This window comes from Notolepis coatsorum (genome assembly GCF_963971535.1).
Source record: "Notolepis coatsorum genome assembly, chromosome: 2".
Taxonomy (NCBI): Eukaryota; Metazoa; Chordata; class Actinopteri; order Aulopiformes; family Paralepididae; genus Notolepis; species Notolepis coatsorum.
This window is the reverse complement of record NC_140166.1, coordinates 202,985,833-203,057,921: the sequence shown is the minus strand read 5'-3', so window position 1 is coordinate 203,057,921 and position 72,089 is coordinate 202,985,833.

Here is a 72,089-nt window from a genome sequence, read left to right as displayed (position 1 = left end):
ATACATGGCAAATAAAATCTCTGACTGACTGACTGACTCTCTGACTGATATATGCGGTAAATGGAATATAAATGTAAATATGCTGTATACAGCACTGTCGTACATGCTATCATACCGAGTATATGGTTACTGGTTAGAGTGACTATAGTATGAGGTGGGTAGTTAAGATTATTATGATTACAGTGTAGGGCAGTAGGTAGGTATATATTGAGTATACATTTTCTTTACCATAAAGCGCCCCAACTGAAGTCGTATTGACTTTGTTGGGTACATATTCTCAAAAAGATAATAAAATTATCCAATCACACCCCATCTCTCTCTCTCTCTCTCTCTCTCTCTCTCTCTCTCTCTCTCTCTCTCTCTCTCTCTCTCTCTCAGTATTTTGACGGCAGTAGAGAATAGATTTAATTTCTCCAGTATTGATTTTTGAACAACAGTGTGGGTAAACTAATCAGGAGAGGCTGCTGTTCCGACATGATCGCTGCTGCTGAATCCTCTCGTTAAGGATGATCATAATGAGCTCGAACGGAACAGCCCATTATGCACCTGCGAGGCGGGGGTTATAATCTGATGTACTCACGGAAAATAATTTGTGAAATGACAAAGATAATTGTTTTGACTCATTAAAAATAAAAAACATTGCCTGGAATCATTGAAAGTGATTGTTTTTAGCCAGCATTTACGGGTAAAATTCCATGAAGATGAACTGAATGTGCTGTATAATTTCAGTGCATACTGTCGAAGATTATGTATATTTTACTGCAGGGGTGTGCACAGATAATTTGGGGGGCAGGGACTCAAGCTACAAAAAGGGCACTTAAAGGAACACGCCAACATTTTGGGAAATTAGCTTATCGTCTCCAGAGAGAGACAAAAAGATAGATACCCGTTTCCTCTGCATTCAGTAGAAAGCTATCTGGCTGCACGTTAGCCTAGCTTAGCACAATGAATGGAAGTGGACATGGCCGCTTAGCCTAGGCATTGTCTAACTAACACTTCTCCCGAAGGCTAACCGGCCATGTCCGCTTCCATTCATTGTAGCTTTGGCTACAAACACTATATGATACAGGCGTTATCTATGTATTTGTATCTGTCCCTTTCAAATAAATCAAATCAATCAATCAATCAATTCATTTTATCCCCCGCGCTCTCACAAGCTCCATGTAACGCAGAAGTGCAGTGGTCTACATCTATCACTACGCTTTGCTTGCTTCATATCACAGAGCTGGGCAAATTAACAATATACTGAAATTAACTTTAGATCGCCCCGGGCGACGGTACGTCATGTAGTTTAATTTTCCTCACTCGGAAGCATTTTATGTTACCTAAACATAAAATCCGGGGCGATTTATTTGTCAAACACGTACCCCGAAGGTGTTGAAATGTTCCAACTTCTCGAAATTTCAGTGGGGAGTCTGTCTGTTTTACTGGGGACTGACATCTTGATTTCATGTTTAGGTCATATAAAACACTTCTGAGTAAGTAAAATAAAATTACATGACATACCGTCGCCCGGGAGATCATAAAGTTCATTAAAACGGGTTTAACTTAATGACGCAAGTTAATGACACGAGTGACATGGCGTGCAAATCACACTTTAAAAATGGAAGTCTCTCTGGAAGCAGCTGCTGCTTCTCATTATCATAGGACGAGGTGTGTAATTGAATACTCCTACAGAGGAGTCACTTCCCGACAAGCACGTCTTATAAAGAGTAGCAGCTCATACACGTCACAGCTGCTCTTTGAGTGCAGTAGCCTCTGCATCAGTCATCAAGGACTGGTCATAGGAATTTTTATTTCAGCTAGAAATCTCTTTTTAGTGACATAGGGCACAGACCCAACTATCTGTCTATATTGGGTCTGTGCAATGTCACTACAAATAGATTTCTAGCTGATGAGAGATCTGTTTGTTTGTGTGTGTGTGTGCGTGTGAAATAAAGAAATGAAGAAATACGTGGGTTAGAGCTTGTGTGTGTGTTTGCATGGGGACACCATTTTGTATGTATTGTCCTTGAGCATACAGATATGCATTCTGTTCCTTGGGCTAGCATGTGTGACATGACATGCTATCATCATCTGAATGGGCTTAAAGGCCTGGGAATAAACCAAGCAGAAACTGGCCTGTTGTTCCTCATTATTCCACTCCCATATGCTGTTATTTGGCACAGAAGTTGTATCTAATGAATTTGCTTGGATAATACTAATCAATATCCATATTTTATTTTGTGCTACTAACTCAGAGAGACCATGATTAATTACAAGATGTAGTTTTTAACTGTTGCAATGGCTATTAAAATCCCCACATCGAAGTTTCAGGTTCTGCGTGGCTTGTTATTTATTCCCATGTATTAATTCCCAGACTGTTTCAGAGTTTCCTTCCACCCAATTCTTGTCTCCTTTCTGCTCTCCACGTGTTGCTGTTTTCAAACCCCCTCTGTGCAACAATGACAAGCGCTCCAGCTAGCTATAGCTACATGCTCATGATGCTAGCTATAGCTACATGCTCATGATGCTAGCTTGCTAGGCTATATATATATATATTTTTTTTTTTTTATCCACTTTTTCTCCCCATTTTCAATTTTTCTCCCATCCCAATTTCGTATTTCCAATTCTTCCCTCCCCTGTCTTGAACGTTGCTAGACTATGCCTCCCACTGGTCGGCTGTAGTGAGGATAGAAGCCTTGCATCACGTGTCCCCTCCGGTACACGAGGAGGCAGCCTGTTGCATCTTTTCACCGCAGCAGCTCGAACTCTCAGTGGCGAGGAGTAACGCTGCCCCCGATACTTCCTGTTTCCGCCGCACCGGCGTCACCCAACCGACCTGTAGGAGTCGCTGTCCACAACGTCCAATCCCCACCCACCGGCTTTCCCACCCTCTAACACTGCCAATTGTGTTAGTATGACGACCGGCCAAGCCGGGAGCAACGCAGAGAGCTGGGCTCGATACCAGCATCTCCTGCGTTAGTGGCGAGCGCCTTGCCCACTGCGCCACTCAGTCTCCCTGCTAGGCTATATGTTAATGGTGAACGCTTTGACAAAGATTTGGATTGTGCACCAAGACAAGCCTTCTTGGTTCATTCTGTGGATTCATAGAGTATGTTTAGAAAATGTGCCGACTGGTTCCCCCACACACTACATGCACTGCATCATGCTCTGGATGAATTGAAAATGGAGGACCCTTATGTAAACAAGATGAAAGTCTTTTTCTGGTCTTCATCCTCTTAGCAGTTGTTTGTATTGAGCTGTACTGTACCCATTTTGCAATCTGTTAATAAAGTTTTCAATCAATCAATCAATCAATCAATCAATCAATCACTGATGAGCTTGGCCAGATACATTTCAAAAGGAGACTAACCAGGTCCTTTTCACATCCTGTAATTTTCACGCGAGCTAGGCATTGGCCGGCTTACTTTCAACATCAGTGGGCAGTGTGAATGAAGATCAGCTGAAACCGTAGACACCTACAATAGGCCGTATGGTGAAGGCTGAGAAGTGGCTAGAAAAAACGATTCTCGTTACCACCTCTGCGAATTACACAATTTTCACTCTGGGTGAAAGTTCGATTGGTGTAGATTTAGGAACAAAAAGTTCTCCATTGACAAAATAGCCCATTTTGCGCAATCATTTGAGTAAAGTCGGTACTAGATCTTTCCTCGCGAACGGATATTTGGTCACCACAGAGTTTTATCTGACGCAATTGGTTCGAGTTCGGTCACGTATCTTGCGCTCGACCAATAGCAGCTCTCCTTGTTGCCAAGTTACAGACAACAAGAGATTTGTGTAAACCGTAGTAATGGAAGCAACTGAAAGGCAGTACTAATCGACGAGTACAGAAGACGACGAAAATGGAGAAAAAACACCTTCTAAAGTTTGCAAAAAGGTTTAGAAACAATGTTATATGCATCTCACGTCCGTTCAGAAAGAAAGTGTACAAGATTTTACACAGACACGGTGGGATAGATATAGAAACTCTGTCGAGCGGTGGCTTAAATTGCCAGGAGAGAATCGTATCATTGCAGATGCATACAAACATTGTTTAGAGATTGAGTTTGCCAATGTTCCCGGGGATGCTGGTTTTCACGCTACTTGCTATAGGCGTTTTATCGACAAAATTGGATACAGCTGCGAAACGGGCTATGTGTTCTGCAGCTCAAGATGTGGAAGCAGGAGAGCCAGAACTTACAGCACATGGCTCTACAAGTAAACGTCCTCTGAAGAAACTTCGATCCAGGACAGGCTTACCAGCTTTTGTCGGACCTGTACTTCCAGTCTTGTGCATCATTTGCAAGAAAAGGGACAAATATGTGACTGTGAAGGGCAAACGCAAGAGGGACCATCTATCTATGGCTGAAACATTGTCTGCAGGTATGGAAAAAAAAGCCTAGCTACACTAATGTGAAAAATAAACTATTTGATGCTGTTGTGAGATACAGTTTAGCTGTGTTTTTATAGTTGACATAACTAGCATTCTAGTTTTCTTCAGATACTGTATGTAGCTTTACTACTAGTTATCTCATAGTGATGTTTAAAGTATGTTAGCTTCTGTTAACCACCTCTCCCCCCCCCCCCACACACACACATATAATATATTATATATACAGTATATATATATAATATATACTGGGCATAGGAGGCACGTGAACCGGACATTAGGGTATGCTATATAGCGCGGTGCAAAATTTGTCCTTTTTTGTCAATAAGTTAAGTGTTCAAATGAAGGCATCCAATAATAGATGAACCATTGTCTTACCTTAATGCAGCAAAATGCGACGTTTCGTCTTTCTTGCCATCAATGATCTTTTCTGCTTTAACTTTGTCTGTGAGATCACTTTCAATGTGAAGCAGACTGGCGCATTGTTCTTTTGGATGTGATGTGCCTCATTGCTGAGAAAGACCGTTCACGACTTGAATCACAAGTTGCAGTGCTGACAGCAATGAAGGGAACGTCTTTTGTAATTTAGATCTCATCATGCTTTGAAAACAATGTACATACAGTAGCTCTACATACATACAGTATACATATGTATATACATACATGTATACATATGTATACATACATACATACATACAGTAACTGTCTGAAAGTGCGCACCTCAGCCTACAACGCTGGGCTTGTGACAGGCAACATGAATGACCACAAGGTGGCGAGATACAACGTCAGGAGAGCAGTAATAGAGGCAAAATGGCGTTATAGGAATAAAGTTGAACTTCAGTTTGAACAGGCTGACTCTAGAGGTATGTGGCAGGGCCTCAGAACGATGACAGATTACAAAGGCACCTCCCTCAAACTGAACAGTGACATCTCCTTAGCAAATTATCTCAATACCTTCTATGCGAGGTTTGAGGTTGTGAATAACAACACCAGCCTACAAACCACTGCAATGGAGGGGGGGGGGGGGGGGGGGGGGGCGCTGCTGATGGAGATTCAGTGTTCAGGATAACAGAACATGAGGTGAGGAGGACCTTTAAGAAAGTGAATATCAGGAAGGCGGCAGGACCGGACAGCATCCCCGGCCGCGTCCTAAAAGTCTGTGCCGACCAACTGGCCCCGGTATTCACTGACATATTTAACCTGTCCTTAGAACAGGCTGTCATCCCCACCTGTCTGAAGAAGTCCACCATTATCCCTGTACCCAAAAAATCTACGCCCGCTTGCCTCAATGACTACCGCCCTGTAGCTTTCACCTCCATATCCATGAAGTGCTTTGAGAAGCTAGTGAAGGGCTACATCTGTTCCTCCCTCCCCATCAACCTGGACCCCCTGCAATTTGCATATCGCCCCAACAGGTCCACGGAGGATGCCATAGCCCATGTGCTGCACACAGCAGCATCACACCTGGACAAGAGGCAAGGGAACTATGTGAGAATGCTGTTCATCGACTACAGCTCAGCATTCAATACCATAGTCCCCTCCAAACTCATAGCCAAGCTCAGGGACCTGGGCTTGAACTATGACCTCTGCCAGTGGGTCTTGGACTTCCTGACGGGTAGACCCCAGGTGGTAAGAGCAGGCAACTGCACCTCCTCATCCATCACACTCAACATAGGGGCCCCCCAGGGCTGTGTTCTGAGTCCCCTCCTCTACTCCCTGTACACACATGACTGTGGCACAGCGGAACAACAACACAATCATCAAATTTGCTGATGACACAGTAGTGGTGGGCCTGATCTCTGCCAACGACGAGAGGGCCTACCTGGAAGAGGTAGAGAATCTGTCGCAGTGGTGTCAGGAGAACTGCCTCTCCCTGAACGTCAGCAAAACAAAAGAGATGATTGTGGACTTCAGGAGGTCGGGGGTCAGGGACTACAGCCCCCTCAGCATCGACGGGGCACCGGTTGAGAGAGTGAACAGTTTCAAGTACCTCAGAGTCCACATATCCGAGGACTTGACATGGACCACACACATTGACAGTGTTGTGAAGAAGGCACGGCAACGCCTCTACTTCCTCAGGCGCCTAAGGAAGTTCCAAGTCAGTCAGAAGATCCTTAAGAACTTCTACTCATGCACAATAGAGAGAATCCTGACTGGCTATATCACCTCCTGGTTTGGGAATAGCACCGCACAAGACCGTAGCAGACTACAGAGAGTGGCCCGTTCAGCCGAACGCACAATTGGAGGGGGGCTTCCCACTCTCCAGAACATTTACAACAAGCGGTGCATGGGTAAGGCTAAGAGAATTATCAAAGAATCCAGCCACCCAAACAACTGCCTCTTTGAACTGCTGCGGTCAGGCAAGCGATACCGGAGTCTCATGGCAAGCACAGAAAGACTCAGAAGAAGCTTCTATCCCCAGGCCATCATGATGCTCAACGAACAATAACACTATGTAACAACCATCAAATGCACTCACAGCACACACATCCACACGCACACACTCACTTTAAACAAACAACTCACTACTGGCTTCATAAGAGGCCGCCTGATCACTGATAACATAAGACGAATACTGCACGTACTAGATGCCGACAAGGATGACACCATACCTAAGGCGATGCTGTCCCTGGATGCTATGAAAGCCTTTGACAGGCTGGAATGGTCGTATCTATGGGCAGTATTAGAAAGGATGGGGTTAGGAAAAGGATTCATTGATATGATTAAAGTATTATACAAAGACCCATCGGCCATGATTACAACAGGTACAATCATCTCCAAAATCTTTCCGGTATCACGCTCAGCCAGACAGGGTTGCCCTCTTAGTCCCGGACTATTCAATCTATCATTAGAGCCTTTAGCACAATATATAAGACAATCCCAATCCATAGAACCAATCGTAATCAAGGGCACACAACATAAAATTAGTTTATATGCGGACGACGTAATATTGTTCATGCAAAACCCCAACACCACATTGCCTCATCTGCTCAAGTTGATTGAGAACTTTGGTGATTTATCGGGATTTAAGATAAATTGGCCGAAGTCGGCTTTCCTTCCACTTAACACCCCTGCAAAAAAAGATATAACCCTCCCAGGAGAGATACCTATGGTAAAACATTTTAGATGCTTGGGAGTGGAAATATTCCCCACCATAAGACAAACGGTGAAGCACAATTACACAAAAATCCAAAACAAAATCAAAGACGACCTTGATAGGTGGGCAAAACTTAAAAACACAGTACAAGCACGGATATCAATAGTTAAGATGGATGTACTCAAGTTCAAGTTCAAGTTCTTTAATAGTTGTCATACAGAAGTACAGAATACTTTCATACAAAATGCTTCTTACTGTTTGTTACGCTCCAGAGACTGTGCTAGACAAGATAGTATCAAATAACATAATAACATAATATAGCATGAATTTAGAAGAAGAAAATGAGGTCACAGTGTTCGGTATAGACATATGTACAATGTTCTGAGTTACCATATAATATACAATACACAATACTATGCAGTGTACTAATGTACAGTACTATCTAGTGCAAAGCAGAAATGGGATGAGGTACAATTTTAGGTACAATTTACAGTAAGGTGTACGAGTTGTAGTGCAATCCTTCATCCATAAATATAAAGTGTGGGGAGTGGGTGCTACAGTGTGTTTGTTTAAAGTGGGTGTGTGCTATAAGTGTGTGGAGTGGGTGCTACAGTGTGTTTGTTTAAAGTGAGTGTGTGCGTGTGGATGTGTGTGCTATGTGCGTTTGGTGGTTGTTGTTGTGTAGTGTTCATTCATTGTTCGTTTAGCAGCCTGATGGCCTGGGGATAGAAGCTTCTTCTGAGTCTTTCTGTGCTCGCCTTGAGACTCCTGTATCGCTTGCCTGACCGCAGCAGTTCAAAGAGGCAGTTGTTCGGGTGACTGGAGTCTTTAATGATTATCTTAGCCTTGCCCTTGCAACGCTTGTAGTAAATGTTCTGGAGGGTGGGGAGCCCCCCTCCAATTGTGCGTTCGGCTGAACGTGTCACTCTTTGTAGTCTGCTTTGGTCTTGTGCAGTGCTATTCCCAAACCAGGAGGTGATGTTGCCGGTCAAGATGCTCTCTATTGTACATGAGTAGAAGTTCTTAAGGATCTTCTGGCTGACTTGGAACTTCCTTAGGCGCCTGAGGAAGTAGAGGCGTTGTCGTGCCTTCTTCACAACACTGTTAATGTGTGTGGTCCATGTCAAGTCCTCGGATATGTAGGCTCCGAGGTACTTAAAGCTGTTGACTCTCTCAACCGGTGCCCCGTCGATGCTGAGGGGGCTGTAGTCCTTGACCCCCGACCTCCTGAAGTCCACAATCATCTCCTTTGTTTTGCTGACGTTCAGGGAGAGGCTGTTTTCCTGGCACCATCCCGCCAGGACCTTGACCTCTTCCAGGTAGGCCCTCTCGTCGTTGGCAGAGATCAGGCCCACCACCACTGTGTCGTCAGCAAATTTGACGACACACTACCTAGAATCAACTTCTTCAGTTCAATGCTACCGTTACCCCCTCCAGAGGGTTACTGGAAAAGATTACACTCCTCCACATACAAATTTATTTGGAATAACAAACCACCACGTATAAAAAGATCCACCGCTCAGAGAAATAAAGCAGATGGTGGCATGGCATTTCCAGATTTTTTCCAATATTTTAAGGCGTACACATTAAGACCATTGACAACATGGTTTGACCCCCAAGCATTAGTATCCTGGAGAAAATTAGAAGAAAACATAGTAGCCCCACATAGACTGAAGGACATAGCATACACTAAACTACCAATCAAGCACTGTGAATGGAAATTTGGCCCCATAATTACTCATGCGATCCGGATATGGCGTGAAACACAAAAAAAAAATCCTAACCCACATAAATGGCACAATTTACTGCCATGTAGATTGTATTTCTTTCACAGGAGTTGGCAACAGAACAAGGATCATTGACATAGCTAAGGTGTCATCAGCCCTTGGCACCAATGTGTGTTCAGCACTTATTGGGATCCATACCTCTCAGGTTGTGACTCTATAGTGCCTTTCATGGCAAGGGCAAGAGGAAAACATTTACTGTTGCCTGTGAAAAAAAGGACTACATGACTGCATTTACAGAACTGGGTAGCAGTTTTACCCTAGACCAGTCTACCTTTGATGGTCTTAGCAAATATGTGTGCCACCTGTATGGCCAGCCATCAGCTAAGAATGTGAATGATGCAAGATATAAAGCATTCTGCATGGCATCATCGGCTTTGCCAGAACTCTATGCCCCCGACAAGTGACGCATTGTACCAACACTGCAAAAGGGCAAATTACCAAGCAGCTATAATGAAACATTCTTCAAAAGTTGTAATGTGTGCCCCTTCACCCGTTGGCAATGGGTGGCACGTCGAGGATGGGGAGTTAACAGTGACATGGATGACTACAAATCCGGTCCCTGATAGTGTGTTGCAGGTAGTCCATTGCGGTTGCAAACAAGGAAAATGTGAGACAGGAAGATGTTCATGTGTGTCTGCAAAACTGCCATGTACAGATCTTTGTCAATGCCAAAACTGTGCAAATGTTTCTAAGGAAACGGAGAATAGGGCTACATTAGAGGATGACTCAGATGATAGTGGTGAGGATGTATAGGGTGAGGGGATTAGGGTTATACAGTAGTAGTGTGATTTGTTTATTTGTTGAGATCAGTTTGACACTGATCTCTCCACACACCTCACTCTTTACTCATTTTACTCTGTAGTGTATATTGTATATATGTATATTGAATATTCCTCTTTACTTTACTTTTTACTTACTTACGTTTTATACTGTATGAAGCACACTCCCAGGGGCTCATATAGAACCAAGCATTTCATCCTAAACTACCTATTTTACTATTTACTATATTTTATTGTGATAAATAATAAACTGTCAATGGACCCGTCTCAAACCCCACCCCTCTTTTCTTGAGCCCACGAATAAATTTTTGTACCTGCATTCTATTTTGTCTTTAAATGGAAAATAAAAAGGTTAATGAGTAACTTATTGATTTGTAAATTGTTTGACATTATTCCATTATTCCAAATTAATTATTAATACATTTTTGTCATTATACTATCCACTGAACTGTCAATCTTTAGAAAATTGTACCAGCATCTTTAATATTGCAGGTTGGGAATCACAAAGTAAAGTGTTTTTGATACAAATGTGCTGCATGCATCACGGATTGTGTGATTATGGAGGTTTATTGAATAATTGCCCCGACAGGACGTCATGCATCGGTGTGAAATGCTGTGTTGTTGGTGTAGATAGAAGGCGATATGATTTAAATGTACAGTATGGTTAATAACACGAACGTTATCGCCCGTTTCACAGCTGTATTCAATCGATTGCCTATATCAAGTAGCGTATATGCATATAACATTGTTTTGAAACCTATTTTGCGAGCGTTAGAATGTGTTTGTTGTCCATTTGTGTCGAGATGTACTCCGTGAATGACACGATAACATCACGCAGCTGTTTACACAATCTCTTGTTGTCTGTAACTTGGCAACAAGGAGAGCTGCTATTGGTCAAGCGCAAGATACGTCAGATAAAACTCTGTGGTGACCAAATATCCGTTCGCGAGGAAAGATCTAGTCCCGACTTTACTAAAATGATTGCGCAAAATGGGCTATTTTGTGAATGGAGAACTTTTTGTTCCTAAATCTACACCAATCGAACTTTCACCCAGAGTGAAAATTGTGTAATTCGCCGAGGTGGGAACGGGATGAAACGATACAGCCTTCACCATACGGCCTACAAACACAGCTTTTGTTAAAGACGGGCAATCTCCGGTAGTGGTGAGAAGAAGTCAACATTTTACTGGTATGGTCCTTTAAAAAGTATCTCCCTTCAACTTTATTGTCTCAGAATTGGATATTACTTTTGGAATCACTGTTCACCATGAAGGCATGTGATTAAGAACCTTTTTTGTGAGGAATTCCAGGCAATATGGGGTGAGTAATTTCTACAAAAATGATCAGCAGATTGAGTTTGAGAGACCTTTTTCTTTCTACCTGAACCTGTCGAGATGATTTGACAAATCATTATTCACACACCAACGGGTGTTGTGTTTTGCTCTTGTTGGAACATGCAGAGCAAGCTCTCCGACTCCCCTCCTAGATCCAGATCAATCGGGCATTCATTTCTGCCCTCCAAAGCACTTGTCCTTACAATTCAGAATCCATTAACCCCCCCCACCCTCCTCACTGCTGAATCTGACCTCAGTCACTCTCAAGATTAATCTATCTATTCAAATCTATTCATTTTACTGGGTGAAGGTCCTGTACCTGGGGCATTCTACAGAAGCGGTGGACTCTGGGTGGTACATATCTGCCGAATTGTCTTCCTGTCATATCTACAATTTCTTTAATAGCAATAACTTCTAAACTTGATGCATCCTCAACAAGTAGAGCTTAATGCGCTTAATTTATACAGGAACACCAGTAACTATTTGGAGATACATATATTTTTATTTTTTTACAATTACATGTTTCAGTCATATCAAAATCATTTAACTATTCAATGTAATAATTTTTTATGTTCATATTTTCACCCCGTGGCTGGGATGGACTTAAAAGCTTTGCATACAATTCTAAAATAAATCATAACATTTTAAACAAATTAAGTAAGACATCTGATTTACCATTTGGCTTTGTCCATTGCACTTCCTCCAATGACCTCTTGATCCAGGAAGAACTTCAAAGAGTCAGTTCATTATTTCAAAATAAAATAGTTTTGCATAGCATTAACACCAATGATGTAATTTTGGGTGATTGTATTTATTTTATATTATCAATAATAATTAGCTATGTTTTACCATTTCAGTGTCCTATTTAATGTATAATGTAAATGTGAGATTTAATTCATGAAAATAATATTGATAAATTAAAAGTATAGGCTCCACTTCCATGATGAAAGTGACAAAGCAATTAATTTAACTTGGCATTTGAAATAAATAGCAAAAAAATTAAGTGTTGTTATTAATATAATTTTTTTAATCAATGCAAGGTCAGTCTTTATTATTATAATTTGTATCCACTTTTTCTCCTTATTTTTTCTATTTTTCTCCCATCCCAATTTCGTATTGCCAATTCTCCCCTTCAATTCTCCCCTCCCCTGTCTTGAACGTTGCTAGACTATGCCTCCCACTGGTCGGCTGTAGTGAGGATAGAAGCCTTCACGTGTCCCCTCCGGTACACGAGGAGGCAGCCTGTCGCATCTTTTCACCAGACAGTGCGGACTCTCAGTGGCGAGGAGTAACGCGTGGGAGGCTCACGCTGCCCCTGATACTTCCTGTCTCTGCTGTAGAGGCGTCACCCAACCGACCTGTAGGAGTCGCTGTCCACAACATCCAATCCCCACCCATCGACTTTCCACCCGCAATTGAGATAGTATGACGACTGGCCCAAGCCGCAGGCAACGCTGACTCGGGGAGTCGAGACCGGAGTCTCTTGCATTGGTGACGAGCGCAATCTCCGCTACGCCACCCAGCCGCCCTCAGTCTTTATTTATTGAACATAATAACACATTTCGATTATTAGGCCAACTTAACCTCTTAACACAGTCTGGGCCAAAAACGGCTTTTTACGCTGACCGTTGAGTGCCATAAACGTAAAAAGTCGTTTTTGGATTGTTTGATCTTTTTACTTTGATCCCTGCTCTACACAGTTTAGGCACGTCCCGACACATTGGAACTGCATTCTGATCGACTATCACCAGGTGGCAGTATCGTCCCGTGTCTGAACTGCATGGGGCTCTGGGCTGATAGTCAGCTTCACTTTCAGTTTCTCCTCGCGAGTGGCCCCTCCTCCTTCCTCCATCGAAACGTGTATAGACATATACACTGGTAATCGCGATGGCGATGCGATCACTTGGAATTATTCTTTTGGAATACCTTCTGGCTAAGGTAAGGTACATTCTATGTCTATTTGACCAAATCTGAAACGTGTTTTTCTAACGATCACAGTTATGTGTTTCACCAGACGAAAAACATGCTTGGCAAACGCGGTCATAGTTTTGAGTTAAAACGTATGTGCCTAAAAGTACATACCCAAGTAAATGGAAGATTGCTCCACTTCTACAAGGTCCATTTGCATGTTATTGGTATCTAGGGACATTTATGGACCTCAGGGAATGTATTCCCATGTGTCAGAAATATTGTGTCTGTTACTATGCTTGAGTATAAATTGTAATGAACCAAAGGAGAATATATATATTTTATATATTTTTTTCCATCTTTGATGGTGAATAACACCATGCTAACGTGAACAATTGCCACTGAGCTCATTCAGCACCTTCCTGAGATCAAGTGTACTAAAATTCTAAATAAATGAACAAAGGGCAGATGATTTACAGGGTTTTTTGTAGATACAGTACTGAATTTTGCCATCCGGACACATGCAATTTGAAATATGAATATAGAATAGAATATCAGACCTATAAATTACCTTATTATGGCCAAGTCATACATCTATGGATCATTACACCTTAGGCTTAGAGTCATTCTACAGAAATGCACACTTTTGGAATAGCAACATGTCTTAAAATGTAGTTAATTTTCCTACATTTAAACTTAAGTTACATTATTGGTTAACCCTTTAACTTTATGAATCCACATAAATGAGAGCTTAATGATTAAAAAAAAATGTTACTTTGACTTAAAGAATGCTTGTGCCATCTTTTTGTCACTGGTGTTACCTCATACCTTTAACAATATTAAAGTCTTTTTAGAAATGTTTTTTTCACAATATATTCTGCACATATAGTCAGAGGCACAGTAGGATAATGATAATGCAAAACATTTGGAGATTATGTATTTATTCATTTTAATCAGGTTTGTGAAAAGTGTGATTGTGTGACGTTTGCTTATTAACACCATCATATCTTTGCTATAATAATAACAATATTTGAAGGACAGTCATACACATTTAATGATAGTATCCTTAACATCCTAACTCTTGAATGAAGCAAAGGTGTGAGGTTTTGTCCGCTGCTCACCAACTTTCTCTGTCTTCTTTAAGCCTACTGTTAGGAATTCCCTACTCACTCTCTCTAGCCCCCACCCTCTCGTTCTTTACTCTCGTTTACTCTCAGTGGCCACACCTGGACTATTATCAATTACCTCTCGCACCTGTGGTGGCAGGCTAATTAGTTCCCCTGTGGGCTTTAAATACCAGGGCTCTTCCCCTCGTTTCGGCGTGGGGTCGTGTTGTATACTTGCCGAGTCATATTCTCTAAACATCTAGACTCTTTCGGGAGATCCTCTGTCTGCCTATGCTGTTTTATCTCCGGCGTGAGACGAGGTGCAAGCTTTGGCCACCTGTCGCCGTTTGCCTGGAGGGAGACATTGTACTGCGCTCTCTAATCCTCTACGGGAGGTATTCCAGTGTTCCACTCCAGACCAGCGCGCCAGATGCGCTCAAGCCTTCGCCACCTGTCGCCGTTTGCCTGGAGGGAGACACTGTACTGCGCTCTCTAATCCTCTACGGGAGGTATTCCAGTGTTCCACTTCAGACCTCAGCGCGCAGACGCGCATCTCCTAGACCTTCGGGCTTGGCACGCTCTCCAGTCACCAGCGCGCAACGCGCATCTGCAAGGGCTTGGCACGCTCTCCAGTCACCAGCGCGCAACGCGCATCTGCAAGGGCTTGGCACGCTCTCCAGTCACCAGCGCGCAACGCGCATCTTCAAGGGCTTGGCACGCTCTCCAGTCACCAGCGCGCAACGCGCATCTGCAAGGGCTTGGCACGCTCTCCAGTCACCAGCGCGCAACGCGCATCTTCAAGGGCTTGGCACGCTCTCCAGTCTCCAACGCGCATTTTCCAAAGATCCTCGTGCTTGGCACACTCCTCCTCGCAGACGCACCCCGATGCGTCTCTCGGTTCCGACGCGCACACCAAGGTGTGGCGCGCCACTCTGTTCCTCGGCTCCGACAGCGGCTACCCGGTGGACGACACCCTCGCCACCGCCGCTGTTCCAGCACCCTGTTCCTCGGCTCCGACAGCGGCTACCCGGTGGACGACACCCTCGCCACCGCCGCTGTTCCAGCACCCTGTTCCTCGGCTCCGACAGCGGCTACCCGGTGGACGACACCCTCGCCACCGCCACTGTTCCAGCACTCTGTTCCTCGGCTCCGACAGCGGCTACCCGGTGGACGACACCCTCGCCACCGCCGCTGTTCCAGCACTCTATTCCTCGGCTCCGACAGCGGCTACCCGGTGGACGACACCCTCGCCACCGCCACTGTTCCAGCACTCTGTTCCTCGGCTCCGACAGCGGCTACCCGGTGGACGACACCCTCGCCACCGCCACTGTTCCAGCACTCTGTTCCTCGGCTCCGACAGTCGGCTACCCGGTGGACGACACCCTCGCCACCGCCACTGTTCCAGCACTCTGTTCCTCGGCTCGGACAGCCAGCCACCCGGTGGCGATGCCCTCGCCCCGCTGCTGTCCCTGTACCATTACGCATACGCCTGGGTGAGTTTTGATTGTGATGTCACTCATCCAGCGTAATGCCTCTTGCCCCCGTCCCGCTGCTGTCCCTGTACCATTACGCATACGCCTGGGTGAGTTTTGATTGTGATGTCACTCATCCAGCGTAATGCCTCTTGCCCCCGTCCCGCTGCTGTCCCTGTACCATTACGCATACGCCTGGGTGAGTTTTGATTGTGATGTCACTCATCCAGCGTAATGCCTCTTGCCCCCGTCCCGCTGCTGTCCCTGTACCATTACGCATACGCCTGGGTGAGTTTTGATTGTGATGTCACTCATCCAGCGTAATGCCTCTTGCCCCCGTTCCCGCTGCTGTTCCTGTACCATTACGCATACGCCTGGGTGAGTTTTGATTGTGATGTCACTCACCCAGCGTATTGCCTCCGTTAGTTCTCACTTAGATAGTATTTTTGGACATTACATCTCCCCCTGTGTGTTTGTCACACGAAGATATTATTACTTTGTTTACTTTGTTTATTTGGACTGTTCTGCATCTGCTCTGTTTGTTCCCTTTTGAATATTAACCCTCTCCTCTGTTCTGCAGAGCGGCCCAGATGTTTTCCCACCAGTTTCCCAGTTCCTCCCTGTTCCCCAGCCCGCCTCCGCGGGCCTCAGTCCCCTCTGTCCCTAGTTCTCCCCTTTCTAGTTCCACCTAGTTCCTGGTCCCAAGTTCTCCCCTTCTAGTTCCACCTAGTTCCTTGTCCCTAGTTCTCCTAGTCCCCAGTTCTCCTGTTCCCTAGCTCTCCTTGTCCCGACTTCTCCTAGTCTCTAGTTCCTCTGTTCCTTTAACCTTCCCCTAGTGTTCCTTTAACCTTCCCCTAGCGTTCCTTTAATGTTTCCCCTAGCGTTCATTAACCTTCCCTTAGTGTTCCCTTTTCCTGCCCGCCTCTTAAAGGCACCTAGTTTTTCCCCTCTTGTTATATTCCTGTATTTGTGTTCTCCCTTAAAGGGACAGTGCCCTTTTTCCCTGTCTCTCAATAAATATCTGTTTCTTGGCAAACCATCATACCTGTCTTGTGTTGTGCGATTGGGGTCGGTTACAAACCATAACAGTACGACCCCACCAAATCGACGACCCCAGCCAGCACAGACGGTGTATGTTGAGTTTGCCTTTTTTTTCTTGTTCCCTCTAGTTCCCCTCTAGCTCCCCTGTTAGCTTCCCTGTTAGCCCAGTTTAGCTCCCCTGTTAGCCTGTTAGCTCCCCTGTTAGCCCTGTTGGCTTCCCTGTTAGCCCTGTTTTACCCCCCTGCAGCTTGTTAGGCCTCTACTACCAGCATGGCCCCTGTCTGCTAGCCTTGCCCCGGCTGCTAGCACAGCCTCTATGTTTATGCAGCCCTTGCTGCTGGCATAGGCCCTGTAGCTAGCCTTGCCCTGGCAGCTAACCCAGTCCCTCAGCAGAGCCCCAGTCTGCTAGCTTAGCCCCGGCTGCTAGCACAGCCTCTATGTTTTATGCAGCCCTTGCTGCTGGCATGGGCCCTGTAGCTAGCCATGCCAGGCAGCTAACCCAATTCCCTCTGCATGGCCTCCACTTTTTTGTGTAGCATCTCACACTGCTAGGACTGCCCCTTCAGCTAGCAGGGTCAGTGTTCTCCCACTGCTAGGACTGCCCTTTCAGCTAGCAAGGTCAGTATTCCCACTGCTAGGACTGCCCTTTCAGCTAGCAAGGTCAGTTTATCTCCCACTGCTAGGACTGCCCTTTTCAGCTAGCAAGGTCAGTTTATCCCACTGCTAGGACTGCCCTTTCAGCTGGCAAGGTCAGTATTCCCACTGCTAGGACTGCCCTTTCAGCTAGCAAGGTCAGTTTATCTCACACAGCTAGGACTGTCCTTCCAGCTAGCTTGTTCTCTCATGCTGGTCCAGCCCTGTCTGCCAGCCTAGCTCCGGCAGCTAGCGCAGCCTCTATGTTTATGTAGCAGTACAGCTGGCATAGGCCCTGTAGCTATCAGTGCCTTGGCAGCTACCCTTTCCCCCTGCTAGCCTAGCTCGGCAGCTAGCGCAGCCTCTATGTTGATGTAGCAGTACAGCTAGCATAGGCCCTGTAGCTATCAGTGCCTTGGCAGCTACCCTTTCCCTCTGCTAGCCTAGCTCGGCAGCTAGCGCAGCCTCTATGTTAATGTAGCAGTACAGCTAGCATAGGCCCTGTAGCTATCAGTGCCCTGGCAGCTACCCTTTCCCTCTGCTAGCCTAGCTCGGCAGCTTGCGCAGCCTCTATGTTGATGTAGCAGTACAGCTAGCATAGGCCCTGTAGCTATCAGTGCCCTGGCAGCTAACTTTCCCTCTGCTAGCCCTTTCCCGGTGCTACCATGGTTACCCCTTAGCTACCCTGCTTGCCCCTCAGTTTCTCTAGACCAGTTCTCTAGACCAGTTCTCTTGGCCAGTTCTCTAGGCCAGTTCTCTAGACCAGTTCCTCTAGACTAGTTCTCTGGACCCAGTTCCTCCTGACCCGGTTCCTCTAGGCCCGGTTTCCTCTAGGCCAGTTCCTCCTGTTGCCCCTCTGCTACCCTAGTTACCCCTCGGCGACCCTGTTTCTTTTGCTAGCCCCACTCTTGTGGTGGCTTCCCCTGCTGGCTTGGCCAGTACCTTTTTGTTTTTGTCTTGTTTTGCCCCCTGCCACTCTGTCTGTATTTGTTTTGGGTCGCCGGGTGGCTCCCGTTGGAGGGGGGGATACTGTGAGGTTTTGTCCGCTGCTCACCAACTTTCTCTGTCTTCTTTAAGCCTACTGTTAGGAATTCCCTACTCACTCTCTCTAGCCCCCACCCTCTCGTTCTTTACTCTCGTTTACTCTCAGTGGCCACACCTGGACTATTATCAATTACCTCTCGCACCTGTGGTGGCAGGCTAATTAGTTCCCCTGTGGGCTTTAAATACCAGGGCTCTTCCCCTCGTTTCGGCGTGGGGTCGTGTTGTATACTTGCCGAGTCATATTCTCTAAACATCTAGACTCTTTCGGGAGATCCTCTGTCTGCCTATGCTGTTTTATCTCCGGCGTGAGACGAGGTGCAAGCTTTGGCCACCTGTCGCCGTTTGCCTGGAGGGAGACATTGTACTGCGCTCTCTAATCCTCTACGGGAGGTATTCCAGTGTTCCACTCCAGACCAGCGCGCCAGATGCGCTCAAGCCTTCGCCACCTGTCGCCGTTTGCCTGGAGGGAGACACTGTACTGCGCTCTCTAATCCTCTACGGGAGGTATTCCAGTGTTCCACTTCAGACCTCAGCGCGCAGACGCGCATCTCCTAGACCTTCGGGCTTGGCACGCTCTCCAGTCACCAGCGCGCAACGCGCATCTGCAAGGGCTTGGCACGCTCTCCAGTCACCAGCGCGCAACGCGCATCTGCAAGGGCTTGGCACGCTCTCCAGTCACCAGCGCGCAACGCGCATCTTCAAGGGCTTGGCACGCTCTCCAGTCACCAGCGCGCAACGCGCATCTGCAAGGGCTTGGCACGCTCTCCAGTCACCAGCGCGCAACGCGCATCTTCAAGGGCTTGGCACGCTCTCCAGTCTCCAACGCGCATTTTCCAAAGATCCTCGTGCTTGGCACACTCCTCCTCGCAGACGCACCCCGATGCGTCTCTCGGTTCCGACGCGCACACCAAGGTGTGGCGCGCCACTCTGTTCCTCGGCTCCGACAGCGGCTACCCGGTGGACGACACCCTCGCCACCGCCGCTGTTCCAGCACCCTGTTCCTCGGCTCCGACAGCGGCTACCCGGTGGACGACACCCTCGCCACCGCCGCTGTTCCAGCACCCTGTTCCTCGGCTCCGACAGCGGCTACCCGGTGGACGACACCCTCGCCACCGCCACTGTTCCAGCACTCTGTTCCTCGGCTCCGACAGCGGCTACCCGGTGGACGACACCCTCGCCACCGCCGCTGTTCCAGCACTCTATTCCTCGGCTCCGACAGCGGCTACCCGGTGGACGACACCCTCGCCACCGCCACTGTTCCAGCACTCTGTTCCTCGGCTCCGACAGCGGCTACCCGGTGGACGACACCCTCGCCACCGCCACTGTTCCAGCACTCTGTTCCTCGGCTCCGACAGTCGGCTACCCGGTGGACGACACCCTCGCCACCGCCACTGTTCCAGCACTCTGTTCCTCGGCTCGGACAGCCAGCCACCCGGTGGCGATGCCCTCGCCCCGCTGCTGTCCCTGTACCATTACGCATACGCCTGGGTGAGTTTTGATTGTGATGTCACTCATCCAGCGTAATGCCTCTTGCCCCCGTCCCGCTGCTGTCCCTGTACCATTACGCATACGCCTGGGTGAGTTTTGATTGTGATGTCACTCATCCAGCGTAATGCCTCTTGCCCCCGTCCCGCTGCTGTCCCTGTACCATTACGCATACGCCTGGGTGAGTTTTGATTGTGATGTCACTCATCCAGCGTAATGCCTCTTGCCCCCGTCCCGCTGCTGTCCCTGTACCATTACGCATACGCCTGGGTGAGTTTTGATTGTGATGTCACTCATCCAGCGTAATGCCTCTTGCCCCCGTTCCCGCTGCTGTTCCTGTACCATTACGCATACGCCTGGGTGAGTTTTGATTGTGATGTCACTCACCCAGCGTATTGCCTCCGTTAGTTCTCACTTAGATAGTATTTTTGGACATTACATCTCCCCCTGTGTGTTTGTCACACGAAGATATTATTACTTTGTTTACTTTGTTTATTTGGACTGTTCTGCATCTGCTCTGTTTGTTCCCTTTTGAATATTAACCCTCTCCTCTGTTCTGCAGAGCGGCCCAGATGTTTTCCCACCAGTTTCCCAGTTCCTCCCTGTTCCCCAGCCCGCCTCCGCGGGCCTCAGTCCCCTCTGTCCCTAGTTCTCCCCTTTCTAGTTCCACCTAGTTCCTGGTCCCAAGTTCTCCCCTTCTAGTTCCACCTAGTTCCTTGTCCCTAGTTCTCCTAGTCCCCAGTTCTCCTGTTCCCTAGCTCTCCTTGTCCCGACTTCTCCTAGTCTCTAGTTCCTCTGTTCCTTTAACCTTCCCCTAGTGTTCCTTTAACCTTCCCCTAGCGTTCCTTTAATGTTTCCCCTAGCGTTCATTAACCTTCCCTTAGTGTTCCCTTTTCCTGCCCGCCTCTTAAAGGCACCTAGTTTTTCCCCTCTTGTTATATTCCTGTATTTGTGTTCTCCCTTAAAGGGACAGTGCCCTTTTTCCCTGTCTCTCAATAAATATCTGTTTCTTGGCAAACCATCATACCTGTCTTGTGTTGTGCGATTGGGGTCGGTTACAAACCATAACAAAAGGTCAATTGATATAAAATCATTTACAAGTCAAATGTGACACTTTTGATTTCATATGACCCAAAAAAACACATTAACACCAGTGACACAATAAAACACCAGTGACACAAAGAACACTAAAGATTGTTTTATTCAATATCAATTACTTATTTGAGATAGAAAATGGTGTATTTAGTACAAAATCAAAGATTATCACTGACATTAAGTCGAATAACTTTAGTTATTTATATATTTATATATTTATTTTATATATATTTATTTATATAATTTATATTTATATTTAGTTGTGATCATGAAATGGGTACTAATGAGTTATATTGTATGCATAACAACTTCTTTAAAAGCTTTGACTAAAGCTTATTTACACAAGATAGTCACTGGTGTTACTGGCCGTCACTGGTGTTACCATGAAGAGCAGTAACACCAGTGACGGTAACACCAGTGACCATTTTCATGAAATCTGTATTTTACAAAATGGCAGCTACAGTACCTCAAACCACATGTTGCTAATCATGCTAAACTCACTAAAATATGTAATTTAATCCATTTGTATTGATTATTGAGTATTGATATCTTCTTAAAAAATAGGCCATACCAGTGACTCTAGCTAAATAAATGAGAACATTTCCAACATTTGAAAAAAGACAGCAGACTGACAATGTACCTTTCTTCACAGTTCTTCAGGAAGTAGGACGTAGGAAGTAGGAAGTGATGTCACAAGTCTTTGGATTTTTTCAGAATAGGGATTTTTGTTAAGCGGTAACACCAGTGACATGACACCAGGGGACAGCTATTTCCATTATATTATTTATAATATTTAGTTGGTATTTAATTTTTTTATGTTAGCCACTTCATACATGTGATAGTGGTGTATACATTCTTGCATTTAAAATGGGAGAGAAATATATTTGTTAACTCTAAATATGCCCCTAAACCCCAATACATGACATTGGGGACAAGCACTTTTCTTGTACTTGGAATTTCATATAATTGATTAAAAACAAATATTGCCCAATTCTTACCTCAAATAGGTATAATTGTTCAAAGAACATTTTACATTATTCAAATATATAAATTAAATGTGACTACAAAGTCTGTTTAAAGTGTATGCTTTCTGTAAAGGCTGGGGACAGAAAAGTGTGTGTTTCTGTAGAATGACTCCTTACTGTTAATTGTACCTAAATTGTACCTCATCCCACTTCTGCTTTGCACTGTATAGTATATTGTATGGTAACTCAGCTACTTCTACTCTACATTGAGCATTGTATATATGTATATACTGAACATTTTTGTCTACGTACTTGACTTCTATTTTATACTTGCAATACTTATTTTATACTTATCTATTTTTGCCTAGCACAGTCTCTGGAGCGAAACAGAAAGAAGCATTTTGTATAAAAGTATTCTGTACTTCTGTATGACAACTAATAAAGAAACTTGAAACTTGAACTTGAAATGTTCTTGAGGTGAAAAAAGGCTGATGACACCTAGGTTGCGGACTTCTGTGGAGACGAGAATAGCAGTTCAGTTTGATTTGACATCCCCGTAATGTAATAACGTTGTGAAAACAGTCATTGGTGTCCAGTACAGAAGTGTAGATCATGGTGTAACATCTGGATGCTGAGGCCAGTAATTTGATGGAAATCACAGAGATCCTTTATTTATCCAGTGTAAATGGTCCGCTGGAATGACACATATAGTAGCGCATAAAGAAAATCACATAATAGGACCTCTCTCAATAAAAAATCAATCCATTTGGAGCAGGGCTTTGTACCAACATGGTTTTACACTGGTAGGGCTCAGAGTCTGGAGAACAACAGAGCAGCAGAGATACGGAGACTAATGCTGTGATGAATAAGACGACATCCCTGGGCGTCTGAGCGTGGGATGTTCACCGACGGAGCTGTTTGTCTCCGAAATAAATTTCTATTACAAGAACAGTGTTGTCCCAGAGAGCAAAGCCTCCTTCCTCCGGAAATAAATAAATAAGAATACGGTATACATGCAGTCCTGTATTGCCTGGTATTGCATCAATCCAGTGGCTTTGCGTTTTTTGGTACAAAGTATCTGATGCATTGTAACAATAGACTGAACAAAATCCATACAGCTTTTTCTGTGTGTGATTCATCCTAGTCTCCGTGGCAGTGTATTTGTATTCTGTACATATTACACTTGCAGAGCTTGTAGGTACACAGACAAACCAAAAGTCTTCTCTGCTTACTTGACAGGAATAACCAACCAGAGAACAAAGTAGGGATGCACTGCGCTACCCAGCCGCCCCCGTAACTAGGCCTACAGTTACTTTTGTATAATTTCCATAGCTCCGCCATTTTTTACCGGATTGCGACATGGTTTTTTCCTAGACGTTTACAGAAAGGTAAAGAAACAATATACGTTGTATTTTATGGCAATAACATTGAGGTTTGTTCGACCTGTGAGATATAATCATTGTTTTCACGTCAATATTTGTAAGAGAAAAATGGTTGGCATACATTTGTATGCAGCTGGTAGTGTAGTTTTATCAAATTTAGATGTACATGGAAAGCCCTGGGTCTCCTCTATCTTAGGAATACTACGATTTCATGACGGCTTTCCTGTCCTTGCGTCCTGTCCGATCGGGCTTAAGAGGTTAAAGGATTTTGGTGTCTGCAAACGTAGGTACCAAAAGCAGGTTTTTGTATTCTGTACGTATTACACTCGCAGAACTGCTCACTTGACAGGAATAACCAACCAGAGAACAAAGTAGGGACGCACTGATACCACCTTTTCACTGCCGATACTGATTCAGAGTGCCTACTAACCTCTCAGTATCGATACCAAGTACCAATCTGATCCGTCGCTTTTACCGAACAGTGTAGACGTAGACCATCAATGTGGGGTCATTGGACAAAAACTCTGGAGACGTATAATAAATGCTTCTCCATTAGAGATCTAATATGCCTCTGTGTGTCATTCAAGTAATTTAGCTTGAATTTCTAGCATGTTACACATTTCTTGGTATCTGATTTTAGTATTGGGGAAAATGTCAGATACTGACTGCCTTATTTTAGCCTGGTAAAGGACCGATACTCATAACTACCTTCATTACATCACTATATTCAATCTATAGTCTATCCATATGTATGATAGCAATGTACAATAACACTGTACATTTATCTATATATGTTACATATCCAAAGTATACACTGTACACATTGTATAATATACAGTGTGTACAGTGTATACTTTGGATATAATATAGTATATATATAGTATAGTATATATATATAATATGTTTTTTGTACTATATATATATAATATAGTATATAATATTAGTATATTGGATTGGATTAAATGTATTGTCGTTTGTACAGTACAAGTACATAGTTGGCATCCAACCAAAGTGGCAGACTTATTTTATATAGCGCCTTAAAGTATCTCAAAGCGCTTTACATACATTACATTATGGTATATGGACAGACACAGTACATGGACTTTCACAATGACAACATGGTGGGGATACTACAGAGAAAGGGAGACAGCGTAGAGACAAAACAGAGAGAAAATTCAAATAAATAATAATACTAAAATATAAGTGTGAAAATGTAAGTGATGCAGGGGTTGGAGGGTCAGGAGTGAGGGTATGCAAGGTTGAACAGGTGGGTTTTGAGGTGGGACTTAAATGTTTCTACTGATGGGGCTTCTTTGATGTGTAATGGGAGTTGATTTCAGAGTCGGGGAGCAGCGGAGGAGAATGATTTGTTTTCTGTGGACTTAAGGCGGTAGTGTGGTGTGCTCAGAAGGTCTAAGTTGGATGATCGGAGTGAGCGGGAGTGAGTGTAGTGGTGAAGGAGGTTGTAGATGTAGGCAGGTGCTAGGGAGTGGAGGGCTTTGTAAGTGAGGAGACAGATCTTAAAGTCAAGCCTATACTTAACAGGGAGCCAGTGAAGTGAGGAGAGGACAGGTGTGATGTGGGAGAATTTGGGGCAGCGGGTGATGATGCAGGCTGAGGTGTTCTGGACTAGTTGAAGTTTATGGAGGGATTTAGATGTTGAGTTTGATTGATTGATTGAAAACTTTATTAACAGATTGCAGAATGGGTACAATACAGTAAGTACAGCTCAATACACACAATTGATGCAGACCAGAGAAAGACTTTCGTCTTGTTTACATCAGGGTCCCCCATTTTCAATTCATCAGGACATATATGACATACATGACCTACAGATATACAGTACTGCTACATCTATACATTTATGACAACAACATTGTGATACAAAAAGAGTCCAGAAAAGAGTATATACATTTGACGTAAAAACTGTACATTGGGGGAGGTTGGGTAGGTGGGGTGGGTGGGGGGGGGCTGTACATTGGAGGTGGTTCGGTGGGTGGGGTGGGGGTGGGGGGGGGGGGGGGGGGGGGGGGTTGGGCAGGAGGGGTGGGGGGGGGAACACTGTACAACTGTACAAGCAAAACTGTACATTGGAATATTGACAACCATACTTGGTCATTTACTGTACATTGGAGGGGGTTGGGTTTTGAATTGCAGTCTCCCATAGGTGTTCTTTGAGAGTGTTTTTGAAAGTGGGTAGTGATTCACATTCCTTTACAGCTTTGGGTAGGGCGTTCCACATTGATGTGGCATAATTGCGAAACGTGTTTAGTCCCTTGTTTGAGCCGAATCTGGGTTTAACATGATTTGTGGAGCTCCCTCTGGTGTTGTGATCGTGGTATTCACTGACCTTTGGGAAGTATTTTGACATGTACATGGGTACCTTGGTCATGTAGTGTATCTTGTAGACCAGGCCCATTGCAAGTTGCTGTACTCTGTCGTCTACTCTAAGCCATCCTAGGTTGTCAAAGTGGACAGGGGTGAGGTGGGTTCTAGGAGTAAGGTCAAGCAGTAGTCTGACCAGTTTGTTTTGAGATGTTTGTAATTTTGTTTTTAGAGCCTTTGAGCTGCTTTGGTACCATGAGGTGCAAGCATAGTCGTAGTACCCTTGTATGAGTGCTCCTGCCAGAGTCCTCAGGGTGTTCTTGTTTACCAGAGAGGAGATCCGGTACAAGAATCGAGTTCGTTGGTTGACTTTTTTTTATTACATTGGATGCCATTTTGTCACAGGAAAGATTAGCCTCTAGGATGGAGCCCAGGTAGGTAATTTCATCTTTCCTTGTGACAATATTGTCACCCACTGTAACTGAGAAGCCGTCGGTCTTGCTGAGTTTGTTATTTGAACCGAAGAGAATGGACTCTGTTTTGCTCATGTGTAATGATAGTTTGTTATCAGCGAGCCATATGCAGATTTTGCCTAGTTCCGCGCTGAGGTTTTTTTCAACCTGTAACTTGTTCTTGTCAGAGACCTGCAGGGCTGAGTCGTCTGCGAACAAGAACAAGTTGCAGTCACAAGCTGACGACATGTCATTTGCATAAATTAGGAACAGTAGCGGTCCTAGTATGCTTCCTTGTGGAACACCACAGCTCACTGTGAGGGGGGGGGGATAGGGTACCGTTTACCTCCACCATCTGTTCTCTCCCCTCTAGGTAGGATTGCATCCATCTCACTGATAGACTATCAAAACCCATTGCTTTTAGCTTGTCAATCAGAATGGAGCCAATGAGTAATGCATTACAGTAGTCTAGACGGGAGAAGATGCGGGCATGAACCAGCTTTTCAGTGTCAGAGGGGGACAGTAGTGGTCTAATGCGGGAAATGTTCCTGAGGTGAAAGTAGCATGTCTTGGTGTGATGTTATTGATGTGTGGTTCAAATGTTAGTTTGGGGTCAAAAAGAACACCCAAGTTTTTCACTGTGGGGGAGGGGAGGATAGAGTGGTTGTTGATGGATATGGAGCAGTCAGGTTTTTTTTGGAGATGGTGAGGTGTGCCCATTACAAGGATTTCAGTTAATTTTCAGTTTCATAAATGTATGTACATAGTGTACAGTATAATATATTTACACATGTATTATATATATATCATGGATTATATATATCCATACCTACTCTTCTTTGTTAAACCGCTGGCTAGACTGGTTTACTATCATAGTGTATTCATACTTGTACCACTGTACATGTATATAATAATACTGTACATACATAGCTTAGCATATTTACTCCGTAGCTTCATCATACTGTATATACTCTACATATTCACATGTTATACTGTATGCTGCAATGCACTTTGCACTCTGGCTAGAGGCCAACTTAATTTCATTGGACTCTGTACTTGTACTTGTGTATCTAATCTAATCTAGTCTAATATCTGATACCAGTAACAGTGCATCCCTAGAATCATCATCATCATCATCTTCGTTTTACGTCCCTATTTTCCCACTACAGTGAGGTTGGACGGGGCGATGACTCCACGCTACTGGGCACGGTTTTGTGCCATGTCTTCATGTATCTCCAGATGCCTCATATCATTTTCCACACATCCCCTCCACGTCAGTGTTTCGGTCTCCCTCTCGGCCTCCGCCCATCCACAATCATCTTCTCCACCCCTCTCAACATCCCCCCTCCTCCGATCGTCTCACATGTCCAGACCACCTGAGACGTCCATATCTCACCTTGAAATCACTTTCCCTGACCCCACAGATCTCATCTGCAGTGTTTTTTTTTACAGACTCACATTAAACACGAGGGAGTCTACGTAAACCTGCTCCAGAACATCACGTTCTAGTTCCTACCTGGGAATGAAAAAGACTTTGCTCCGTTTCAAACGCACAGATACTCGCCAAGGTCTCAACCCCACAGATAACAATCTATTATTCACTCCTGGGTTATGATATTATGCCAGAGGGAAGGTACGCAACAAAGTTTAAAGGTGCACTATGTAGTTTTCTGAGAGTCCAATCTGAGAGATGTCAATAATTTCTAAGGTATATTTTCAAAACTGAATAAAGAAACTTTCCTCAGTGGAACATTGGATTCCTGGAACACTGTTTGAGGATAGAAGACAACTGAATAACTACTTTTTCCATTGATGTCATTTACAAAGGCAGAGCCTGCAATTTTGTTAAAGAACCTGTGACAGACTCAGGGGTGTTATTGAGCTGTCATCAGATTGGAATTAACAAAACTCACACGACACAAAGTAGAAGCAAGTTTAACAGCAACTTTATTGCTGTTTAGGGCGAAAGGAGAGGTTAGTGTGATCGTCAGCCAGTCCGTAATAATAGAGAATCGTCTTGGTCCGTTAGCGGGGTTCGGTACACAAACAGTGGTTCTCATTATGGGTGGGGGATGATCCAGGAGAAGAGACGTCAGACAAGCAGGGGTCGATACACATGCGGGTTCTCAGCCGATCAGGCTTTATAGCACACAGCAGGCATAGGCGGCGGGTGAGATGAAAATTTGGGTCGGCAATATCACGCGTAGCCCGCAAATCTTTTCCTTTTTTGTCAATACACACACCCACTAGGCTATGCGAGGCGAGCCCCACTCATTTAATATATAGTGCAAATTAAGTGTTCAAATGAAGGCATCCAATAATAGATTAACCATTGTCTTACCTTAATGCAGCAAAATGCGACGTTTCGTCTTGGCATCAATGATCTTTTCTGCTTTAACTTTGTCTGATCACTTTCAATGTGAAGCAGACTCTCCTGGCGCATTGTTGTTCTTAGCCAGTTTCGGATGTGATGTGCCTCATTGCTGAGAAAGACCGTTCACAACTTGAATCACAAGTAGCGGTGCTGACAGCAATGAAGGGAACATTTTTCCTCATTTCGATCTCATCATGCTTTGAAAACAATGTACATACAGTAGCTCTAAAAAGTTTCCACGATTTGATGAACTCTGACTCTCATCATGTCCTCTTAGACTTAGACTTAGAGCAAGCCCTATGCCAAGATAAAGCAACATATAGCCTCTGGTGATCCGTAGTTATGCCCAGGGGCAGCCCGGTGCAGCTACTAAATTATTTTGTTCATATGCCTTGGAAAAATACAGTATATCCATTTTGCTTTTTGAAAATTTACTCAAAATAGCGTGCTGGTGTTCGCTACAAAGCGATCGGCGGGCGGAGATTCGGAACGCAGATGTTTGCTTTACTCGGCCTGCGGGATCAGGATGATCATGTGAATGATGTGATTGGCTACATTATTTAACCTGAGCCTATGCGTGATTGGTTACTGCCTGTACCTGGAATGTTAAATGATGCCACCTAGCCGACTGACACCTTTGTCGTTGACACCTTGGCCAGCGGGCTGTAGCACAAGACACACACAATAGCCAGCAGCCTGCGCACATATATTATATATACATTTCAAGCTTCCCAGCATAACGATTTGGGTAGGCCTAGCCTACCCTCGCCTTATATACCCGCCGCCTATGACAGCAGGGTCCTCTTTCCAAAAGTAGACAAACATAGCATGGGTTCAAGTTCAAGTTCAAGTTCTTTAATAGTTGTCATACAGAAGTACAGAATACTTTCATACAAAATGCTTCTTACTGTTACGCTCCAGAGACTGTGCTAGACAAGATAGTATCAAATAACATAATAACATAATATAGCATGAATTTAGAAGAAGAGACAGGGAAGAGACAGACAACAATCTTCCTCCTCTTCTTCTCTTCTCTCTTCTCGCTTACTCACTTCCTCTCTCTTCCTCTCTCCGTACAGGTTTCACCTCAGCTACTCCAATGATTCTGTATCTCTGTCTCCATTTTCTATGCTGCTTGATTGTGTGGTGATTGCTCTCACCTGTCTCGGGCGCGTCTGGCACAGGTGCGCTTCGTTGGTGCTGATGCGCTCTGCTCTGCCGGGAGTCTCCTCGGATCTCCTAATATGGGCATATGCCCCAGTACCTTGGCCGATACATAGCGGCCGTCTATTACCACGCCAGCCGGTCTGCCACAAACTGATAAGTGGCCGTTGATTTTCGAAATATTTTCAAATCCTTTAACCGAATTCCCAATCAGAACGCATCCAGAAAGACAGATTTATTTAATTTAATAATAAGAAACTTAAAATGTTGCCAAAAATCTGCGGCAGCCTATGGATCCTTTAACATATTCTAGGCTTATGTTTGGTTCACAGTGAATACAAATTATTTTGTTTTCATTCATGATAACATAAGATAGAATAATTGGAAGAAATACAGTAAATGTCATTCGCAGGCTCTGCAAACAAATCCCCCATCCTCGGAAACTGCATAGTGCAGCTTTGCAAGATCACTGATATCAAAAACGTACGAGCGTATAAGCATTAGCATCATAATCAAGTTCAAGTTTCTTTATTAGTTGTCATACAGAAGTACAGAATACTTTTATACAAAATGCTTCTTTCTGTTACGCTCCAGAGACTGTGCTAGACAAAAATAGATAAGTATAAAATAAAATAAGTATAGTATAGCAGTATAAAATAGAAGTCACGTACGTAGACACAAGTGTTCAGTATGTACATATGTACAATGTTCAATGCAGAGTAGAAGTAACTGAGTTACCATACAATATACTATACAATATACTAATATATTATACAATATACTATATAGTGCAAAGGAGAAATGGGATGAGGTACAAAGGTAGAATTTACAGTAAGGTGTAATGAGGTATGGGTTGTAGTGCAAATTCTTTACCAATAAATATAAAGTGTGTTTAGGTGTTCTAAAGTGTGTAAAGTGGGTGCTGCAGTGAGTTGTTTGTTTAAAGTGAGTGTGTGCGTGTGGATGTGTGTGCTGTGAGTGCATTTGATGGTTGTTACATAGTGTTATTGTTCGTTGAGCATCCTTTCTGTGCTTGCCATGAGACTCCGGTATCGCTTGCCTGACCGCAACAGTTCAAAGAGGCAGTTGTTTGGGTGGCTGGAGTCTTTGATAATTCTCTTAGCCTTTCCCATGCACCGCTTGTTGTAAATGTTCTGGAGAGTGGGAAGCCCCCCTCCAATTGTGCATTCGGCTGAACGGGCCACTCTCTGTAGTCTGCTACGGTCCAGGAGGTGATATTGCCAGTCAGGATGCTCTCTATTGTACATGCGTAGAAGTTCTTAAGGATCTTCTGACTGACTTGGAACTTCCTTAGGCGCCTGAGGAAGTAGAGGCGTTGCCGTGCCTTCTTCACAACACTGTCAATGTGTGTGGTCCATGTCAAGTCCTTGGATATGTGGACTCCGAGGTACTTAAAACTGTTCACTCTCTCAACCGGTGCCCCGTCGATGCTGAGGGGGCTGGAATCCCTGACCCCCGACCTCCTAAAGTCCACAATCATCTCCTTTGTTTTGCTGACGTTCAGGGAGAGGCTGTTCTCTTCCCACCATCCCGCTAGGACCTTGACCTCTTCCAGGTAGGCCCTCTCGTCGTTTGCAGAGATCAGGCCCACCACTACTGTGTCGTCAGCAAATTTGATGATTGTGTTGTTGTTCCGCTGTGCCACACAGTCATGTGTGTACAGGGAGTAGAGGAGGGGACTCAGAACACAGCCCTGGGGGGCCCCTATGTTGAGAGTGATGGATGAGGAGGTGCAGTTGCCTGCTCTCACCACCTGGGGTCTGCCCGTCAGGAAGTCCAAGACCCACTGGCAGAGGTCATAGTTCAAGCCCAGGTCCCTGAGCTTGGCTATGAGTTTGGAGGGGACAATGGTATTGAATGCTGAGCTGTAGTCGATGAACAGCATTCGCACATAGTTCCCCTGCCTCTTGTCCAGGTGTGATGCTGCTGTGTGCAGCACATGGGCTATGGCGTCCTCCGTGGACCTGTTGGGGCGGTATGCAAATTGCAGGGGGTCCAGGTTGATGGGGAGGGAGGAGCAGATGTAGCCCTTTACTAGCTTCTCAAAGCACTTCATGGCTAATGCATCCTCCTCTCTCTCTGCAGGAACTCCAGCCAGAAGTCTGCACTCATTCTACAAATTGTAGCCTGCAATGATGTTTGAGTCCAACTGCGTCGTTATTACCATCCTCTGAGGGCCTCGTGTTGGCTGTTGAGAAGTGTGTGCTTTTACTGCCAAGGCAATATCTGTATTAAGTCTGTCACAGGGCTCAGCGTTTTATACAAACAGCAATTAAGCTGAAGCCTGCAGAGACTGTGAATTTGGAGCAGGATGTTGGAGAGACCTTTCTCTTCAACGTTTCCGTCGGAGGCACAGCTCCCTGAGGAAGAGCATCACAGCAGCTGGGGCCGCGTGTAACAATTGCAAATGTCGCATCTGCATGTCGGGGGGGGGGGGGGGGGGGGCGTTTCTTACGCTTCTGTCAGAGTCTTTGTGCCACTTATCGAGCCAAACTCAGCCTTCAGTCGTCCTGTTGTGTTTCAACTTTACCTCCTCCCACTAGGAGCTTTGCGACAGAAATGTGTTGTGAGATAGATATAGATATAACTGTGTTCACTATACTGTACCTATCTGGGCTTAAAGATACACTATGCCATTTCGGGGAAATTAGTGTATCTTGTGTCATAATTTAAAACAATAATTTTTTGTCACTGTGAACTAAACAAATGCTGTTGAATAGTAAACAAGTTTGTAAACAACAACAACAACGAAACAGTAACTTCTCAGGTAGCTTCCTAGCTCCACAGTGCTGGCCAGGGACCCAATTTGCCTCTGAGGACAGTTTGTTTTGTTCAGTTATGAGAATATATTTCCCCCCTCTGGTCTGAGTTTCAAATTGCTCTCCCGAAACTGCACAGTGCACCTTTAAGGAATGTAAAACAATACACTCGAGGGTGATTCGTATGATGGAACAAGAGGTTGGATGGATGCCAACATGCTGTTTGAGTTGAATATATGGGAGTCCCATGTGCTAATGTATGTGAATAATAGTTTCCCATTAGGACGGAAACACCCAAACTAAAAATATCATTAATAGCCTTTAAAAACAAGGCAAATTGTCTAGAGAATTTGTGTAGAACATTGTATATCACTTTCAACATGATATTCAACTCTAACCCACTTAGAGTAATGAAATTGAGCATGAGCCAACATCGTTATCCTTTGTCGAGGGACGTAAAAAGCCTCTATTTCTATCTGTTTCCATTGATTTCCTCCATTGAAATCCTTCCCTATTCCATACTGTATGGATGGACGTGTTCATACACAGTTCGGAACTGCTACAGTTTTATGAAGACACACACACAAAAGGTCTGTATACAGTACACGGTTATGAAGAGAGAGGTTATTTCTGTTTGGCTGAAGCTCTGTTGTGCTATCATGGCTTGGCCTACTTTTCACAATCAGGCATGTGGCTTCCAAACGAACAGCCCGCAGAGGCTCTCAGCTCCACAAGACACAGCAGCAACGATCGATAAACTATGTTTAAGACAGTTTCATTCCCACCAAATCCTTGATCACTGCACGGTTGAGTGAGTAAACAGGAGACAATTATAACATGAAAGACAAAATCAAATCACATGGTGGGAGAAAAACTATAACGACAAGCCTCAATCCAGCCTGAAGGGACAAGCTCACGATGCATAACCATGAAAATTATGCATATATTAAAGGAACACGCCAACATTATGGGGAAATGTGCTTCCCTCTTCTCCAGAGTGAATGGAAACAAATACAGACCAGCTAGCTCTGCTGGAGCTAGGTTAGTCGTCCATATCCGTTTCTATTAATTTGTGCTAAGCTAGCTTAGCCTGCAGCTGGATAGCTTTCTACTGAACGCACAGAGAGGAAAATGGTATATATCTTCTTGTCTGCCTCTGGAGAAGACGGTAAAGTGCATTACCTATAATGTTAGCGTGTTCCGTTAAGAGGGGTAAGAATTAAACATGCAGAACTACAGTCAGAACATAAGGAAACATGAACATTGCTTGAAGATGATATTTGATCTCATTAGAAAACATCATTGACTGATTGGTATAGTAACCTTTATTTCAAGTGGCTGTTGCAATACATTACAGTAAACAAAAACATGTGGACAAATCAGTGTTTGGCACATGCAGTTCCCAAAATAAGTACACGTTTCCAACTTTGAACATAGAGTTTTCTGTATGAGATTGTTTATTTACTGTATGAGATTGTTTGCTTTCTGACACATTGTACTTTCTCCCCCATCCAAATCTGATTTATGACTTCCAGAACCTTCCTTTTACCTGTTAATTAACTTGAATTTGTGGAACTGGTGGATTTCCACTCAGGGTGGTCAGATTCCTCCAGAGCACTTCCACTCTGGTTACCATCACAACAAGCCAAGTAGAACAAGTCAGTTGATTTAAAATGTACTTAAAAACAGTTAGTGGGACAACGAGGTGCAAATAATGCTAAATCTGGCAAACTAAAGGGGTGCTGGGGGTGGCCAAACTAAAGGGGCGCTGGGGGTGGCTAAACTAAAGGCGCGCTGGGGGTGGCCAGACTAAAGGGGTGCTGGGGGTGGCCAAACTAAAGGGGTGCTAGGGGTGGCCAAACTAAAGGGGCGCTGGGGGTGGCCAAACTAAAGGGGTGCTGGGGGTGGCCAAACTAAAGGGGCGCTGGGGGTGGCCAAACTAAAGGGGCGCTGGGGGTGGCCAAACTAAAGGCGCGCTGGGGGTGGCCAAACTAAAGGGGCGCTGGGGGTGGCCAAACTAAAGGGGTGCTGGGGGTGGCCAAACTAAAGGGGCGCTGGGGGTGGCCAAACTAAAGGCGCGCTGGGGGTGGCCAAACTAAAGGGGTGCTGGAGTTGGCCAAATTCCAAGAGGACAAGAACGTGGCGAAGACTCTGGGCCAAGGATTGGTGATTAATCAGCCCCTGCCAAGAGTAGGAGGATTCTGAAGAGACAGTCCCTCCCAAGAGTAGGAGGATTCTGAAGACACAGCCCCTCCCAAGAGTAGGAGGATTCTGAAGACACAGCCCCTCCCAAGAGTAGGAGGATTCTGAAGACACAGCCCCTGCCAAGAGTAGGAGGATTCTGAAGACATAGATAGATAGGTTGTCAGCGCTCTTTGTGTACAGTAGTCCCAAAAAGAAACAAAGGAAGAAAAGAAAACTGCTGTTGCTGGCCCCCTCACGTAACGACTTAAAGGGCGGGATCCACAAAGAATGGATTGCACGGTGCTAATTGCACCCTTACTTACAATTCATTGAAAATGGGGGACCCTGATGTAAACGAGACAAAAGTCTTTCTCTGGTCTGCAGCCCCTTAACAATTGTGTGTATTGAGCGTACTGTATTGTACCCATTCTGCAATCTGTTAATAAAATGTTCACCTGCGCGGTGATTGATTGATGAAAATTGTATTAACAGATTGCAGAATGGGTACAATACAGTATGGCTCAATACACACAATTGTTAAGGGGATGCAGACCAGAGAAAGACTTTCGTCTTGTTTACATCAGGGTCCCCCATTTTCAATTCATAATGAATTGTAAGTAAGGGTGCAATTAGTACCGTGCAATCCATTCTTTGTGGATCCCGCCCTTAATCTAGACTGGACTACAGATTTGTACAGTCCACAAATAAAGACAGATGGTGCACTTGACCGTGTCACCGCAAGGAGGTGCGCCACAAGAATATCGAGTCCCTTTAATAAAGTCAACACACGAGCTGTCTCTCCACCAGCATCATCTGAGCATGTGCCAAACCCCCGTCTCCCATTGGATGATTTACTGGTGACCTAGCCTCCAATACTACAATACTGTCTTTACACCTGTATCACTGTATATATTATACTACAACTCGGTACATACATCTGATTAGCACTACAATCTACTCATAGCACATAGTACTAATTTGTACATTTTGTACCCAGATGAATCACCTGTACATTGTATATTGCTGTTGCACTTTACTGCTACACTTGCACTCTGGTTGGATGTCAAACTTATTTCCGTTGCACTGTACTTGTGCTGTATGATGACAATACATTTAAATCATAAATGGCAAACCGGGAACCTCTGGATTACCAGACGACTGCTCTACCTCCTGAGCCACTGTCGCCCCATTTTAATCTAATCTAATCTAATCTAATCTCCAGGGTAGTGTGACCTCCAGGGTAGTGTGACCAGGTGGTCCATTCCAAAGGTGCGCAGGTTTATGCTTGTGTCTCCCCCCCTCGCATACTCATCCCCAATCCCTCCATCATATGTCACAGGGAGGAAGGAGGAAGAGACACGAGGAGAAGAGCCAGAGGAAACAAACGTGGTTTAGAAGGAACGGAACGTCCTTGTTCAAACTCACAACTCACCATTTTGAAGTGCTGTTGGCAAGAGGAGCTTTACACGTTTAGCCTACCCTAGAGATCTTCGACAAACACTTCTGCAAGAGAACAAACACCCCCCCCCCCCCTGCAATGAAAGTACGCTCAAATTATACATTTTCGGATATCCATTCAATCAGGACACAACAAGGAGTAGTTACCACTGATTCAAAAAAGATTAATGACATTCCATTCACAGCTGTATAGCTCAGAGGTCAACTTTGATCATTCCAAATTTGAAACGTTTATTGGCGAGCTTAAGATACCAAGGAGGAGGAGACGAACGAGGAAACCTCTGGCTCTGTGTGTAAATATGGGGGACAGTCTTTCGGTTTCTGGGTCACGGAGGAAGGGAAGTGTTTTTAAACCTTTGACCCCCTGGGTAATGTGTACAAGAGCATCACTGGCCTGGTGGATCCCTGGGGTCTAGCCTTGACTACCCACAGCTTGATGTGGCTCATCCGCTGCCGTTTGAACTGCACTTGACACTAATGCACCAACACACTGACAAAAGATCAAAACTAAATCCAATGCACAGGCGCAAAGAAACACCGAAGACCAAATTCAAATCAAAATCTCAACACCACACAAGACAAAGGAAACCCATACATATCCTAATCTACAAAATACAAGCCCACCCTCAACAGACTAAAATAAAGCAAAGACTGGCACTCTGCGGCAAAGGCACCAGATGCTGGCAAGCCTCGAGTCGGCAGTGTGTAGGTAGTACTGCATGTAGATCAGCTCGGCCGATAGTGAGTTTGACATATAGGGCCTGTTACTCATACAGACAGAACTGCTACACTGATGAATATATTGTGTGAGTTTGTGTAAAATTGCAATGTTCTGACAACCCATAGGGGTGTTATTGAAAGTTTTACATTTCATTTGAACCCAGAGACACAGGTGCATCAGTCTAATGTCGAACTCTATCCATATTTCGATCACATATTTGATATAAATTTGACCATCCACCACAACAAAATGATGTATTCTGAACGCCTCATACCTGGCCCTGTTGAGACTCCAGCTAGATGCTGTGATGGGTTATGAGAAATCATTGCGGTCTACTTCTAAAAGAAATGAAAATGCTATACTTGAAGAAAAAAAAATGCCATTGGCAAGATGAATTAGCATGATGATATAATTGATTATGGTAATTTTAAAAGAAATTAAATGCTATACTTAGCAGACCATAGCACCAGACATCCTCCCATTCCTAACTGCAACCATCAACTCCTCACTCAACTCGGGGGTGGTCCCCACCTCCCTAAAACAAGCCAGAGTCACGCCCCTCATAAAAAAACCATCCCTGAACCCTACCGTCATAGGCAACTACCGTCCTGTCTCTCTTCTCTCCTTCCTTTCTAAAACACTTGAACGTGCTGTATCCAACCAACTTTCTGCTTATCTCTTACAGAATGACCTCCTAGATCAGTCAGGCTTCAGGACGGGTCACTCCACAGAGACAGCCCTCATTGCGGTCACAGAGGCACTTCACTTAGCAAAAGCGAAAGGCCTCTCCTCTGTCCTGATTCTCCTAGATCTATCTGCAGCCTTCGACACAGTCAACCACCAGATCCTCCTCGCGGCCCTCGCAGGAATGGGAGTGGCTGGCTCTGCGCTGACATGGCTGTCATCATACCTCAATGACCGCTCCTACCAAGTGTCATGGAGAGGGACCCTGTCGGCCACCCGCCCCCTGCGGACGGGTGTCCCCCAGGGCTCGGTTTTAGGACCCCTTCTCTTCTCCCTCTACACTAAATCACTGGGTAACATTATCACGTCTCATGGCTTCTCCTACCATTGTTATGCCGACGATACTCAACTCTTCCTCTCCTTCCCTCCCTCAGATATCCACGTCTCTGAGCGGATCTCGGCCTGTCTGTCCGACATCTCCGCCTGGATGACGACCAACCACCTCAAACTGAACCTAAGCAAAACAGAATTGCTCCACCTGCCGGCCAAATCCTCCGCCCTGACCGACCTTTCCATCACAGTCGAGAATGCAGCTGTGACCGCGTCCCCGACCGCCAAGAACCTTGGTGTTGTCCTCGACGACCAGTTGAACTTCTCTGCTCACATCGCAGCGACAACCAGAACCTGCCGATTCCTCCTGAGCAACGTCAGAAGGATCCGCCCCTTCCTGACAAAAGAAGCCACCCAACTCCTCGTCCAATCAACAGTCATCTCCCGCCTCGACTACTGCAACGCACTGCTCGCTGGCCTCCCGGCCACTGCCACTAAGCCTCTTCAACTCATTCAGAATGCAGCAGCCCGCCTGATCTCAAACCTACCGAAGTCGGCCCATGTCACCCCACTTCTTAGGGACCTGCACTGGCTCCCCATTGCTGCACGAATCCGCTTCAAGGCCCTCAACCTAGCATACCGTGCGGCAAAGGGAACCGCTCCCGCCTACCTCCGGTCAATGGTCTCTAACTACACACCCTCAAGACCCCTACGCTCTGCATCTTCTGGCCGCCTCAGACCTACTCCTATCCAAGCTCCGGGAGGGTCATCAAAGAGAAGTCGCCTATTCTCAGTCCTTGCCCCACAATGGTGGAATGAACTACCCACCCCAGTTAGGACAGCCGAAACACGTCCAATCTTTCGCCCTCGACTAAGGACGCACTTCTTCAACCATTATCTGAAAAAAAAAAAAAAAAAAAAAAATCTAACCCTAACTAATGCACTTGTCCTAATAAACTAACCTACACTGTAGCACTCAACACTTTGATGAACATTGTTGCTCAGCTGATAGAGTTGTGCCCTTCCTGATGACTTGTCGTACAGAACATGTAAGTCAGCTAAATGACTAAATGTAAATGTGATATACTTGAAAAAAAAATCCATTGGTTGGATAGAATCACACTCTCTAGAATTCATACTCTTGGTTCAAAACCAACCTTGCAAGATGAATTAGCATGATGATATAATTGATTATGGTCATTTGACTTGAAATTACCCCCCCCCCCCCCCACACGCAACACTCACACACTCCCTGCAGATCGATGGGCATAAAATCTATTTAGAAACGATTACCCCATTTGCATTACAAATAGCAGTAAAGCAACATGTACTAGCATGCTGCTGAACTGAACTGCAATCACAGAGTTTTGAGAACTAATAAGGCTAAGAGGGCGGCAGGACTCGAGCAACACTATCAATGTTCCTACATTTAGCTGACGAGAACAGATGACTCATCTCACATTGGTTAGGATTCTTCTCTGCAAATTATTGCAACCTCATGACTGGAACCTTTTCTGTCAGAGCCGGGCTTTTGGTGTCCCTAAACAAGATTGAGTTTGTGGCCCCCAACACATTGAAACTGAAACCACCAATCCTAACAGGCAATTTAATAATAATAATTATAATAATATGTTGCGCTGCTGGCCAGTATGACTACTACCATATTGTCTTTACACCTGTATCACTGTACATATTATACTACACACATAATACTCACTTTATACGTCCTGTACAGTGGGAAGAGATATTCCTCACTTGATGATGAAAAAGAGAGCCACTTTATAATCCTGTACCCTCATTAATCATGGATTTGCATCCGTGATGCCGTTTGACAGAAAACAGCAACAATTTAGTATGCCATTAAAAGTACTGTTCATCCTCCATAACCATAGGACGGTTTTACAACCATAAGCCATGGAGAGCATGTGTGGAGCTAATGGGAGATTGTTATGGGCCAGTGGTCCTGTATTCATAGTTGATTTGTTTGACCAATTATCACACTGCAGTATGAGTGCATAATATATTGTTGACTTATCTTAATACTTACACACTATGGGTCAAGTTTTGTGGCCTTTTCCTCTGAACTAGATAATAAAACGGGTGTACGTGGTAAATTCCTATTGAGGACTGTGGTATTTCACACTCTATCGCACAGCCTGAAGCCACACAGCAGGAAGGGAATTGTTCTTTATCAAGTCGGATTTACGTCTGTTTTTGTTCCAGGCACTGGTCTAGTTTTCACTCCCCCCTTTTAGAGGTGTCATAATTTAGTATGCTTTTAGAGGAGGTAAGTACATAAAAGACTGTACGAGGGGTTTATACGAGCTCTGTTCATAAACAACACGATGCATGTCACAAAGAACCATTTTCTACATTCAGCAAAGACCTTTCAAATGGCCTCTTCATACATATTTGATGCAGATCAATTGACCTAATGAATTCTTCAGTTATAAAGCACTGTGAAACTTGTGTTATACTTCAAGATAGATGGGACTATCTATTTAACAGCAGGCCAGCAACCACTCAACCTACATTGACTCAGTAAACCCAAAGCAATGCTGCTGACACAGGTGTTTTATACCCAATACCATATTATTTTATGACGCCATTTGAAATGATTAACCATTTCCATAATAGCATATACAGCTTGAACTGCTAGCAACGAAGCACTTTCTTTATGAAGACATTTCCAGGCATTTTATGGTAGACTTTTGGGACTGCAGTTGTCGATTCCGTTCTGAAGGGTTAAGTTCACAGGAAGTTCACTTCAAAGACATTCCCCGCAGGCAGGCAGTGGATAGTGATACATGTGACATGATTGAATCCCCATGGAATTCCCATCTTGGACCAGAGAAGAGTAAGAAAGAGAGAGTTTCTCTCTGTGATTGTAGAGAAGACCGACACACGTGGGTCTCTGTTGAACCTGGGGCTTCAGTGGAAGGGACTTCTGTTCTGTTCCAATTATCCACAACCTATTGAGCATCAGAGGAGCATTGACTGGTGCTGCGCTTACTGGAGGAAAACTCCCATTGCATCTTGCAGTATGCAGGCTTTTACACGTGATGTGAATGAGAAAAAAGCGCAGCGAGTGTTTTTTTTTTTTATTCTTCCTTTGAACCCTTTCACTACCACACTACAGAAGGTTAACCATTTCACTACCACACTACAAAGGGTTAATACTTTCACTACCACACTACAGAAGGTGTGGTAGTGAAAGTGTTAACCTTCTGTAGTGTGGAAGTGAAAGGTTAACCTTCTGTAGTATATCCGACGCATGTGCAGCCAGCCGGCAGCCAGCCTGGCCGCGCAGATTCTCATAAGAGTGTAACGTGTGGAAGGTCGCACTACCTCTCTCCAGATCCTACCCTTGCTGAGCAGGCGCCCCGACCGAACTGTAGGGGTCGCTGTCCACAACGCCCAGGACCCACCCACGGCTCCCCTCCCCCTAACTCAGCCAAACGAGTTAGTATAGCGATCAGCCCGAGCCAAGGCAATGCTGACTCTCCGGGAGTCGAGACCGCAGCCTCTTGCATTGATGACGAGCACAATCTCCGCTACGCCACCTGACCGCCTGATAGTGAAAGGGTTAACATTCTGTAGTGTGGTAGTGAAAGGTTAACCTTCTGTAGTGTGGTAGTGAAAGGTTAACCGTCTGTAGTGGTAGTGAAAAGGTTAACATTCTGTAGTGTGGTAGTGAAAGGGTTAACCTGCTGTAGTGTGGTAGTGAAAGGGTAACTGTCTGTAGTGTGCTAGTGAAAGGGTTAACATTCTGTAGTGTGGTAGTGAAAGGGTTAACCCTTTGTAGTGTGATAGTGAAAGGGTTAACATTCTGTAGTGAAAGGTTACCCTTCTGTAGTGTGGTAGTGAAAGGTTAACCTTCTGTAGTGTGGTAGTGAAAGGTTATCCTTCTGTAGTGTGGTAGTGAAAGGGTTAACATTCTGTAGTGTGGTAGTGAAAGGTTAACCGTCTGTAGTGTGGTAGTGAAAGGGTTAACCTGCTGTACTAGTGTGGTAGTGAAAGGGTAACTGTCTGTAGTGTGCTAGTGAAAGTGTTAACATTCTGTAGTGTGGTAGTGAAAGGTTAACCTGCTGTAGTGTGGTAGTGAAAGGGTTAACCCTTTGTACTGCGATAGTGAAAGGGTTAACATTCTGTAGTGAAAGGTTACCCTTCTGTAGTGTGGTAGTGAAAGGGTTAACCTGCTGTAGTGTGGTAGTGAAAGGGTTAACCTGCTGTAGTGTGGTAGTGAAAGGTTAACCTTCTCTAGTGTGGTAGTGAAAGGTTAACAGTCTGTAGTGTGGTAGTGAAAGGGTTAACCTGCTGTAGTGTGGTAGTGAAAGGTTAACTGTCTGTAGTGTGGTAGTGAAAGCTTTAACCCTTTGTAGTGCGGTAGTGAAAGGGTTAATATACACTACATGGATGGACAGGCCATAGACTGTAAAAACAGATTGTTATTGTTCTCTTAACCACACTGCCCTCTCTTCTAGCACCCAAATCTGATTTAGGATTGACTGCCAAAAAATGGCAACGTCCTTGAGAACAATTTATGACCCCCTAATATTCTTAGTGTTCACTTTCTTAATCATATGTATATCCTGTGTGACCAGCATGTGCCTTCACAGAAGCATTAGTCAAAGTGAGAGTCTACCTACACTGTCCTCGATTTCTGAGAATGTGGAGCTCACTTTGTAATATTTATTTCATAATATTATTGCTACGGCTACTGCAATAGGTCCACACAGTGGCGGTTGGAATGCCCCACGGGCCCCGAGGCGAGATTGACAGCTCGGGCCCCCCCCCCCCCCCCCCCGATATTTATTGTATTATTAAAAAAAAAAAAAAAAAAAAAAAAATCCAACATGAAACAAAACATATCACAATACAATAATAATACGTCAAATGTATATACTCTCTTTTCTGGACTCTTTTCGTATCACAAACAGTACTGTATTTGCAAATCTGGTATGTCATGTATAGATGTAGCACTACTGTCTATCTGTATGTCATTATGTTATAATGAATTGAAAATGGGGGACCCTGATGTAAACAAGACGAAAGTGTTTCTCTGGTCTGCATCCCCTTAACAATTGTATGTATTGAGCTGTACTGTATTGTACCCATTCTGCAATCTGTTAAATAAAGTTTTCATTCATTCACCATGACATGTTTAGGTATTTGGCCAGATCCAGCTTGTCTGTGATGAGAGTGTTTTCTGTCTTTATGATTGACTATCATCATTAGATATTTCAGTTTCATTATTACAGTAGCTGGCTAACAGTACGTTAGTTGACTAATACCAGAGTCAGAATTGGGTAATATGCCGACTACTGGCAGTGATGCGACCTATGTTACCACATAACTTTTGTCATCTCTGGTACACTATGCAAAACGGCAAAGAGATAGGTAACGTTCGTTAAGTGCCAAATTACCATCATCATGATACACCCTCACATAATTCACAAAGTGTTCACATGCGCCACCCATGTGGTAACCTAGAAATACCATAGATTGTGGCTAGGTGGTAACGTATATGTTTTCTATGATCACTATGAATTGAAAATGGGGGACCCTGATGTAAACAAGACAAACGTCTTTCTCTGGTCTGCATCCCCTTAACGAGCCGTACTGTATTGTACCCATTCTGCAATCTGTTAAATAAAGTTTTCATTCATTCATTCACATTACGTTAGTTAGCATCCAAGCTAGCGTGATAACGTTAGTAGTACTAGGTAGCTTACCTGCAATAATGTTGTCATCGTCCTGGACAGATAAGACTTGTTAAATCATAATATATCCACACTTTGTGCTGGTAAATGTCCCCTTTAGCTGCTCGGCGTCGTCGGATTTTAATACACCATGGTAGCGGTGGTGATGTGGGGGACCCTGATGTAAACAAGACGAAAGTCTTTCTCTGGTCTGCATCCCCTTAACAATTGTATGTATTGAGCTGTACTGTACTGTACCCATTCTGCAATCTGTTAATAAAGTTTTCATTCATTCATGTTTCAGGTGACTTATTATGTTGTGTTTCTCTGATGTCGCGTTCACGTTACGTGGGAAGAAGCGGAAGAACCAGAGGACATCTCGTTGCTACAACTAGGAAGCCTTCACGCATTGACTCGATCAAAACGCCCACATCCATACTTCCGCAATTCGTGACGCGAAGTGGGAGATATCGGGGTCTATAAAAAATCCCATATGTCCTAGTAGGAATTACAACTAGGAGGCTGACGTGAATGGTTTTTCCCAGTCGGAAGCTGATTCTTCCGATTCTTCCCACGTAACGTGAACGCGACATCAGAGAAAAATATCACCTCCGCGCTGCTTGTGAGATTTACGTGGCTACGTCACAGCCAAGGAAAGGGAGCGCTGGATTTGTGCAAAACGCCCTGTTCCTAAACCACACGCTATCAGTCGTACTCGTACCACAGTACTGGCAAAACGGGAGGAGCCTAGAATCAAAACAAACGCACCAGTCCCAGTTGCCGTTACCACCAGTTGTGTTCGATCCAGTCCCACACGCGAACGGCAACTCCATTCAGTCCCGGGCCTGGGCCCGGGGCCGGAGGGGGGGCCGGGGCCCGGGCCCCCCCTCCCGCCAGACGGTGGGCGGGCCCTAAGGCCGCTGCCTCCCCAGCCGCGCCTATAGCTCCGCCCGTGCCACACATCCACACCGCAAAGGTTCCCGATTTATGTTGCTCAGAGTGACATCATCAGAGTGGATTGTAGTAGATGGACTTGAAGAACTTCAGTTCACTCCAGGCCAACACTCCAGCTAGAAGATCATCTTCAATAACAAAATGCTTGATTTTGCAGTGGCTTTTCTGAAAAAAAAAGATTAAATATAGTATTTATGATTACTTCCCCTAAACATTATCACGCATTTCTTTATGACCGCAGCACCGACAGACACAAATATTGCGGCGATTGGATGGATTTGCATTCATTATTGCGATTGCAAATTCAGCTCCTGGAGGGACTGAAGTCCATTCATCTGTGACATTTCATTAGGTGTATCAGGGGTATATCTTTGGCACTTTTAAAGGACAGGGAAGGTCTCCACAGATCAGCCGTGTTGCTCAGTAGACACATGACATTTATCACAATCTGTCACCACTTGGAGGGGACAGTGACACGGGCAGCAGTAACCTCAGGAGGAGGAATGGCTACCTTGACCGCTGAACCTGACCACCCTGTGCATTGGCCCTGTGACATGTGTGTAATGTCAATGCAATGCAATGAATGAATGTGTGGGGGTGGGTTGGTCGATGGTGTTGAAAAGATCCTGTTGGTAAGGGTAATAGAATCCTGGCTATTTAGTGGCAATCTGTTGCAATATGTTCACATGCTAAGCTACATGTTTGTCATGGAAAAACTTAAAGGAACATGAAGATAGATACCAATTTCCTCTTTGTGCATTCGGGAGAAAGCTATCCGGCTGTAAGCTAGCTTAGCTTAGCACAAATTAACATTAATTAACAAAAACACCTCTCCTGTTTTAAGCTAGGCTAGCTTGCATTGATTGATTGAATTGATTGAAAACTTTATTAACAGAGTGCAGAATGGGTACAGTACAGTACAGCTCAATACACACAATTGTTAAGGGGATGCAGACCAGAGAAAGACTTTCGTCTTGTTTACATCAGGGTCCCCCATTTTCAATTCATCATAACATATATGACACACACGACATACAGATAGACAGTACTGCTACATCTATACATTTATGACATACCAGATTTGCAAATACAGTACTGTTTGTGATACAAAAAGAGTCCAGAAAAGGGAGTATATACATTTGACATAGAAACTGTACATTGGACGAGGTTGGGGAAGGTGGGATGGGGTTGGGGGGGGGGACTGTACATTGGAGGTGGTTGGGTGAGTGGGGGGGGGGGGTGGGTAGGAGGGGTGGGTGGGGGACACTGTACAACTGTACAAGCAAAACTGTACATTGGAATATTGACAACCATACTTGGTCATTTACTGTACATTGGAGGGGGTTGGGTTAGGACATTTACAGGGACCAGTTTCGAATTGCAGTCTCCCGTAGGTGTTCTTTGAGAGTGTTTTTGAAAGTGGGTAGTGATTCACATTCCTTTATAGCTTTGGGTAGGGCGTTCCACATTGATGTGGCATAATTGCGAAACGTGTTTAGTCCCTTGTTTGAGCCGAATCTGGGTTTAACATGATTTGTGGAGCTCCCTCTGGTGTTGTGATCGTGGTATTCACTGACCTTTGGGAAGTATTTTGACATGTACATGGGTACCTTGGTCATGTAGTGTATCTTGTAGACCAGGCCCATTGCAAGTTGCTGTACTCTGTCGTCTACTCTAAGCCATCCTAGGTTGTCAAAGTGGGCAGGGGTGAGGTGGGTTCTAGGAGTAAGGTCAAGCAGTAGTCTGACCAGTTTGTTTTGAGATGTTTGTAATTTAGTTTTTAGCACCTTTGAGGTGCTTTGGTACCATGAGGTGCAAGCATAGTCGTAGTACCCTTGAATGAGTGCTCCTGCCAGAGTCTTCAGGGTATTCTTGTTTACCAGTGAGGAGATCCGGTACAAGAATCGAGTTCGTTGGTTGACTTTTTTTATTACATTGGATGCCATTTTGTCACAGGAAAGATTTGCCTCTAGGATGGAACCCAGGTAGGTAATTTCTTCTTTCCTTGTGACAATATTGTCACCCACTGTAACTGAGAAGCCGTCGGTCTTGCTGAGTTTGTTATTTGCAGCCAGATAGCTTTCCACTGAACGAGCAGAGAGGAAATTGGTATCTGTCTTTGGAGAAGACGGTAAGTGCATTTCACATAATGTTGCTGTGTTCCTTTTAAGAATAAACCAGGGCTTACAAGGAAATCTAGCTGTTTGAATAGTAAGCTATACCTGCTATAGGCCTACAGGCTACATTGGGTAAACAGATCCAATTGATGCTGAAAATCAATCAGTGTCGATACAATATGAAAACATGGGTGATTACAGACTTATCAGGAACAGACATCACTCTTATATACGATACTCTTCAATAACGACATTTTACTCTGCAAAAACAACTGTTATCTCCCTCAGTCAAGCTAATAAAACCCCAGTAGCCTTGGTCTGCCTGACCCATCTGTTAAGAGACTGCAGGTCTGTCTGCCACAGGAACGATCGGGTGGCTTTATGAAAGTCCCTATGCAGTGAACTGTAACATAGGATATACCAAGGTCTCCCCCACAGCTAATCTGTTTAAACAGGAACCTTAGTTTCCCGGTGTTGCATATTAACCCCATCTGCTGTGAGAATAGGAAATGTCTCGGAAGCGAGCGCTAATCACCATACTGTTCACAATCATTATGGTCAGGATGGATTAGGGATCCGTGTGTTGCCTCATTGAGCGTGATTCTAACTGGGCAGTTAGCAATGGACGGCTAGCCCAGATTCAATGCTTATTATGAAAGTGTTCTTTTTAACACGTGCTGGGAGAAAAGCATGGATGCAGTATGGCTCACCTGAAGAGTCATAGCCATACAGGATTATAGGATATAATAATAGGATAAAAGGATTATAAGTAAGTCTTTGTCTACAGAACGTTTTATAAGAAACATATAGTTACTGCCTTCATGCTTTTATTTACATAGCCAACCAGATTCTCTGAATCCCTTCTGAGAATTATGTGGCTGTAGATCAAACAAACATCTTATACATCCTTTACACAGTGAGGTAATTCATAGGCATGCTGCAGAATCAACTCTTGAACCTCTGAACTCTGTAAAACACTCAGTTCTTAGATTCATTACTGGTGACAAATATGATACTCACTATTGTGTTCTGTATGATAGGGTCGGTTGGCCTTCTCTTGCAGAAGGTGCAACAAACACTGGTATTTGTTTATTTTAAAACCCTTATTGGCAAACAACCTTTTTATATATCTTCACTGTTAGAATGGAAGTATGTTCTGAGCTTTTTCCTATGACGCCTCTAACACTTGGAATGTTCTCCAACTCTCTGAAGTTGGAGGTTCTCCCTCCCCTTGGAATGTTTAGTTAAGCGTATGATTTCTGACCATTGTGTAACACATTATTATTCTTTTTTTTATGTATTAATCTTTTGTGTTTCATTTTCTCTGAATAGCAACGTCTTTCTCTGCATCTCTCTAAACCATCACCTCATTAACGGCATTATCAACATTATCCTGCTTTCAATTGCGAGATATTGACAACACAACGACATCGACAGCCATCCCTGGCTGCTGAAAAGCACTCTGGTGCGATAGATGTACGATTATGTATCTGACACGATGCTTTCATACAGATAACATACAAAAAACGAAATCAATGTATCCTCAAAACCTCCAACACAGCCTGATTATTCACCAGGCACTGCTTACCACTTGCTGGGTCAGATGATTAAAAAACTATAATTCCCCCCAATCAAATTGGCCTTTTAGCATGCACTGCGTTGTACGGCTATCTGATTCAGCTAGCATGTGTAAGCTCCAGCAATTAGCTTCCAGACGGTCCAGGAATCGTCTCATTGGAATTCACATTGCTCATCCTTGGGTCAGGAGTGTGAGGCCTCGTACTGATGTACTGTAATACATAATGTGCCATTAAAGGGAGAGATACAGACATTCCAGGAAACCCTAATAGGCAGGCTTACGTCTGATACCCATCACTTTGCATTTAGAAATGGTGTGGTCTTGGACGACGGCTGCTGCTGCTGCTGCGGAGAGAATGGATAATGTGTTAATGTGACAAAAAATGCAATTATCAGGACAACAACTTGAGTGGAAGCAGAAAAAAGCCTACATGCAGTGAGCACAATCTAAATCCAAAATCCAACCAGAGAAAGTGTCACTTTTTAGAAAAGAAAATGTTTCCTTTTTTTGTAATATTAAATGTATACACACTTGGTAGTAAAAAGTCAAATTAATAAAAATCTAAATCCAAAGATTGTATTGGGTCCCTACCCTTTGTTAGAAGCCTTCATTTGAAACACAACACTGACAGACTTAATTGACCGAACAAACTGAGCAAAATAGAAACATTTCATAGAATTTCATAGATACCATAATAAACTGAAAATATATAATTGTTAATATAATTATATTATAATATATATATATATAAAATATATAATATAATTATAATTGAGAGCTGGCCCATTGGGTGTAGGGGGTTGATAGGGGAGGGGTTGAGAACCATTGGTCTACACTCTACTCATAATCAGGCCGTAGGTACTTACTTCCAAAAGTGGCTCTACAGCACTGCTGCTCTTCTCAGACGCCCACATAATAACCTAAGAAAAGTTAACTGTACTGGCAACGTTTGACGTTTTCTCCTGTGGAGTTTTGCTTATTAATTTATTTTTGTGGACCCACTCTGTATCGACCGTGTTGTTCATTAAACTACAGTGATGTGCGGTGACACGGTGAGATATGGATGGTGGTTGGAGCTGTGGTCGCGCTAATGGTAACACAATAACCAAAGCCAACAGCCTCCTTTCACCCAAGCCAGCCGCTCGCTTTAATGTAATTGGTTTATGATTTACCGGAACGTGTGAGGCCGTAAAAGAACCTGAGGTGACTCTCCAGTGTCTGTACGCACAAAAGCCCATTTCGTACATACATACGCCTCACATACAGTAGCTGAATTCTGCACTTACCAGAAGTAAATGGATTGATTACTGCTGCTCCATTATAATCCACTTCAAGCTGAGAGAAGCGAACACACCTCCCCAGATGCAGTGCGGACAGCAGATTGCACAAGCTGGAAAGCACACGACATGGCTGTTTTGTGTTCTCGTGACATTTTGTTGCCACAAGGCAAACACGGTTGCTATGCATGTCTGAAGGGTCAGGCAGCCAGTCCGAACATCCTCAGCCCAAGGCCACATTCATGAACGCCTAGGATGTGCCCTGTTGACGGCAAAGATGGATGTCAACAGACTTTTGTTCTGCAGAGCTGTGCTGTGAAAGAACTCTACCCCTCGACAAGATCATCAATAAGCAGGAAATAGGGCTCAACGTTCTGAACCTAACCTTTAAAATGAGAACCACACAGCTGTATGTAATTGTATGAGTGATGGCCTGATGAAATTAGGTAGACTGACTCAAATATATAATTGCATACTTATGCCACATAATTGTACATTGTTGAGTCTACACAGTTCTCGTTTCTGGAGGAAAGATGGATGTCAACATATGAGACTGAAATGCTTTGGCCATCTGAATTCAACAAATGTATGATAACCGACAGTGAGGAATTTCAACGATGCTGGAGTTATCAGTCTTTTTTCATTGCAAGGGTTTATGAGGCATTGTGATAGGGATGGGGTCTGATGATAAGGAACATATAGTCACAAACACTGGCCTGAAGATAGCTTGGCGTGTTGCGAGGGAGACGAGTCTGGTAGTTGCATCTCAGCAGCTCTTTAGTTTGAGTCACCCCAGGTGCGTGGCGCATAGGCTTCCATGGAAACCAAAAGCATCGCTGGTACACGTGATACTTGGGCCGTTTAATTGAACTCGGTGGCCTGGTGCTCTTCTGTGCAGAACGTGATTTCTCCACCTGTGAGACCATTTGAGAGTTATGCAATGTACAAGCACCAGGACATTAGTGGTATGTGGGCATTATCCCCATGGTAAGGTGGCTGTATGGGCCATCTGTTCAGGGTCCAAATTCCTTGGTGACTTTGTATGAAGCCAAAATAGTTTTTTTAATTGATCTGAGGTTGAACTCTTGTGGCTGCATCTCTTTAACAACTAATTTAAAAAAAAAATGGAATCCTCAGCTCACAGTCTGCCTGAGGGTTCCGTAATGTTGAGCCCCCAACCTGCCTTGTGTATGTTACAGATTTCCCAGCCGTTTATTACCACCTTTAAAGGGCTCTGGTGGGCTCGTTTTTTGGGAGCATGTCTACTGTATATTCCCCGGGTTCTATGTTCCCCGCTCCCGTCAAAAAAAGGGTCCTATGTTCCCCGCTACTCCCGAAAAAGTGACAGAGTTGTGTGAAAAGCTTATTTTGGATTGATTATTGACATCTACTGTATTTCTTTGATTTCGTTTGAGAAAAATACAGAATAATGTAGCCTATATATACAGTATATAAATACAGAATAATATATAAGCATATATATATATATATATATGTCTCATTGCAGAAATATGTTGCATGTTTGTTATAGGCTATAGGCCTATAGTAATTGTTTGAGAAAAATACAGAATAATGTAGCCTATATATACACAGTATATAAATACAGAATAATATATAAGCCTATATATAGACAGAGTTTCTAAAAAGAGAGTATATACATTTGAGGGGGAATAAACTGTACATTAGAGGAGGTTGCGTAGGTGGGGAAAAACAAAGGTAGCACTTTATAATAACACCCTGTTATAATACATTTATAAGGTATTTGTAGATAATGAACTAATCATGAACAAACCATTTATATACATTCATAAATGATTATTAAATCATTTATAACTATATTTGTATACCATTTACAAAGTATTTATAACGCATTAGTGGATAATGAACTAATCATGAACAAACCATTTATATACATTCATAAATGATTATTAAATCATTTATAACTATATTTGTATAACATTTACAGATTAGTTCTACATTATTTATAACTCATTATCAACATTGTTTTTACTTGATTTGTTCATCATTAAATAATGTTGTTTAATAGTAACACATTTGTAGATGCTTTGAAAAATAGATATGAAAAAACGACTATAGTGTATCTCCATTTATTTTTCATGTTCAACAAATGATTTGTTAAGACATTCATAAAACATCTATAAATCATTTGCAGATGCTATCGTGGGGGCCAATCTAAAGTGAAGCCTATTCATCATTAACAAGTGTCTAATACAGTTAATTATTTGTTTACTTTTTCATCACATGTTACAAATGTTGTAGGCAGCTTTCGGATACACCCTTCTTTGTGACATCAAACAGTGACAGAATTAGGACTAAAGATAAATGCAATTTTATTAACATATAAAATACATGTGCATGACATATAGTGCAACATCGGGGGGCACTAGGACCCAGGAGTACCCTGGCCAGGTAGAGTATCTAGAGAGGAAGTATCACGCGAGCGAGACTTGGCGTCACGTGTGTTGCACCGTTGCCGTCTGTTTGAATGGAAGCACAAGTTATCCGTGCTGCGTCTATACTTTCGCTTTTAATAAGGTATGGGCAGGTTAAACACCTTTCTCTGACCAGGCAAGGCACGCCACGGTACCGGGCCTGTACCGATGTGGCTTTTTCACGCCGCCGGTAGCCGGTGCGCTCTTACGGGCAGCTTTGGTGGCGAGCACCGCCGGTAGCCAATGCGCTCTTACGGGCAGCCTTGGTGGCGAGCGCCGCCGGTAGCCAATGCGCTCTTACGGGCAGCCTTGGTGGCGAGCGCCGCCGGTAGCCAATGCGCTCTTACGGGCAGCCTTGGTGGCGAGCTGCTTCCTTGGGGCTTTTTTTTCCGCGAGCGGGGGAACATAGGACCCTTTTTGACCCTTTTTTTCAGGAGCGGGACCGCCGGGGAACATACAGGTAGAACCCTTTTTTCGGGAGCGGGGCCTTTTTTTTTTTTTTTTTGGGAACATACAACCCGGGGAACATAGAACCCGGGGAACATAGAACCCGGGGAACATAGGGATGACCCCCCTTGACTTCTCACCCCAAGATATCTGAATGAAAAGGGACTCAGTGGAAACCACACAAGACTCCTCTTCACAGCCAGGCAAATCTGTGCTAGTCACGTGCAGAATTAGGCCCAAACTAGGCAATTGTGATGACCCCCACTTCACCTGCAAATGGGGAGTCTTCTGACTCAAAGAGCAGGGTGGAGTGGGTAGGTCGTTACCCCAATTTGAAGCACCTGTGCAGTGCAGAGAGCTGCCTGCACAACCAGTATATATGTTCCCCTGTCTAATCCCTTCTGTCTGCTTCTCCCATCTGCTTCTCCCATCTGCTTCTCCCATCTGCTTACCCCATCAAACAGGACAGGTTGTACCTACCACCAAGTGAACCAACTTGGAACCTCTGTCCATTCTGATATAAATCATTTTTGTTCAATTGTTATCATGTGTGTTGACTCCCTTTATGTGATAAACCTCTGGTTCGTCATATATGGGGGCTCAAGCCGTTTGGAGGACCTTTTGTGGCACTTAGACGTTGATTTGTTTGTGATTTGGCCTAGTGTGGTTAAATTATTTGGTATGTGCTTGATATTTTTTCTAGCATTTGGAGTTTGTAATTTGGCTGGCATTTGTATTTAGGTTCCTGTGGGGACAATTTGTTTGGGCTCTGTCTGAGTACAGGAGGGCTATTTTGAAAAGTAATTAGGCTGCTTAATTGGGCTAGTGTCTGTGACCTAAGGTTTGCAGCTAGTATTGGTAGCCTGTTGGCTAGTTTGTTTGTGGCCTAATTATTTGTATGCCAGTGTTGGGAGTTAGCACATGATTTGTTCTTGGGGGTGTTTGTTGTTTGGGATTTGGGGGAGAGTAGCAGTTTGTTTGTGCAGATTTCTTGTGGTAGAGATTTGTTAATTTGTTTTGTTTTAGTTACAGTTTGTTTGTTTGTTGTTGCTTGTGTTGTGGTTTTGGAGTTTGATGCCTTAATAATACAGTCTGTGTGTTTTGGGAACCATAAATCCACAGGTAGGCAAAGAGGGCAGGTTTCCAATAGGCGGACTTGTCTTGGTATTTTCTTTTTTAGGCGGCCGCAAAAACGTGGGCAGAGACAGACACTGGCATTGGCGCTTTTGTCCTCTCGGGAGCACGTCTCTGGCTCAGAGGAGTGGCTGTATAACAGGTACTTTTCTGCCCAGAGAGTTCTAGTGCATCAGTACCCCCTACAAGTAGTGGCACGAAGATTGAGGTTTTGAGGTAGTTAGTTAGTTAGTTAGTTAGGCCCTGTAGTTAGTCAGGGGGGGAGGTTTCATTTGATCAGACTGTTTGTTTTTTTAATGGTATTCACGCTTCATTGTCCCGGCATAGGTTTTGTTTGTTTTGTAGGCCTGTGTCGTATGGCACTTTGTTTGTGAGTGCGGCTCACTTTGTTTAGGCCAATAGTGCACTATGGCACTCAGTTTTGAGCGGCAGAAGGAACTTCTGATACGGCAGCACAGACAAGAGTTCGCTTTGGAGGAGATTAGGCAGAAGGCTGAGCTTTCCGAATATATAGATCTGCAGCATAGGGTGCTAGATTTATTGTTTTCTCCTCGTCCAACGTTCTCTGTGTTCCCTGTTCCTGTGCCTAACATTTCTCTCATTTCAGGTTTGGGAAGTGGTGATATGCAGAGAGGTGTGCACGCTGTGTTGCCTGTAGTTGGTGTGGACATCGACCTGGGTAACAATCTTGCTGGGGTGCGGGTGTGGGCCGAGGGGCCTCTCCCAAGTGTAGTCACCCAAGACTCTCCTAGTCCAGCACCCCAAGACTCTCCTAGTCCAGAACCACAAGACTCTCCTAGTCCTATGTTTGACGATGTTGACAATGACAACATATCAGATGTTGTCATTGAACATCCAGCCTGTGCAGTGGCACAGGAAATGACAGCAATGTGTGATGCGCAGGGGGTTGCCCAAGGCGCGGATGTTGAGACTGTTCATATTAGTTTGGTTCTGCCTGACCCATTTCAGTCCATGTCACAGTCTGATTTGGCTGCAGAGGTGGAAATTGATCCGGCTTTGAAAGGGCTGTTAGAGACAGCTGTGCCATTTGAAAAGATTATTGTGACAAATGTTGTTGGCGGGAATGCAATACCTTGTGAATATGTGACCCTCTTTGAGCCCACCACCTTTTGCCCATCTAAAGGGGGGGGGGGGAATAATAGGGAATACAATAATGTTTCTCTCTGTTCCACTTCTCCAGTAGCCGTTCCTGAAAAGGGACTGCCATGGCTCCTACTGGCTTCCAGAGAGGTCGCCCAGGAGGCCACAGGGTTTAGCCTTAATGACCTGAGGTTTGGGCAGAAAGTTGGTGGTCCCAATGCTGTTCATGATGAGACTATTCAGAGTGAGATGGTTGGGAAGGAGAAAATGAAAACTGGAAGAAAGAGAAAGGAAAAGAGAACTGGAAAGAGAAAAAGGAAAAAAAACAAGATAAAGTCTCTTTATGGTCGTTGTGCTGAGGTGGAGGATGTTGTTGTGCCCGCAACTTTCCAGCACCTGATGACATGCGTCTGGGCTTGGTTGACCATTTATGTTTACGTCTGGGCAGGGTTGACCATTTAATTTTAAATGGTAGAGTGACCTGATCGGGGTTGACTCCATTTGTTTTGAAGTACATTTCGTCTTTTAACATTCTCTGTTCTTCTCGTCTCGTTTGTTCCCCAATCTCTTCTGTCTCTTGTTCTCTTAATTTGCTTCTTAGGATCCTATGTTGCGGAGGGTGAGGGGAAAGGGTGACCGGTCAGCAGGGGTGTTGCAGATGATTTGTGTCTGAAATTGTGTTGCTTTGTTTGTGATTTTGATGTTGGTTATTTGTATATATACCAGGGGAATAAGTTACTCTTAGTTTGCTGTATTTTGTTTAGGTTCTAAAAATGGTTAATCTCTTGCCCCTCGAACCAATAAAAGGCAGTTTAGGTGACACAGATACAGCCCATGGCAGGTTGGTGTAACACTGGTGAACCCTGTCACCTCAGACGGGCCAGAGGTTCAGAATGACGGGGCAGTTAACACTTTCACTACCGCGCTACCAAAGGGTTAACAGTTTCACTGTGACAATACAGAAGGTTAACCCTTTCACTGCCACGCGAAACAAAGGGTTAACCCTTTCACTACCACACTACATAAGGTTAACCCTTTCACTACCACACTATACAAACCGTGTGTGGTAGTGAAAGGGTTAATGAGTTAACTGAGTACGTTTGGAATTTTGGACCCCTAGCCATGCTGTTCTAGTGAGGCTAGTTAGGTAGAACACTAATGTATAATTAATGGAGCCACACCGTCGCCACAGTCTGTATGAGCCTTGCAATAAGTGCTGTAACCTACAACACACCCAAAGCAAATACGTTTGTTCTTGAGTATGTTTAGGTTTATTTTCTTATTTCTTCTTCTTATTATTATAATTTATTTTTTTTACAGTGGCCCGATTCACTTTACATTTGTTTTGTGGTTAACTACAGAGCTGTGAAAGAACTCTACCCCTCGACAAGATCATCAATAAGTAGAAAATAGGGCTCAGCATTCTGAACCTACCCTTTAAAATGAGAACCACACAGCTGTACGTAACTGTATGACGGCCTGATGATGTAAATTGTTGAGTCTACACGGTCTTCCTTTCAAATGATCTGGGGAGAACGAAAACATTCTCAGTCTTCAAAGCCTTTCAGGGTTACGCGGCCCACAGTAACACATCTAAACCGATGACGAGTTCTTTGCTCTTCTCAGATCTCCCCCCATCTGTTGCTAGTGATGAGTCTGATGTCTCTGAATCGTCTGTCCCCCCTGACCCCATCGTTGTCCATCAGTCCCAAACACCTGACATTCTCGTCACATTCATATTCAACTAGCTGCATGTCCCATTGTGCCACCCCCCCCCTCGTTCAGGCCGCTATGTTTCTGGGAAATACAAGCTTCACACCTTGAGTAATTCATTGTTTGAATAATGGTGCCTTACCAGAGGACAATCAAAGCATGTATCGTGACTGTAATACATGTACATTGTTTTTGACTACCTAAATGTTTACTGTTTACTGGGAGCGATCTGTAGTGCCAAATTTCCCTCGGGATAAATAAAGTATTTCTATTCTATTCTATGCTGTTTATAACCGACAAATCGGTCCATAACGTGTGAAACCTAACTGCTGTATTAATTATCAAAGGAAAACAATGTCCCTATTGTCTGCTTTCTATAGAGTGAGTGTGAATCATCCCTTTCGTAACATGGCAGCATGTTTACGCGGTGTTCTGTTTCAAATGGATCTTTACAAGGAGCTGTGAAAAGAATGGCCTGCTCACTGCTTTCTTCTCTGTCATACGTGTTGCTGTTCCCTCTATTCATCTGATGCTCAACAACATCGACAACAACACGATTACGCAGTTTAGATTCAAACGAGTCACTTGAACCCCTGCAGTGAAGGTGACATGTTGATGAAAATAAACATTTTCTTTATTAACATTGGATAACTAATTACTCTGAAAAGGCACCGGGTAAGTAATTAAACGTGTATTATGAGATGCTGTGGAAGGGGGTGTGTGTGGGCAAGGGGCTTTCAATTATCAAGGACTGTGTTGTATAGCATGATTATCAATTATCTTAACAAAACGAGTGTGCTAACAGTACAAGTGGGGCGAAAAGTACAAGGCTTTTGTAATTTCTCCATGGAAGGATGAATGCTCTGAGGAAGGCGACGATTCTGCATGTTCGGGCGGATGGACATGGTGGTGGCTGGATGGGGGTCGTGTGGCATTGTGGGTGGTCTGGGATGGCACTGGGACCTTTGGGACGTTTTGGGGTGCTGTGGGGGTTGATGTGGGGGGTCCCTGGGGGTGTCGGTGGGTTGGGAGAGTTTAGTGGTGGGGACTGGCTGGGGTCCATCGGGGCGCGTGCGGCAGGCTATGGGGGAGGTATCGGGGGGGGGGGGGTTTGGTTGGAGCCTATGGCGCCTATGGCTTCGGCTTGGCCTTTCCCAGACCTTCCCTGGAGTTGGGTGCTGGTCTCTTGTGTGTGCTTTGATGGATTTTGGTTGGTTTTCATCGTTGGGCTCCCTCGGTTCGCTGGCGTTTTGGGGATTCCTTGTGTCGGGGGCTCGCTACGGCTTCTGCTGTGTTTCGGGGGTCCCTGTGTCGTCTCGGACCGTCCGTGGTGCTGCATGTCTTCTCATTTGACCGCTGTTGTGTCTGCTTGAGTGTTTGGAGTCGCTGCCTTGCTGCGTGGCTCCTTTGGTGTGGCTGCAGGTCCTGGGGCGCGTGACCTGTCATTCCTCCATGGAGTTTAGGGGTGGGGACGTGGGGTTCGCTGGTTTCCTCGTGGTGGCGAGGTCGCCGGGACCAGGGGGGATGGCATTCCCGTCGCCGTGCATGGTGGTGTGAGTGGCACACGGGCTGTTTGTGTTTTCCTTCAATCATGACATGCTTTATCGGGGGGTGTGTCTTGGATGGGGATGTGGTGGTGATTGATGTGTGGGGTGTTTGGGGACTGGCTGTTCCGGGGGGGGGTTCACATGCCTTTGAGCAACACTGTACTTATTGTACTCATTTTATGCATACTCGTATGTCTGCACGTTCTATGTTGCACTACTTTTATTGTCTTTTATACCTATTCTTATGTCTGCACTTTATGCATTGTTTTTATTCTGTCAACTGTATAACATTTTCTATGTTCATTTTATGCTATTTGTTGTGGGGAACTTTGGGCTGCGGTCCATGTATGAAAGGTGCTATATAGATAGTTATTATTATTTATTATTATTATATTGCAAAGGAAATTATGCATTGAAATGTCTGTAAGTCTCAACGACATTGAAACTGAGGGTGACAGGGCGGCCGGGTCGCAGAGACAGTGGGATCGAATCCAACTGCCAGCGGTACCTCCGGCTTGGTCGACCGTCCGTGCTGACACAATTGGCAGTGTCAGTGGGAGGGAAGCCGGTGAGGGTGGGTCCTGGTCGTTGTAAACAGTGACTCCTACAGTTCGGTCGGGGCGCCTGCACAGCAAGGGAAGGATTTGGGTGAGGTAGTGTGATCCTTCCACACGTTACACTCTCCCAGTGAGAGTCCGCGCTGCCAGGTGAAAAGAAGCGGTTGATTGGCTACAGGGCCGCCTGGGAGAAATGCGAGGCCCTGTGCGAGATTTAAACGATTTAAACAGAGAGTACACAGTGGCAGAATACCTAAGCACTGTGACTGAAGATCCTTGACTAGGTACAGACTCAGCGAGCACAGCCTAGCCATCGAGAAAGGCCGCCATAGGCAGACTGTGTGTGTTAGAAAGAGAGAGAGAGAGAGAGAGAGCATGTGTGTTAGAGAGAGAGCATGTATGAGAGAGATAAGCAAAGATGACCCCCTAAAGGATATTCAACTTTTAATGAAAGAACAAAACAGAAGGAAAAGATAACTTCACAAAGGCAACATGAATATACATAGATCCAAAAGGACAAAGATCAACACTTAAATCCAAAGAGAAGAGGGTCTATACCAGAGAAAACAAAGCAGCAAGGAGCCAATGGCCGACAGCTAAAGGCTAGCCAGGTAGGCTACTGACACCAGGCCACACACAGCTTTGGCCAACGGCCCAACGCTACCCAAGCTACACAAACGACCAAGACAATGAATTCACACACAGCACATGTCGTATCTCCAAATGTTGTGAAGTAACATATGTTTTGCCTGGAAAAAAACATCGTTATTAACAAAACATTCGGGAGGGGAAGGAAGGAAGAGTGGGGTAATGTCATGATTTTCATTAATCTTACCTGCACCAAGGAACGCAGGGCGAAAGGCCGCAACACAGGTCTCCACGTTGACGAAAGGCCTCTCGCTGGCGGGACAAAAATAACCCTCTGCTATTCTCACGGCTAATGTCAATGGTCGTAGCACAAGCTAACAGCTAACTCAAGGCTAACTGATAGCATCAAACGAACGTTCCCAGCTGAGCGCAGCCGGCAGCTAACGTCGTAGCTAAACAGCTAACTGGCTAACAGGCTATCGCTAACCATTAGCTAACGCAGAAGCAAGCTATGCGGCTACATACAGGTGCTGTCACCAGGTCACACACCGTTAGCTACTAGTAGTACTACAACAGCTAGTCGGCCAGTTTAGCTCCAGAGAGAGAGAGAGAGAGAGAGAGAGAGAGAGAGAGAGAGAGAGAGAGAGAGAGATGTCCATGGCGGGAATAGAATAGAGTTAATAGAATAGGTTAAAAACTCACCAAACGTCCAAGAGGATGGAGACAACCGCGTGGAGTTGACGAAGTTCATCTGCCAAACAACCATCCTCTTCATCTTGGCTGTATGCGCTGTCTCTAGGTTAGCTAACGCTAGTTAGCCTTTAGCTAAGCTAGCTACTAGCCGACATCATCATGGCTATACCTATACGCCGTGCGATCTCAGCCGAGCGTACCACGGGTATTGCGCTACCTCCCCTGCAGGCTCTATACAACAAGAGGTGCAAATCCAGAGCCGGCAGGATAATGAAAGACCCCCACCACCCCAATAACAGCCTGTTCCAGCTGCTGAGGTCAGGCAGACGCCTGCGAATTCTAGAGACTAAGACGGAGAGGCTTAGGCTAAGCTTCTTCCCCCAGGCCATCAGAGCCTTGAACAATGAACATTGAGAGACACAGAAACTGAACTATCCACACACAAGTACATACACGACACGCACGCTGAGCACGCTCACACACTAGCAGCCACTTTAACACTCATGCCGCACACACGCACACTTATGGCCAGAGGAAAGGCCACTTAAAGTAGTATAACATCAGGAACAGTGTATTGCACTACTAAAGCTAACTAGCATGTCCTATATGCTCTGTAAATACTAATGTACAGATACCGAGATGGCACACCATGTACCTGTTATTGCACTGTTTATTGGATTCTATTAATATGTTGTACCACTGTATTTTATTGGATTCTATTATATGTTGTACCACTGTATTGCACATCGTCGCGGGCAAGACCAGCCGCATTTCATTGTATACCTGTATGCCGTGACAATTAAAACTCTTGAATCTTGAATCTTGAATCTTGAATACCATGACAAGGCTCCGGCCATTTGTCCCGCTAGCGAGAGGCCTTTCGTCAACGTTCCTTGGTGACCGACCGACTGATAATGACCGACCTCTTTCTTCGTCTTGGCTGGCATAACTAAGCATAATAGTCAAAAGCTGCACGCGCGAAATAGTCAAACGCAGCTGACTCACGCCGGCGTACTACACATGATGTAAGTAAAACCACTCCCTTCGTTGAAACCAATAGTATGTCTGCTGCAGAACCCCAGAGGCTGAGCTCCAATAGTGAGTATGTCTGCAGACCCAGGAACAAGTCAGACACATTCTACAAACGTGTCTAATGTGAAATATATAAGCATATAAGCAAAACTAGATTTTAGGTCTGTGATGAAAAAGGGCCTCGCGGGAAGGGGGGCCTCGCAAAAAAAAATAAAAAATAAAAAATAAAAATAAAAAAAATAATAAATATATATTTTTTTTTTTGCGAGGCCCCCCTTCCCGCGAGGCCCTGTGCGACCGCACTGCTCGCACACCCCCTGAGGCGGCCCTGATTGGCTACACATGTGTCGGAGGAAGCATGTGATAGCCTCCACTCTCCCAGACCGACGGTAGGGGGTAGGTGCGCAATATCCAGGAAGGGGATTGGGAATTGGCATAACGACTAACATTGGGATGGGAGAAAAAACGGAAAAAGGAGGGGGGGGGAAAGATTAAAAAAAATAAAAAAATAAATGAGGGTGACGTCAATTGTCTTTTTTGAGAATAAATAAAGGTTTGAAATGTGAAGGACGGTGTCTGACATGGTAAATCAAAGTGTTTCCAGGTTGAATTCTTGGTACCCTAGTCTCTTCAGATGATCCAGAGAAGAGATTGATTTAAATTGTTTGAAAAGCAGGAAACCGATAATTCATTGGTCATAATTCTATTGGTTGGCTGAGCCGGCCAAAAAGTAGACTGCATGCTTTGAGATGAGTTCATTATGTGTATTTGGGAGGTGTTCATCTTTCTGTCTCAGAGCCAGCATATCATGAATTGTACCCCACCTCTAAAACAGCACAACCATTCTTCACATAAGATCAAACTACACCAATGACAAAATGTGAAATTACAGTTTTGTAAGGTTTAACTTTGCATGGTTGATCATATTAAAACACCATTGACATTATCATGTTATTCCATATTGCACAAGTAGACAGCATTGTTTTTTTGTAATGCTGCAGTGTCTCACAGAACACGTACGGTACATCCTAAACTGTAAGAAGCTCTATTCCCTTGTGTCAAAAAAGGAGCGTTTTGAAGAACAGTACTGGAGCGTCAGGGTCTGGTTTGTGTCGATGTCCCAGCTGAGCGATGGTGACAGGTTTTTGGCGCACACTAATCAACTTCTGGCTAAAATAAGGAATGATATGCTCATGGTGGAGGGTGTGTGTGTGTGTGTGTGGGGGGGGGGGTCTGTCTGTCCCTGATGACATGAAGATAACAGACTGCAACATGGGGGTTTTCAACGGACCGCTGGTCCTGCAGCCCGGGAGACTGCTAGGGAGCACTGCCTCCTCATTCCTGGCTGCAGGGACTCAAGCAGCCAGCCGTCCCTTCTGGCGACCAGAGGTCATTCGTCCTCCGCTCTTTAAGGAGAGACAGTAAATAGCCAGTAAGTAAGTAAGTAAGTAAGTAAAGTGCACATACTGGATAACACCCAGGAGTCGACTACATACGGCACCTCTTAATGAGAGCTTGAGAAGCACTTTGGCGTTGAAAGGTGTTCTATGTGGCTAACTTCTGGGTGTTATTCAGATCCAGTTCCCAGAGGGTTCACCACCCTCCTGTCACTGCCTGAACAGATTCAGAAAACACATGTGAGTGAAGGAGCTACAGACAGACAGCGTAGCTAGACAGACAGACAGACAGACAGACAGGGTAGCTAGACAGACAGACAGACAGACAGGGCAACTAGACAGACAGGGTAGCTAGACAGACAGACAGGGAGGGAGACTAGACAGACCGACAGACAGGATAGCTAAACAGACAGGGTAGCTAGACAGACAGATATAATAGCTAGATAAACAGGCAGGGAGGGAGACTAGACAGACAGACAGACAGGCAGACAGACAGACAGACAGACAGACAGACAGACAGACAGACAGACAGACAGACAGACAGACAGACAGGAAGGAGGCTAGACAGACAGGAAAGGAGGCTAGACAGACAGACAGACAGGGACGGGAGCAGCCAAAACAGGATAACGCAGACAGACAAAAGTTTCCGTCTTGGTGACGTGTCCAGGGACATGCATCATCCCGGCGTCTCCATCCCCAACTGAACTCGCTGGGTAATTAATAAGGTAATTAGGGCGAATGCAGCATACGAGCAGGAAGAGACTCAGCAGAGATTCTGGAGCCTGAGGGGTGCGGTGCCAGTTGGATGGAATGGGACCATTTACAATCATAACTCCCTTTTTAGAGCCTCTTTAAGTACGCACATCACGATGTTAGTGCAGACTGAAAAGATATAGCAGCATCTTGCTAATGGCTTCCAAACTATATGGTCATTCAGCAGGGCACCGTAGGTTGTCGGGAAGAAATCCCAGTGGGCTGCTCTGAGATTATTTGATTACATAATCTTTCAGAGCATTAAAGTTGAAAGGAGTACTTGCATAATGACTGTGAGGCTGTTTTTGAAGATTTCCTGTTATCGGAATTATGATTAACACTGAAGTAACGGAAGTAAGTGTTGTGGTTATATAAAAGTAAAACAATGAGGTTGTTGTTCATGTTCAACACCTTGCTTTGAAAGTTTGCATCAAAATACATTTTCTTTTATGAATATTGAATGCTAACGCACGCATTCGTCAGTCAGTGGTGCCTTCTAATTACCATATTTCAGTTATTTTGCACTTCAAATGCAATGATATGATAAAGATGCTTTGATGTGCACTGCTTTGGAGATTACCATGTCTTAATCAATTGGTCACATGGAATGAGAAATTTGCTCGATGCCCAGTCCAACATATTGAATATGTCATTATTCTGGCATAGCCACACACAATACCTTACCATTCTAGGCACGTTGCAAGCTAAGATATTCTATTCATTTCATGACCCCCAAGCTAAGTAGCAGCTGTATCCTATTTTGATGGTACCACATGATTATATCAATGAAGGTGAACTAGATAAAAGTTTGACATTTCAAGGTCGAGCATTTTGAGGTAATTCTGTTATTTAGGTTACTCATTTAGTTATACAGAGATATCAGGAGACATGTACATTACAGTCTATTGATTGATTGATTGAAAACCTTATTAACAGATTGCAGAATGGGTACAATAAAGTACGGCTCAATACACACAATTGTTAAGGGGATGCAGATGCAGACCAGAGAAAGACTTTCTTCTTTCGACAGTTTACATCAGGGTCCCCCATTTTCAATTCATCATGAACATAGGAGCATTAGACTGTAAGAGTGGTTTCTCGACATCAGCAAAGTAAATCAATAGAATACTTGTTAAAGGGGCACTTCACCAAAAACAAAAATATATATATAAGGTAGCAGTCCCTATAAGACAAGGTATTTTTTCAACACAAGCATTCAATGTCCCAGATGACCGATGATGACGATCACCGATGGCCACATTCAAACTCATTTACTTTCAATAACTGGTAAACTAAACAAATGTGTGCAAAACCTTTTAGAGTTTTTGAATGTGTGTGAAATATATGCAAAATAAACCAGCTTTGTTTTTTTTGGTGAAGTGCCCCTTTAAGATGAAAGGGAATCCCACGGTGGAGGTATATTTTCATTCCTTTGATTAATTACCGCTCTGCCACAGTGAAGCACATCTGAGAGAAACACAAAACGCTCCACTCCTTTGCTGGAAACGATTCATCCTCCATGCGGTCACAATTACATTTTGGTCAGCTATGGAAAATGCCTGTGTTGCTTCTTTCCTATCAAGAGGCTACATTTCATTCAACAGTGAGGGGATTCTGTTTGGCATCGTTGTCTGTCTCTAGCTTGGGCCGCAACCACATGCCTCCGACCTGACAGTGATGTATTACCGAGACTTTCTTTCCAGGATAAGGGTTTCTCGTTTCAATTTGAGGGAGGGTTGATCTCCACTGTCTCAATGCAGGCTTAAAGCTGCAGTAGGCAACTTTGGAGAAAATAGCAAGAGTGACTTTACCTGCCCAGCAGAAATAGATACATTTACATTTAGTCATTTAGCTGACGCTTTTATCCAAAGCGACTTACAAGTTCTGTACGACAAGTCATCAGGAAGGGCACAACTCTATCAGCTGAGTAACAATGTTCATCAAAGTGTTGAGTGCTACAGTGTAGGTTAGTATATTAGGACAAGTGCATGACAGTAAGGTTAGTTAGGGTTAGATTTTTATTATTTATTTTCTTCATTTCAGATAATGGTTGAAGAAGTGCGTCTTTAGTCGACGGCGAAAGATTGGACGGGTTTTGGCTGTCCTAACTGTGGTGGGCAGTTCGTTCCACCACTGTGGGGCAAGGACTGAGAAAAGGCAGCTTCTCCTTGATGACCATCCCGGAGCTCGGATAGGAGTGGGTCTGAGACGGCCAGAAGATGCAGAACGTAGGGGTCTTGGGGGTGTGTAGTTAGAGACCATTGACCGGAGGTAGGCGGGAGCGGTTCCCTTTGTCGCACGGTATGCCAGGCCGAGGGCCTTGAAGCGGATTTGTGCAGCAATGTGGAGCCAGTGCAGGTCCCTAAGAAGTGGGGTGACATGGGCTGACTTCGGTAGGTTTGAGATCAGACGGGCCGCTGCATTCTGAATGAGTTGAAGAGGCTTGGTGGCAGTGGCCGGGAGGCCAGCAAGCAGTGCGTTGCAGTAGTCGAGGCGGGAGATGACTGTTGATTGGACGAGGAGTTGGGTGGCTTCTTTTGTCAGGAAGGGGCGAATCCTTCTGACGTTGTTCAGGAGGAATCTGCAGGTTCTGGTTGTCGCTGCGATGTGAGCAGAGAAGTTCAACTGGTCGTCGAGGACAAGACCAAGTTTCTTGGCGGTCTGGGACGCAGTCACAGCTGCATTCTCGACTGTGATGGAAAGGTCTGTCAGGGGGGAGGATTTGGCCGGAAGGTGGAGCAATTCAGTTTTTCTTAGGTTCAGTTTATGGTGGTTGGTTGGTCATCATCCAGGCGGAGATGTCGGACAGACAGGCCGAGATTCGTTTGGAGACGTGGATATCTGAGGGAGGGAAGGAGAGGAAGAGTTGAGTATCATCGGCATAGCAATGATACGAGAAGGCATGAGAGGTGATAATGTTACCCAGAGATTTAGTGTAGAGGGAGAAGAGAAGGGGTCCTAGGACCGAGACTGATTAGGGTAGGAGGTCATTTTGTAAGAGATAAGCACACATTTTATGTTCTTTTACCAGTTTCTTTTACCAGTTTTATTTATTCTATGTTTCTCTTACTCTGCTACTAGTTTTAGTGTTCTTTTGACTCCTTGCTAGCTTTAGTCTTGCCTATTTTGTATTCTTTCTTCCTTTACTCTTGCTAGTTCTTTTAAAATGTAGCGCTTTGAGATTTGCTCCACAATTATAAAGCACATTACAAATCAAATATATTATTATTATTATTTATTAAGTTGGTTGGATACAGCACGTTCAAGTGTTTTAGAAAGGAAGGAGAGAAGAGAGACAGGATGATAGTTGCCTATGACGGTGGGGTTCATGGAGTAAGCTCTGCATCACTTGTCAAGCCCATGCACGCGCAACAGCGCCTTCCCACAGACTCCCAGAGGCACCAGCAACTTTAAGCTGAATAAAGAAATACAAAAATACTTAGCTTTAGCCTAGCTTTAGCTTCTGATTGGTAGGTGGTTCTGTACATTGTGTACTTTTTGACAAAGAACACGATGGTGGTCTTCATTTTCCAATGCAACCACACCAACGCATTTGGCAGGCCAAAAACATTTGATTATTGATGCAGAAGACCACCATCACGCTCCTCGTCAAAAGGTAGACACAATGTCCAATATTTCAATTCTATTTTAAGCTTAAAGTTGCTGATGAATCTGGAAGTCTGTGGAAAACCTTTGTTGCACAAGCATGGGCTTAAAAAGTGATGCAGAGCTTGCTCTATTTCTGTTGGGCAGGTAAACCCACTCTTGCTCATTTCTCCAAAGTTGCTACTGCAGCTTTATGTTTTAAGTGGGAATTGTACCCTTACTCTTTTTCTGTGCCTCCTTAATTATTCATCTCCACCAGATGCAACTCCATTCCTATGGTAGATGTAAGGTCACACATGGCCCCTTCGTTTTACAGCCAGTGCTGATTTCCCTTGACTATATATGCAATTTAGCTGTGTATGTTGCAGAGTATTTTGTAGGTTTGAAAATATGCTGTATTACAACAATCTGACATGATTTAGAAATGTAATAGCTTTTTTGAAAAAAAGATAAAGTAAAAGAAGTGTATCCATGGATACCTTGTCTTAATCAATTTGTCTACCATGGCAGCTTTGAAGATGCTATACTGAATTGGATTGAGAAATTAGCTATAGGGGGACACAGAGAAAGACCACACACACAATACCGTACCATTCTAGGCACGTTGCAAGCTAAGTTGTTCTATTCGTTTCATCATAACCCTCGAGCTCAGGCCGATCTCACTTAAAATATGTAAATAAAGTACTAACTTAATTGACCACAGGAAAAGTTGTTATATGTTAAATGTTATAGCCATACATAAGTAATATATTGACATGTGTAGGGGGGGGGGGGATTACGTAATAAGTACATATATAATATTATATATATATATATATATATATATATATATATATATATATATATATATATATATATATATATATATATATATATATATATATATATAAATATAAAATAAAATAAAAAAAATTATTTTATTTTTTAACTTTTAACGTTTTCAGAAAACATTTGAGCTCCCCTGCAGGGGAACAAACCCAGGATTCTCACATGGGAGGCAAGTACCTCCAAATGACTGTACCAAGACATTATTTTCCAATCACCTTGCCCAAACCGTAAACCTAACCATAGCCACACTGTTACCTTAAACTAACCATAACCGTCTAACCCTAACCTTAACCCTAACTTTCTATCATAACCATAACTATTAAATGTTAAAACAAACCATCATTATAGTATTGCTGTTTGTATCAGGGTGGGTGGTTTAGTCTAGTGGTGAGCGCTGTGTTTGTATCAGGGTGGGAGGGTGGTTTAGTCTAGTGGTGAGAGCTGTGTTTGTATCAGGGTGGGTGCAGTATCTTAGTCTAGTGGTGAGCGCTGTGTTTGTATCAGGGTGGGTGGGTAATTTAGTCTATAGGTGAGAGCTGTGTTTTTATCAGGGTGGGTGTCTTAGTCTAGTGGTGAGAGCAGTGTTTGTATCAGGGTGGGTGGTTTAGTATAGTGGTGAGAGCTGTGTTTGTATCAGGGTGGGTAGGGTGGGTGGGTAGGGTGGGTGGGTGATTTAGTCTAGTGGTGAGAGCAGTGTTTGTATCAGGGTGGGTGGTTTAGTCTAGTGGTGAGAGCTGTGTTTGTATCAGGGTGGGTGGGTGGTGTAGTCTAGTGGTTAGAGCTGTGTTTGTATCAGGATGGGTGGGTGGTGTCAGTGGCGGTTGGAATGCCCCACGGGCCCCGAGGCGAGATTGACAGCTCGGGCCCCCCCCCCCCCCCCCCCGATATTTATTGTATTATTAAAAAAAAAAAAAAAAAAAAAAAAAATCCAACATGAAACAAAACATATCACAATACAATAATAATACGTCAAATGTATATACTCTCTTTTCTGGACTCTTTTCGTATCACAAACAGTACTGTATTTGCAAATCTGGTATGTCATGTATAGATGTAGCACTACTGTCTATCTGTATGTCATTATGTTATAATGAATTGAAAATGGGGGACCCTGATGTAAACAAGACGAAAGTGTTTCTCTGGTCTGCATCCCCTTAACAATTGTATGTATTGAGCTGTACTGTATTGTACCCATTCTGCAATCTGTTAAATAAAGTTTTCATTCATTCACCATGACATGTTTAGGTATTTGGCCAGATCCAGCTTGTCTGTGATGAGAGTGTTTTCTGTCTTTATGATTGACTATCATCATTAGATATTTCAGTTTCGTTATTACAGTAGCTGGCTAACAGTACGTTAGTTGACTAATACCAGAGTCAGAATTGGGTAATATGCCGACTACTGGCAGTGATGCGACCTATGTTACCACATAACTTTTGTCATCTCTGGTACTATGCAGTGCACTATGCAAAACGGCAAAGAGATAGGTAACGATAGGTTATGTAGATAACCTAGTTATATTAGTATTGGCTAAGCGTCCCGCTCTGAGCCTTACGAGATACTCCTATCTCCTGTGATACCTAATGTATCTCCCACGAATAAAAACACATGCACCCCACCTGTATGGGGCCCCGCCCCTTATGGTGGCACCGCCCCTATATAACCATGACCCTGGTCATGAAACACCCTTCCTCGCCAAAACCCGTCCCAGGAAAAGATCCCTCAAGAGGGAACTCAGGGCGCGCAGAGCGGGACGCTTAGCCAATACTAATATAACTAGGTTATCTACATAACCTATCGTTATATTTCGTATTGCATCGCGTCCCGCTCTGAGCCTTACGAGATAATGGGGAAGAGCGGGCGCGAGACCCGACAGATGTACCCCCTGAGGACCCGTAAGCCCACATCAAGGGGTGCGGGGAGCCCTGTCACCCCATCCTTCCTAACGAAGGGGGGGCGCAGTCAACTCCACCTGAATGCGAACAAGAGGGAGCCAGAACCCCTTGAACACACCGTACAGGCGGAACCACGTGTGACTCAACACACTGCGGCCCATACCCATACACTCCTGCTACCCGACCAAAGGACGGGAAGCAGGAAAGGCCACAGACCCCAGAACCGCCTGGGAGACAGAACCCCCGGTCATGTCCATGAGGAAAAACCTTACAAAGGAGCCCGGGGAGGACCATGAAGCTGCAGCACAGATGGCCTCCACCGAGGCCCCACCCAGGAGAGCGGCAGAGGCAGCCACCCCACGAGTGGAGTGCGCCCTGACGCCCCCAGGGGGATCCTGCCCAGCCAACGTGTAGCAGAGGGTAACACCCTCGCACAACCAATGGGACAGGCGCTGCTCCGACAGTGCCTTACCAGCACGAGCCCCACCGTAACAGACAAAAAGCTGGTCGGTAACCCTGAAATCCTGAGTACGGCTGAGGTAAATCCCCAAGTACGGACTGGACATGACAGGTGAAGGCCCGCATCTAACTCACTAGTGTGAGGAGGAGGACGAAACGCCTGAACCACAATATCCCAGGAGCGGAAGGAACTCCGGATATTCTTAGGCACGAAAGCAGGATTAGGTCGCAGAGTGACACCGCAATCGGTCCGAAAAGACAGGCACTCTGGACGTACCGAGAGAGCACAGAGCTCACCTACGCGTTTAGCGGAAGTGACAGCCAGAAGGAACGCGGTCCTGAAGGACAGCTGTCCCAACGGCGCCCGCTCGAGCGGCTCAAACGGGGCCAAGGACAACCGACCAAGGACCAATCGAAGATCCCAAGTCGGAGCCAAGGAGCGTTGCACCGGCTTAACGCGTCGAGCGCCAAGCAGGAAACGCTTCACAAGAGGGTGGCTGAACAAGACATCCCCTCAAACCCCTCATGATAGGAGGATATAGCTGCTGCATATACCCTCACCGTCGAAGCCGACAGTCTATCAAGGAGAGACTGGAGGTAACTAAGGATAGCAACCAGGGGGCAGGAGACTGAGTCCCGGCCCCCCGCCTTACACCACACTTGGAACATACGTCATCTGCCCGCGTAAGCGCGACAGTGGAGGGAGCATGCGCATTCCAGATGGTAACACCATCAGGATCAAGAACCTGCACCCCTCAACGTACCCGTCCCAACAACTGACCTAACAGATGTATGGGGAAGAATCCCTGGCGGCACGGCATCGGTCCCAGACCTGCCTGGCCATGTCCAGACGCAATCCTCACCCGTCAGGATGAGGGCCGCCCCGCGACAGTACACCTGCACCCACATTCTCCCTGCCGGGGATGTGGGGAGCCCTTAGGCCGCGCAGATGGAGGACGCCCATAGCCAGCCGCCCGCCGCCTGGTGCAGACAGGGGGAGCGTACTCCTCCCCGTCTGTCGATACACGACACTGACGTCGTATCGTCCGTCCTGATCAACACCATTTGTGGACCAGAAGGACCGCTTTCAACACCAACACATTGAACGTAGCGCAGACCGGGCAGCATGGTTTGCCAGCTGCCCCCTACTGCGTTGGCCCGACGCATCACCAGCGAGGGAGGCGTCGGTGAAAACGCGACGTGAGACAGCGCCGTAACCGTCCTAGGACGGAACCTCCCGAGCGTGTTGACAACACGCTCTGAGATGGATGCCCATAGCCCTCCAACCGTTGACTGGGAAGAGGAATACTCTACATCCAGTCTACAGCAACCCCAGGCTGGTAGAGACCTGCCTGGTACGAGACCTGACGATCCACCTTGACCGCGAAGGACCAGAACGTCATCAGGGCAGAACACTCCGTAACCCCGGATGACGCAGAGGCCCCAGTGCGGCCTCCACGCACTTGGTGAAGATGCGGGGAGCCAGAGAAAACCGAACGGCAGCCTCTGGTACTCATACGCTAACCCTGCAAAGGAAGCGTAGGTAAGCCCTAGGATGGAAGATCGGGGATGCGCATACGCATCCTACAGGTCTATGGAGGAGAACCAGACCCCCACCTGACAGTGTTCAACAGGTAGGAGACGATCCAAAAAATGCTGAACCTTCCCATGGGACAGGTCCAGCCTGGGTCTTACACCCCTCCCTCCCGACTTCTCGGGCAGAGAACACCGGGAGGAGAACGCCACGACGATGGCTTGCTTCGTCCACAGAGATTGGATCTCGTCGACCAGAGCTGTCCCTGCTGGAGACCCCGACAACAGGGTCTGTACCAAACCTGAAAACGGGTGGGGTTGTGTAAACACAAGTCCCCGCCTCACCATTCTCTCCATCTACCTCGACATATGGTACTGCCGTAGTCATATGTGACGACACTCCCAACGCACCCGCCGTCACGTGGCGCAGGTCCGCCAGGAACTGTAGATAGTTGGCCCGGTCCCCCCCGCTGTGCGAAGACAACCCTGGAATCGTGCGAGGAGCGCGTTCCGTGTCGGAACACCTGACCCTGACACCACCCACGAGGCAATCGCACCCAAGGGGGAACCCCGACAGAAAAGGGCCTGTCTGATACGGGGGGCTTCCGATCAAAAAAGCCCCCCCACTGAACACCCCTCCAGAACATGCTGAAGGAGTTGTTCTGCAGCCGGACATGCAAGGTGTAAGGCCCCCATGGGTTCCTACACACCGTAGCCCTGCAGTGATATCACTACCACCCCAAACCATGTGA